Genomic DNA, 67,624 nt, shown 5'->3' with positions numbered 1-67,624 from the left:
TAGAGATACAGGAGTGGTCCCATGACACTAGTCTGGGGAACTCCGGCGGAAATAGGTTTAAGTGTTGAGAATGCTCCTTCATGCGAGACTAGGTTCTCTTTTGAAGATATCATTGCAGCAGTTGACAGATTTTCCAGGGTAGCAATTTGATCATTTTGTAGATTAATCCTAAACTCCATATCCGGTCAAAAGCTTGTGAGACGTCCAGGAATATTGTAGGGAAATATTTCTTTTTTGTCATGCTTTTCCAACAACCGCTGTTATTCCGCGTACTTGTTCGATTATCGAATAATGATTTCAAAATCCAAACTGGAAATCTGATATTTCTATAAATTATTTAATACGTTTCAGCAGCAGTCTCTCAAATAATTTTGGTAGCGCAGGTAGTAGCAAAATAGGTCTATAAGATCCGCTTGTTCTGCCGATTTATCAGGTTTTTTAAACATAATTATTCGAGCAAACTTAAAACAGTCCACGACATACTTCACTCTCGAACAAGCATTGAATATACGTGTGAACATGATGATTGTTTTTGATGGTAGCTCTTTCAATAACACAGGTAAAATATCATCAATTCCAAGAGTTCTGACAACTTCCATTGGAGAAATCAGATTTACAGCTACATCGGGCTGATAAACAGGATTTGTATCCATTGTAGATTCTATATCACTTAGTTGAAATGCGTTAGCTAAATGTTTTGCGAATAATCCAGCTTTTTCGTCGTTTTGTTGAACTCATTCGTTTGGAACATTTTTAATCGACAGCACTCTTATAATTGGTCTTTTAAATCTCCAAATTGCTTTCCATAATGAGTAGTATAGTGATATGAAGAACCTTTTACCTTTAAACTGTATAAAAAACCTTTTACTGAAGGCGTTATTCGATCATCTTCCACCATTCTTCTTCCATCGCATTACCCAACAAACAAAATTTAATTTAATAACTGATAAAATTCCTTTCCTTTTATCCGTATAAATCTAATCTTTCAAATTGCCGATGCGTAAATGATCTCTCATTTGATGTATTATATAGCATCTATTGATATTTTATCTGCTAGTGCGACTGCAATGAAATATCTATCTGATTTTACGAGGGTGGTTCAAATATGATTGAGACAAATACTCTGACACGTTTGTTTACTATTGAAAACATTAGAAAAATGTACAATTTTTCTAGGTGGTTCAGTACCTCCCTACCCTAATTCCGATATTGCATCAAGCGTGAGACGCGCGGCATGAGGGCACTTGGTGCTGGAATGCTCCTACGTTTCGAGCGATAAGCGGGTTTCACGTGTGTTTTCAGAAAGTTAGAGTAGTATGCAGTATTAATGGTACGTTGGGTGCGCAGGAAATCGACGTAAAGCATGCCTCGCCGGCCCCAGAACACCGTACACAGAACCCTAACCGTGAACTTAGTTGTCTTCGCTTTGACTGGCGCCCTTTCCTCCTACTTCCTCCACTCTATAGACGACATCTTGCTTTCTGGGGTGTAATAGTGTACCCATGTCTTGTCATCAACAAGAGGCGACAAACTTTTAACCGCGTAAATTTTTGCTCGAAGTTCAAAAGTTTAGGAACCCATCGCGCCATTATTTTGCGATATAGAAGGTGTTCGTGGATGATAGACTCTACACTACCAACACTAATGCCGAGTTCGGCCGAAATGTCTGGAACATTCATCCTACGGTCCTCCAAAATGAGTTGTTCTACGCGGCGAATGTCGTTTGGTGTGATGCTGGTTCGCGGTCGACAATCATCTTTTTCTTTTTAACGCCTTCCCATACTAAAAAAAGAATGACAATACGTTGCGCTAGGGCGGTTGGCGCTTGACGTTCACTCATGGTCGTAACACATGAAACATGCTATTCCGACGAAAAGTATGCCGCACTGTAAGGAACCCAACTATCACATACTCAAGCCACGACCTTCAAAACATACATGCGCGCCATCTACAGCGTTTGTCTCTATCATATTTGAACTACCCTCGTAATAGAGTCATTTTCATGCCCTAAATTTGAATTAATGTGTTATATTTAATATTTACTTATCTTTTATGCTAGTTTTACACCTGGACAATGAGAATTTCTTCTAATACTTTCCTGGTATTTTGAGTTTTAAAAATGTATGCTTTTAAAAATTCCTAATTTAGACGCGAATTTAGAATTGGTGATATTTTTACTAAAATAGGTAACAATTGGAATGACTCTATATGATCAACCAGCTATGATTTTTTATGAGCTTTGCCAGAGTATATATCAAGAATATTGAGTCATATTTATCTGAACTTTTACTTCTCATGGCCAATAATGCCTAAAATATAATGAATTTTGTCTAAAATTGAATCCAATTTGCAAAATAATCACCTAATGAAAAGCTTTTTTGGCGATATTCACAACGATACAATAGGAAATAAACAATAAACAAATAGAAACAGCGAAGAGCTAAACAATCTTTCTTGCTCCCATGTCGACTAAGGTGTCAGTAATGGGAATCATGTTAGAAGTTATCGCCTCATACAGCAATGAAAACTTTTCAGTATATAAATTAAAACAAAAATGACAGCTATAAAACATCCTTTTTACTCAGCATTAATATTGATTATAATTGATAATTGGTGACTTAAATAAAAATGAAAAATGTGAACTATATTCTCATCTAAAAAAAAACATTTGTAAAGGAGAGAGGTTTGGTCTAAACTACTCAAGGAGAGAATATTTAAATGTATTATTATCATCGACAATTCTATGAACACATTTGAAACTAAAAATGACTGAAAGCTCGTAGCAATCTTTCTATTCTCACCAATAATACCTTGACCCAGGTATAAGACAATTTAAACTAGTTATTATGACTCAGCATTTGACTAAAGAAATATAAAATGTTTTATTATCCGAGATACTAACCTACAGTAGACCAGTTTACAAGTCCGTTTGGAAATTGTAATATCAATTTGTTTCAAGTATGCCAAGAATTAAATTATTCCTGATAATAATTGTTTAAATATTCCAAAGAAAACAATTATAAAATATGAATTAATATATTCGCAGAAAGTACTTTCTTAAAAACCAAATATTTTCGAAAAAAATAAATTAAAGATAACCTATATATTTTCACCTCATTATATTTTACAACAATGTTTGTATACATCAAATATATATATAGAACTACAATTTTTAAAAATTTGAAATTTTTTGTTTTGTTTTTTGGTGCGTAAATAACCAGAGATGACGGTTTTCCGACGCGCGAACACGCGACGTATAATTGTCCATGCGCGAAATAGGGGAACTCCAAGTTGATTCCGCAAACTTCCAACGACTGGCCTTGAGATTTATTTATGGTCATCGCAAAGGCCAGACGTACTGAAAATCGTAAACGTTTAAAATCGAATGGTAAATTCGTTGGAATTATCGGTATATGCGGGATCAAGACGTCCTCTCCTTTGTATTTTCCCTTTATGATTGTTGCCTCAATGACGTTATTCATCATCTTTTTCAAATTGTCACTCTCTAAAGCAACACTACTATTTTCTTGATCTGCCTCTCTCTGGTCATCAGTGCGGTTAGCACGTGAGGTGGCCTACGCACATTTGATTGACTGCGACGACCTAAGTCAGGTCGTCTTCTCCTCGGCATCGTAAATTGTAATTAATAAAAGTGAGAAAAGTTCTCGCGCACTTAGCAGTAAAGTGTCACTATCACAAAAAATCAGCAGCAAAAAAGAGCACATAATTTGAAATGTCACTATCACAAAGGATCACCGAAGTTAAGAAAGTTCTCGCGCACGTAGATTGTCGGATTCGATCCTCGACATCAAAGAAAAAGCAAAATTGTTATTTTTATTTAATTTCGAGCATTTTCATATTTATTCACCCTTTAAACCATCCCTGGACATCCACAAATAATTCAAGACCCAAAATTATCCTAATCGGTCCAGCGGATGGTTTCAATTTATTCTAACTATACTAAGAGAATGATGATTTTATGTTAATTTACACCGGTTTCTAATAATTAATGAATCTATTGGCAAAAAAAGCACTTTCTTTAAAAGAACATATTTTGTTAAATTTTGAAAACTGTTTATATCAGAGATAGTCAGTAAATTAGCTCAATTATTTTGAATAATATAAGTAAATTTTCTTTCTACTTAATATACTTTTATACATATATTGTTAAAGTCAATATTTCTTCTTTAGTTAAAAAAAGGAATATATATATATATATATATATATATATATATGTCTGTCAAGAGAGAAACCACGTTGTTGTAGTTATTATTGCATATAGATTAATTCATCAGTTCGTTGATGTAGACTCTTCAACTGTTTAGATAGGTGTATTAAATAAAGCTATTTGTTAAAAGTAATCTCAGAATATCAGTTAATAACAGTAAAATATCAACATATATATCGCGGATATAGCACTATAATAAACTAGTTACAAGTGTAATTAGAAATAATAGTTTCAATTTGTTTCAAGTATGCAAAGAATAAAAATGACGATTTTATGGTAATTTCCGCTCGTTTCTAATAATTAATGCTTAAATATTCCAAATAAGACAATTATAAAATATAAATACATCGTATATACTCCTACTTTCTTTAAAATCGTTTATTATCAAGCTTGTTTGTATTCGATGTAATATTAAATTATAAATGATTTTATTATGACATTTTATTAATAGATGGCGATGCTAGCGCTGTCACGTTAAGCACGTATTGTAACAAAAAAGGAATTTTGACATCTATCATCTAACTGATTGCTTGTTTACGCATCAAACATAGATTAATAAAATATATTTGTTATACATTTAAAATTACCACTACGGACACTTTCGAAATAACTAGATTTCCGAAACTTTTTACTACTGCAGCAGCAACTACAGGATAATGGGGGCATATTTTACTCACTTTTACCATTCCGATTCTTGTCTGTTTTGAATAAAAATATTTCGTATATACGACTTGCTTTTATAGTTCCAGAAAGCAAAGAAGCAAATTCTCATAAAAATGTGATTTACTCGGTACAAATCCAGACATTTTCAACGCACTAAAGAAAAAATTGATTTATTGGTATTACGATGGCATTCGGCAAAACTTAATTAATTATTTAATTAAATCTGAATAAGCAAATTGCACACCATACCAAATGATTTAAGTTTTAGTCATAGCTGACCCTGTGAAAGTAAGTATAGATAAAATTTACTCGATGTTCTTTATGCGAAGTATATCTTATCAAAACAACGAGCTTTGTGAGGTGAAAAAAAGAGCATTATCAGGGCCTTAAAACCACTAATATCAGCAGGCGCAACTTAAACTTATTCTCGCGTCTCAGAATTGGTCACTGCAAACTGACCCATGAGTTTCTCATTAAAAGAAGAAGTCCACCACTGTGCGTCGAATGCGGTTGGTCACTGTCAACCAAACACATACTAATCGAATGCCGAAGATACAACTCGCAAAGACGGTTGGTCAACCTGGGAGAGACGATGGATCAGTGCCTTAGGCTGAAGAATCTGGACAAGCTGATTAATTTTCTAACCGTAACAGGACTATTACTAGAAATATAAGTGTACATCTGTGTAATATCATGCATGTTCGTTTGAGTTTTTATTAATTATTTTTATCCTTATCACTGTCATGGGTTATGCGACCATTATACTGTAGCATTCACATATTCATGTAACATATCTACTTGTAATAACATTATGTACTTAGAGTGATACAGAAAATGTGTTGTATATTGTATATCTGTAAACAGATCCTAAATAGTCACGGAGGATGATGGGTCAATAATATACAAATAAATAAATAAATAAACATATCTTATCAAAACCACAGCTCGTTGTCCATATCCACATCACTAAAATTGAACAAAAAGCATTGAAGTTTGGATTGCTTGAAGATTTTTAAGGTTGATGGTTTCTATTTTGATAAAAATATTACTATTTCTAAATTTGAGCATAATCAATCAAGAATTCATAAAAGCGTATTAAAATGTGAGATGTGAGAGAGAAAAATACGATTGCGGTTAAAATAGCTGCTAAAATATCAATGGATGCTATATTAAGATGAAACACGAGATAATTTAAGGAATGAAAATTTGAAAAGACTAGATATATTGACTCAAAAAGATTTATATAATATTCACGAAGCAAATCAATTGAATTCCAAAGGTACAAAACATAAAAGTGACGCTACAAGTATTGAAGCATGAGTAAATGAGGTCAAAAAAAGATTTTATATTAAATATAATAAATGAAGGACAATACGAAATATTAAAACAACATAACCATGAATGTATAGATGTATATACTACACACAGGCTTAATGCATATAGATTTTAATTGCATTCCTTGTTTTTTTTTAAGCAATGAAGGTATCGTATCTTATATGGCACTAAAAACCATATAAGATATATTATTGAGTTTTTTTAAAAACAAATGGATGCTTGTGTTTTATATCATGATAAATAAATTATATTTATCTAATATTTTGTTTTGTTTTCTCTTTTTACTTTTAAAATTAAATATATTTATAAAAGTTTAAATAATTTAGACATAATAATATAAACTTAAAATAATAAAATTCCAGAATATAGATGATACTCAAGTATACGAATAATTTACAAGAACTGTAACCTTGGTTTGTTATTGTAGTATTTATATATTAACAAATAATTGCATATTGTTTTATTTTCTCATTATTCTCTCAAAATTATTTTAAAATGATAGATTTTTATGAAAGTTTCTTCGTATTTTTTATATTATAGGGGACCAAAAATTAAGGAAAACATTTAACTTGGGTTTCAATAGACGTATTAGGATAACTTGTGAATTCAAGATAATGTATTCTATTTATATTATAATCTTCAAATATACTATAATTTTCAATAACTGGCAAAGTTGCAAATTAAAATCCATGTGCGCATGCCAGAATTCTCCAGAACTAGACTCTACCTCGAGTTGAATACCTTGGCTAGGCTCAAAATTAAAAAACAAAAACCAGTTGCTGCCTTTCCAGGTACACAATTTGTAATAAATATAGTACAATTCCGTCTTGCAGAAGCTTAATTGATTTTAAGACTAGATTGTTATGATTCAGTTACCTGAAAATGTTTTTCCATTTATTAATTTTTAAGTTCGAGGTCAAAAGGACCTAAATTTACACCTAAAAAGCATTTTTTTTCAATTGTAAACTAAATTTATTCTTACTAATTTTTATACCCAATTGGTTCATAAGATTATAGATAAAATTATTTGAATTTTATAGTTTTACCAATACCTTACAACAGAGGCTTTACTAAAACCAATTAAAATTAGTTGTCTGAAAATGTGACCGATATTATAAGGTTCCAATATAAAACATCAGGTGTTTCCCAAAATAACTTTTCTCCAATACAGTAATAACATTAAAAAAAATAATGTTCGAAAATGTATTACTGATTTATTTTTCAGAACAGAACCCCTTAATCTTAAAAAAGATTATAGATAAAATTATTTGAATTTTATAGTTTTACCAATACCTTACAACAGAAGCTTTACTAAAACTAATTAAAATTAGTTGTCTGAAAATGTGACCGATATTATAAGGTTCCAATATAAAACATCAGGTGTTTCCCAAAATAACTTTTCTCCAATACAGTAATAACATTAAAAAAAATAATGTTCGAAAATGTATTATTGATCTATTTTTCAGAACAGAACCCCTTAATCTTAAAAAAGATTATAGATAAAATTATTTGAATTTTATAGTTTTACCAATACCTTACAACAGAGGCTTTACTAAAACCAATTAAAATTAGTTGTCTGAAAATGTGACCGATATTATAAGGTTCCAATATAAAACATCAGGTGTTTCCCAAAATAACTTTTCTCCAATACAGTAATAACATTAAAAAAAATAATGTTCGAAAATGTATTATTGATCTATTTTTCAGAACAGAACCCCTTAATCTTAAAAAACAATAAACAAATCCGGACTATATGGTGGATGCGCTAAAATCTCCCATCCAACGCTTAACAATAACATATTTCAACAATTTTGTCTCCGTGTAAACTTCAACAATAACACTGAATAATGTTTAAGTTAAATAAATAATAATGGATGAGCTATATTCGTATAGGATCAAGAAACTCATCTAACGCTGCCTGAAATAAAAGGACATCAAGATCCCAAACAGAGCATAACATTGTATGGCATTTCAACCCCTCGAGGTGAAACACAAATGTAGGTCGACCCATGAGATAAATATGAAGGCGAGGAAGTTACCTCATCTATATGCCAGGCTCAGAACTTGCTGAAATATATTAATATAATATTAGAAAGGTATTTGAAATAATTGAAATAACTAATTTAAGAAAACGCTCTTTATTTAAAAATTAATACAATAACGTCTTTAATCTAACGCTAATAACCTATTCTACATTTTTGGCATGGATTTTTGGTAAAATACTTTTACACCGCCAACTATCTCAATTCCCCTCCGCCGAGAAAAGTATTTGATCAGGCCGTAAAATTTATTTATCAATAGACTACTATCATATACATTAATTTTACACGGTAACACTCAATAAAATATTTCTTACAAAAACATATTAACTATACAATTACACTGCTCCAGTATAAATATATTTTGGCGTAGTTACACGGTCTGTACACCACCATGGTTCATTTTAAAATTAATATCTTTGGTATTTAAACTTTTATCTTACAAAAAATATTACCTTTCGCCTATATATATAGTACAATACCCTCTAAAACTGGATTTCCTTCGATTCCTACTATTGTGTTTTTTTTTAACTTTGGCTATATTTTTTCTTAACAAATCACATACACAATTACACACTATTTTTTTTCAGAGACTTTTCGTTATGTAAAAAAATAATCAACAGAGAAAATAGAATTTTCCCATTTCTTAACTTAGTTATCTTCGAAACAATTCTAACCGTTAACTTAGACAACCACAATCAATGCCCGAAAGCATTTATTCTATACAGTCACTTTTAAAAACACACTCGATTATATATATATTTACGTATCAGAATAGAATAAAATCTCTATCCCATATGAGTAAAGTTCTGCAATTTCTTTGAGCATATATTGTGACATACTTATGAAGCATTCACTGAAAGACAATGCCATCAATATATCTTGCAAAATGATACAAAAATAATATATTGTTTCACCTATTTTTGCGCACATATCTTATTAGGCCTTTCTCAACGTCAAAAAACATTAAAAAAGAAAAACTTCATATAAAAAAGCATGTAAAGTATCCTTATATACACAATAAAGCTTCTTATAGAAAAATTTCAGATTCTTAGGAACAGCATAAACATGTTTTCAATTACAACGAAATGTCTCGTTATGAAATCACTCACAGCAAGGAAATAAATATTGTACACTGTTTTCAGTCAACAAATGAATTAGATCATTCTTTTAGAAAATATTTCTCTTTTCAAAGGGTTACATGAGTTTGAAGGGTTTAAAAAGATCAATTTATTAATCCAATTTTATCTAATTCAAAGTTTCAGGTAAATTTAAATAACAATCTAGTATAAAAGCTTTTTGGAAATGTCGCCCATTGGGAAAGATTACCCAGAAACAGTACATTTTTCTAACAAACATCATTTGGTGAGACAAAAAGGCAGCAGAAAGATATCCGGAAGAACATTTAAACTTAATTTCTGATGGTGGACATAAAACTGAATAAGTGCTTATGGTGCATGTACAAGTTTTATATTTAAATTTTAAGTGAGAAGTGCGTCGCTGGTTTTAAAGCACTTAAACTGCTGTTCTATTTTCACAATACTTGAATATCTGCATCCAAATATAAAGGTGACATTTTTATCACATAACACTACACCACGGCTTTACTCTAATCGATTAAGCAATAAAAAATTTCTGCACGTCTTCATGACCTTCAAAATCATAATGGGTACCATGAGAAGTAGTTCTGTCATAAATGTTATACGACTTTGGAAACAGTGTATAGAAAAAACGGTAGTTTGTTCTAGCTGTCGGAAATGATGAATGATGTTCAAATTCAAACTTTAACCATTTAAGGGTTGTTTGAATCGTAGTCGAATATATGACCAAAAACTTGGACGAAATGTTAAATGCGAATCGTTAAACCTTCAATATTACTGAAAAATGTTAATGAGTATTCAAGAATCATTGAAGTCATCAGATAAATCTGAATCTTATCTTATCTTGAAACTTTTTCATAGGTGTTCAAAAAGGAAAAAGTTTTAAATAAATTTTTTGGCTATTTAATTTTTGAAACCCATATAACCCTTAATAACAATCTGAAAATAGTTATTAACTATTTTTAAACATACAAAATGCTAGTGATGTGTAGAATGTGATAATTAATAAGACCTTGTTAATCTTACCTTACCAAATCAATATCAAGACATTCATCAGATTATTTTATAAGTGTATTAAAAATATATTTGCACTAGTTTTCCAATTCGTTGCTTATTCAAGTAAAATAGTTAGTATCTGTTGTTATTCAAATAGATCTCAAAATACATATATATTTTTTCTTACGACATATTTATTGCTTCATTCTTCTCCTACCTATTATTATCTAATAATGTACACCTTATATTACTTTATAAAAATCGAAATTTAGGTTCAGATAATTAGTAATATCATTAAATAAGCAAGATCGTTAGAATGTTATATAAAATTCAATGGGAATATTACAAAAGGTCATAGTTAAAAATGTTTTGTTAGCATTTTGTATGTTACGTATAATTTAATAAATATATGTGAGTATCGAAAAAACCTAATAGGCTATATTTAAGAGGCCAACTGTTTTATATAATGTAAAACATATATAATTATATTGTCGAGTAACTCTATATTTTTTTGGTAATAAAAGGGATTCAATAAAATCTTTGAAAGATTCTGATAAAATTTTGAACAATATATATCAGAAATAAATAAGGGGTTACATGACTTTTGGAATCTTTTAAAAATCTATTTTTTAATCAAAAAGAGAGTACTTGGAAACTAATCTCAGTAGGTTAGACTAGCCTGGAGCAATATTTGGATCACACTTGTCTAAAAACATCACTTACAACTTATTACAATTAAATAGTATCAACAATTGAACCTTTATGTATATATAACTTCGACAAAAATTGGAATTGCAATTTTTAAAATCCTTCATTCAATCACTAGCGGATTTTTAAAAACATTTCAGAAAGTCCCTTCTGAGCAATTTTCACCAATTAGGTCAGAATTGTACAAATTTTTAATTTAAAATTGTATAAAAAGATAAATGTTAATGTTGGTGTTTTATACCGCACAAAAAATGTATTCACTTTCATTTTCTAATCTTCCAAAAACTCGTATAACCCCTTAAAACATATATTCAACTGTTGCGAACAAATTCATAAAAAAATAATAGAATAACTAATTTATCTAAAAATATACTGTTACAGCATCATATATAATTTGGATAAATGAGAATCCTCATTTCTTTTTAAACCTAGACATCTCAGGCTCAAATTAGTTGACAAAAACCTAATATTAAAAAAGTATTTTCAGATTGATAACGTTATTATAAAACTTGGACGCTACTTTCTCAACTTTTAATGTAATGCTCATTATCACAGAAGCATTATAGTAAAAATAATTGGGAGGAGTTTAAATTCAGATTTATCACATACATCTATCTATCCACTATGAATAGCAGTAATTTATACCGAGAAATTATAACAAAAACACCGAAAATTATTCTATTATTTTGTTATGGAAAAAAACTAATAAAACGTTTTTGGCATACCACATTTTCAATCGCTGGAGGAATTAATCGTCGAGTTGTGTCTCGTCTTACGACTGCCTTCTTCCAGGTCCGCCTTGGGGTTGATGCTCTGACTGAGAGCGATGGTCTTGGGAAAGTCGATCGTGGCGTAGCTTTTCTTCTTGATGCTCGGGCTTTCCTGCAACCCCGCGGTTCTCACTTTCGCTCCTTGTTTAGTGGCTGCGGCTTTTGTCTCGGAACATGCACCGCTACTGGCCTTGTTTGAGTCCAAATCGAGTTCGGCGTAATTCACTTCCCTCACTGTGACGTAATCTGTGTCGTTGTATATTGTAGGCGTACATGGAACACTGTTACTCATGTACATTTGAACTATATCACCGTGGTTGGGGATAGTAACATTACTGACAGTACTGTGTTGCTGCAAACAAAAACATTTTTATTAGGGCTACGATTATTATTATCATCAATTACAGGGAATTATTATCGACAATATATATGCCTTAACTCACAGGTACAGAGATTTCTTGAAATCTAAATATTGATGTCACTGCGCTTTAATTGTGCATCTAACAGATATTAACTATGTTTTTCGCCTTCAACTATACACTTTCTTCTGTAGAGTTCCTTTCTGTAGCTAGCTATATGTAAATGGTTAATTTTCGCGAGAGCCAATTAAGATAGTATTCCGTCGCCATATTTAGCAATAATGCGAAACATAGCACACTTTTTAATTACATTTCTCCATTTTCAATCGCAAACAATATTCCAACCGCCGCACCAAATCTCTCCTTGTATTTTTGGAGTTATGGCTATTGTAATATTTAAATATGTGGCGGCTATAAAAACCCCAGGAATTTTTTCTCACATGTCACATCACAGCTGATATTACAAAGAACATCAAATAAGAGAACTACACACTACTGATAGATACACCAACATTTCTTCAGATTGTCACAGCATGGCTTACTTGATAGACGTTTTTGAAACGGTGAAAATGCAAATAGGTAGCTTTAGAACCGACATCGTTCTATCACGTCAATGGGCGGAAAAGTGTAAAAAAATCAGAAAATTGAAATTAATTTAACTCATAGCAATCTTCCTTAAAGAGGAGCCATTACTTTACGAGGTAAATCATCGATTCATTATGTTAGTTAAGTTACAAGCAAATGTATCAAAAATACAGTCAATAAAATTTAAATCCTTTGAGCTTCACCATTTGAGTGGAAAAGTTAAAAAAAGCAGTTTTATAAAAAAATCCTGCTCGTCGATGTCGTATCAAAAAAATTAGTTTAATAGTGCCGGAAGTGCTTAAAGTGTGTTAAAGTGTTATTAACATCATTCATTAATATGATTATTTCATTTTTGGAATAATTCATGTTTAAGGATGTCAGATTGTAGCAAGTCCCAGAACAACACAGAAAAAATGGTAAGATAAGAATTATATTATAAGATAAGAATTCGGATTACATTATTAAAAATATGTTTGTTTAATTTTTATACATACCTGTCTTAATGGTATATTCTCCACCTCCCTCGTATCAATATTTGCATAACAATGTATCTCTTCACTAACTTCTCTTTGATATTCTCTATTTTCTATAAAATTACTTTGGCTTAAGCTGCTCACAATTTCTTTGGTATCCACATTCATATATACATGACAAGTGGGGTCAGCTAAAACATCAATTAAAATTAAATAATGAATATCAAATGTGCATTATGGGCTAAAATTAAGTATAAAATACAATAAATTCTAAAACAAAATATTATAATTTTCCAGACTTTATAACACAGAGAGTATCTTTTTATATACAATCTACTTATACCCGAATGTTTCGAAATATGAAATAGAAACAATTTCATATTGAACTTAAAAAAAATAATTGCAAAACTCACCTATGTCACACGGATTTAAATTTGCATAGCTGGGAGGCCCCACACCATTTTCAACTACTGTACTATTCCTTTTATTGTTATTGTGTTCCAGTGGTGGTACTTCAGTAATTACCGGAGGTGGAGATATAGTAGTTGGACTCAACTGACCCCCATTGCTAGAAATAAGCCACGTTCAACAAAATTAGTAATAAATATTGAGAATCCGTTATTACCTTGATACTGATCCAGGTCTACTCAATACACCAGTATGGGATCTAAAATAAGAGTTATTTTTCAACCTCTTTATTTTTCATGTAAAATAATCTTGCAAACCTTGAAATCGGATGTATTGGATTTAAATAACCTTGATCAGAATGAGTACTGTTCTGATAACTCTCTGAATGCCTCTGGACTGGTTGTCCTGTTAATATTGGTGGGACGGAAAATTCACCATTGTTTTGGTTCACTGTATTCAATAAATTTGAATTTTCTACAGATTCCTGAATTCCTCCTAAAAAATAAGTTAAATTGTTTTTTTGCTATTAATAATTTTTAAATTAGTACATTACCTAAAATATGTTGTTGCACCATATTAAACAATTGTTCAGCTTTCTTACATTTAAATGCGTAATAACCTGGCCCTGTTGGGCTACGCCTACCACATTCTATACTAAAAACATCAGTATCCACATCCCATCCATACTTTCTTAATGACCTAAGAGGCCATTTAATAGGATTCTTTCCTTTCTGGTGAAAGATTAATTCTGTCTCTGTGACCTAAGAATATATAAATAAATGTATATATACTAAGACAGAAGACAATTATATTAATACCTCCAATTTTCCCCTGCTGACAGGTCTCCCCCGATCATTTACATTAATAACATGAAATATATTTGGATGTGTATCATTGATATCTGTTTTGCTGTTTACACAGCCCATTTCAGAAATTATATCCTTGAGGAATTTTTTAAGTTGCAGCTAAAAATATATATGCTTATTAATATATAATAGGATGCAATTACACATTATGTAGCTAAAAAATATGTATATTGATTACCACTTTCTTGCGCTGTTTAACGCACATGAAAAAATAGACAACACAAAACATAAATATTAATAGAAAATATCTTGTTTGTCCCTATCTTTATATTATGTAAATAAACAAAAGGGCCAAGGTTATTCCCTTATCTCACTCCATACCTTTATATTTTTTGAATAATGATTTGCTTTTGTTAACTTATATTTTTATCGATGTCATCTTGGGGACAAAGACTTTGAACACGTCCTTTAATAAACTGCATTTTCTTTGGCTTAATTTAACTAATAAAATTATTTTTTTCTTTTTAAACTACATAATAGACGCGTATCTCAGACTAGATGTCATCATGACAATTATTACACTGTTGCCGAACTGATCTTTAAATTAAACCAACTTTAAAGATGACCAGAACAACTGCGGTCAAACTATATGGAGTAATTAAAAAATAGAAGATGAGTAATTTTTGGGGTAGATGCTGGATAATTATTTACAATTTCGGATACAAATACGCTTGTTGCGACCCCTAGTTCGGTATAGCTATAATTATGGTTGACATTTATGTAATAAAGATATCTGTATGATACATTTTTTTAAATAAGTAGTTTTCTATATATGATTAATATAATCGAAATACTGAAGCATATAAATTTGTAAAAACCCTTAAAAATAAATTGATAGATGGAGCTGAATTGATAATTATTTTAGAGTGTCGTCTTTTTTTATAAGTTTTTTTCTTGGTTTCTGCAAATATTAATCAATAAAAAATCTATCATTAAGGTATGTTAATATTGTTTTTTTTTCTGTGTAGTTATTTGTATCTGTGTGTTAATAACATTATACTTTCTGTATATTTATATATTTTTAATAGTTAGGGACCAATTTAATCTTGAGTGCTGTGCATTTACTCTGTGTTAGTTCAGATTTTTAGATAAGTGTTTGAATTTTTTTAAGTTAAAGTTTTTGGGCTACTACATTTAACTAATATGATATGAATACAAATAAATAAACCCGGTTATCTGCACTTTAAAATTAACTTTAATATATTTAATGGATACTCTAGTGAAAAACAATATACGTAACGTATCTTCAACTAATTGAAACAATTTATCACCAAAGATTAGGTACATTTAAGACACTTAAGACATTGTTATCTCCGCTGTAATGGGAATCAAATCATCGGTAATAAAAAGTTCATGTTTGAAAAGAAACCAGCTTGGGAATATAAAGGTACTCCATTAAATTAGATTGGTAAAACTCCCTAGACTATTTCCAAACGGCTACCGCTCTGCTTTGAAGATAACAATCGCTAGTCTATAAGTAGCTTCGAGCAATACTATTTCTCGACTACTAGACTAGTTTTTTTTTTGAAACAATAGATCTTTATTGCCTGTATTTTATGTTAAATCGAGATTGGTGCGGCCTTAACATAGGCGTAGGTAAATAAAATTAATTCCGGTGGTTTATTATACATTGAGTTTTGTGCGTGTACTTTATGTTTTGTGAATTTACTTTTGACGTGCCTGGTTATAAATTACAGAATGGGTGGTGGCATAAAGATGACGTATATGTTGGTGAAAAAGTAATTTCGGTTTTCGTAATTGATGCCTTTAAGGTTGACTATCAATATGTCTATCTGTTTTTAGAGCGAGTAGTCGGTGTCCCTGTCATCTGTTAAATGGCGCAGATAGATTTATCTTATTCTTTCTTATGGTTTTCGATATATGGTGTTATTATGATTAAAACATATTATAATATATTAAAATATCTTCCTATTTGTTCTAATCTGTTGTGTCAAAAAATATTTTATGGTGAATGTGATTAAAACTATTTTATAACTGTCGTGTGCCACCCATGTCTTAATCCGAAATCAAACTATTTAGCCGCGGAATAATTAGTCATTCATTCCATTGCGATCTGATTAACATAACAACAAAGAACCCATTTGGTTACGATGGGAACCGTACTGCTTGACGCCGCATCGGTACCACGCCTCAAAGGTACGCGCTTCATCTCTGATTTATGGTGATAACATTTTGTTACTTGATTTTGCTCCTTGGTAGCCGAGACGGGACTTCGCCGTAAGTTAATAACATTTACTATGTGATGGACATTTACAATATGAACTAGATATTAAGCGAAGGTTAATAACACCCGAAATGAATTGCTTTATGGTATACGAAACCGTTATGAGAGAAAAAAAATGCCTGCCACTGTGGCTCTTGACGATCAGACATATTTCATTAGAAATTTATTGTTTCACTTTTAAACCTTATTAAAAATACTTTTTCGTTTTGTTTTTAATTTTTCGTTTATTAATTGTTTTTTTTTATTGAATCGGTACTGAAATCGTGAAAAAATTGATTCAAATCGTACTTACGAATCTTTCTCAATATATAATAACTGATACTACAAGATATTTTAACTGAATGTTGATCATCTTCTAGCCTACCTGCAAATTTTTATAAATAATATATAAAGTTCTCAGTTGTCTTCGAATTTGTTTGAGTTGCTTAAAATTCCACCTAGCTACATTGTTATTGGTGTCAAGTGTTATTATTTTTCATAGAGTATTATATAGAGTGTTAAGTTAAATTCTATAATTACAGAATTGTTTTGCATCTTAGCAGGAAGGAGCTGAGAATGCCATTTCGCTCAATTCATTAGTTTTTTTAAATTACCATCACAAACACCTGTAAAGAAAATATTTTATTAGGAGGACATTTGGAACCCAACAGGTCAATTGAAAAGTCCAAAAGAAAAGTAAAAATTTTTTTAATGAATCGGCACTGAGATCGTGAAAAAATTGATTCAAATCATACTTACGAATCTTTCTCAATATATAATAACTGATACTACAAGATATTTTAACTGAATGTTGATCATCTTCTAGCCTACCTGCAAATTTTTATAAATAATATATACAGTTCTCAGTCGTCTTCGAATTTGTTTCAGTTGCCTAAAATTCGACCTAGCTACATTGTTATTGGTGTCAAGTGTTATTATTTTTCATAGAGTATTATATAGAGTGTTAAGTTAACTTCTATAATTACAGAATTGTTTTGCATCTTAGCAGGAAAGAGAATGCCATTTCGCTACAATTCATTAGTTTTTTTAAATTACCATCACAAACACCTGTAAAGAAAATATTTTATTAGGAGGACATTTGGAACCCAACAGGTCAATTGAAAAGTCCAAAAGAAAAGTAAAAATTTTTTTAATGAATCGGTACTGAGATCGTGAAAAAATTGATTCAAATCGTACTTACGAATCTTTCTCAATATATAATAACTGATACTACAAGATATTTTAACTGAATGTTGATCATCTTCTAGCCTACCTGCAAATTTTTATAAATAATATATAAAGTTCTCAGTTGTCTTCGAATTTGTTTGAGTTGCCTAAAATTCCACCTAGCTACATTGTTATTGGTGTCAAGTGTTATTATTTTTCATAGAGTATTATATAGAGTGTTAACTTAACTTCTATAATTACAGAATTGTTTTGCATCTTAGCAGGAAGGAGCTGAGAATGCCATTTCGCTGCAATTCATTGGTTTTTTTAAATTACCATCACAAACACCTGTAAAGAAAATATTTTATTAGGAGGACATTTGGAACCCAACAGGTCAATTGAAAAGTCCCCGGCCTACCATAGTAAAACAAATTTTTTGGCAAAATTATTTTTTTTATTCATCATAATTCCCTTCAATGATGATACACCGTTATAGTGGCCCTCCAACTTCAAAATAGGCCTCAGTTTCGGCGTCACCTCTTCATTCGACGAAAATTTCTTCCCAGCGAGCATTCTCTAGAGATCTGAGAACAGGAAATAGTTGCTGGGGGCCAGATCTGGAGAATACGGTGGATGAGGAAGCAATAGGAAGCCGAATTCATGGTTTTCGTTTTTTGTTTTCACTGACTTTTTACACGGTGCATTGTCTTGGTGAAGCAGCACTTTCTTTTTCTTGAAATGCGGTCGTATTTCGGCGATTTCGTCCCTTAAGCGGTCCAATAACGCTATGTAATAGTCGCTGTTGATGGTCCTTCCTTTTTCAAGATAGTCAGTGAAAATTATTCCATGCGCATTCCAAAATACAGACGACATAACCTTGCCAGCCGACTGTTGCGTTTTCCCACGCTTAGGAGCGGGTTCATCGTATGCCACTCGGATGTCTGTCGTTTCATCCATTTCCACATATCAACGCAAAAACACGGGTTTGTTACGCTTGATCATCTTCAAACACTGCTCCGAATCATCAACTCGTCGTTGTTTTTGGTCAAAAGTGAGCTCTCGCGACACCCACTTTGCACAGAGCTTTTTCATACCCAAATATTTGTGAATGATATGATGTACACGTTTAGTTGATATCTTTAGAGTTTCTCTTGTGGCAGATCCATTTGAAAGGGAGTGTTAAGAAAGTCAACTATGTCATTTTTTTCTGTTTTAAATTTTATAAATATAATAGACAGTTTTTTCTGTTACCGAAAACATCGATAGTTTTATACATATCGATGTTTTTTAATCGATATTTATTGGTACATCGATGTTGTTGTTATATGGATAATTCCTGTGTGGCGACCGCCACGACCCTTTAGGCCACCACCAACTCACCATCAACAACTACAAAGGTTGGCAACGCCGGTGGATTGGTACCATGCAGTTCCAGGGTATAAAAGACCATCAGGACGACGTCTCGCTCTCTTTTCTTTTCTCCGTCCCCTTGTCACAGTACCACTTCCACAGCGCTACCGTACTTCCTTCACCTTAACCTAATATCCTGTCAATTCTCCCATCGACCACATGTATCAATCGTAAGTTAAAATAAACAACTTTGATTCAACCAGTGTTTTTAGTTCCCGTGCAAATTCCTTCCAAAAATAGTAGTGAGTGTTCTGACAAATAATCGCAGCGGCAGCCACACATTTCGACCGACCGACCGACCCGACGAACATTCCTACAATTGGTGACCCCGACGTGATCAAAGTGCCTAACAGGTAAATCAACTCAACATAAGCCACTCGACAGGTGCTTGATACGTGCATGGAAGGATAGCACGATGAACGGAACTCATCAACATCACGTGGCCGACGACATCCCACGAGACTAGCCTGATGGACGAAAACCACAGAAGCCCATCATGTATACCAGCAACACATGAGCACCCTCGCATCACGAAACCGGACACGTAACACATTTACAGGTACCCTCAAACAAAGCTAAACGCCTCAAGACGAAAGACGTCCTGCTACAGCTCCGATGGCAGCTGATCCCGTAAAACTCCTCGCTCAGGTTGGGATCCCCATCTCATCAGCAGTCCCCGGGCGTTTGTTTGCGTGATTGCGGGTGCATTCCGGAACTTGCACCACATATAGGTACGTTCCACGGCTGTTCCACTAGGAGGGGAGTTATGTGGCGACCGCCACGACCCTTTAGGCCACCACCAATTCACCATCAACAACTACAAAGGTTGGCAACGCCGGTGGATTGGTACCATGCAGTTCCAGGGTATAAAAGACCATCAGGACGACGTCTCGCTCTCTTTTCTTTTCTCCGTCCCCTTGTCACAGTACCACTTCCACAGCGCTACCGTACTTCCTTCACCTTAACCTAATATCCTGTCAATTCTCCCATCGACCACATGTATCAATCGTAAGTTAAAATAAACAACTTTGATTCAACCAGTGTTTTTAGTTCCCGTGCAAATTCCTTCCAAAAATAGTAGTGAGTGTTCTGATAAATAATCGCAGCGGCAGCCACCCATTTCGACCGACCGACCGACCCGACGAACATTCCTACACCTGCAGTTCTAGTGGCGGCCCCTAGTGACATAGTCGCATAGCAAGAACATGTTTATGGGTACGTCCACTTACTTTTGTATGTCTTTATATTATGCGAACGTCATCTTTAATACCGAAATGATGTTTCCGCCGTCTACTCGTTTCCAAGAAAATAATTGCGTCCCTCATTCCGTTTCGATTCCACTCCAGCAATTAATCCGGACCTCTCTAATCGGATAACAAAAAACGAATTTTCTGTTCGACGTCAGTCCGGTAATTCGATCGGGTTCTCGGTGCGATGGCCGTGGCTCGATAACCAAAGTGGACATCGAGAACCATAAAACCACGTCGCCGTGACATATTCCCGGATGACAGGCGCTGATTAGTTTTTCGACGGAATTGATCGATCGGTGCAACGCGAGCCCCAAACGACCTTAATTGGGTTGGAATGTCGTCGGATCCGGTTCGGTCCTGTCCGATCAGGTTCGGGTCGAGCCGAGACATCGCGTACTTTTCGCTTTTTTTTTCAAATACCGTCATTTTGCTCACAAAACCTAGATATAGTCTATCCATAGTAGCAGTAAACTAACGTCATCTCAATTTATGAGACGTCAAAATGAGGCAGTGTTGCCGCATCAACTCTGATTTTTAGTTTATTTTGGCTTTGACATAAATAATATTCTATCTAAATAAAATAATAAAACAAAACGTTATCAAACATCATTTATTTTGACATTATAATACATCTGATGCATATATAATCGAAGAACTTAAAATTACAATTAATTCTACAGCCACAATAATTTATAGGTTAGAGTTATTTTGCTATATTTACATCGAACTCTACTCCACACCATCTATGACCTAGTGTTCTAGGCGCGTTTTTATGTAGTGTTATCCCCTGGAGGCCTAATCCATCTAACAGGTCAATTGAAAAGTCCCCGGCCTACCACAGTAAAACACATTTTTTCGGCAATTTTTTTAAAAGTTTTTTTCAACATAATTCCCTTCAAGGGTGATGATTATAGCGACCCTCCAACTTATCGATACCATTTTTGTAGTATGATTTGTCCAAAATAGGATTTGCTTCAAAATAGGCCTCAGTTTCGGCCATCACCTCTTCATTCGACGAAGTAATAGCTGGAGACTAGATCTAGAGAATACGGTGGATGAGGAAGCAATTCGAAGCCTAATTCATCGATTTATGCCATCGTTTTCACTGACCTGTGACACGGTGCATTCTCTTTTGGGGGTCCACTGCGTTCACCGTCTTCGGTGCTCATTTCACCACGTTTAAACTTAGCATGTCAATCCTTGATGGTTTATTTTTCTGATGGGCAGTGAAATTCCTTTTTATCCATTTTTTTTTCACAATACCAAAAGTTGCTTCACTCAAAATACTGTAATTCACAAACTAATGATCCGACAGCTGTCAAATTTATACACGCATCTTTTGAGGGTTAGGGCTAACTAAAAACATATGGATTTAATTCTAGTAGCGCCTTCTATGTGTTAGGTCGGGGACTTTTCAATTGACCTGTTATATTGTCGTGATAATTTGCGATTTTTTGACATTTTCATATTGTTTGCTGTGATTTTCCATCAAATAATCGCAGGTTAATGAAAACGCTAATATAGAGAATATTACGTTGAATGGGATGGTGAAGTAATAACATTTATGTAATCTGTGATCTTTAAGTGGCAGAATAAAAAGTGTGTTTTCAAAATATGATGGGATTTCTGTTTGTGTTTCATGTTTTAAAAATTATTATTTCTAAAACAATTTAATCTTTATTTCATTTACAATTTATATATTTTGAGATTTTTACTTTTATTTGAGAGTTAAAGAATGCTACTTTTTCTATATATATATATATATATATATATATATATATATATATATATATATATATATATATATATATATACAGTCGTGAAAACTGGTGATTTTCATTCAAATAATCGCAGGTTAATAAAAATTACAACCAATAGAAAGAATTTTACGCAGAATGGGATGGTGAAATAATAACACTTATACAATCACATTTCCATACGAACAGTGTGGTATAGTTTTCGTCAAGAGGGCATGGTTCACGCAAGTGCTACGACCATGAGTGAACGTCAAGTGCCGACCGCCGTAGCACGACATATTATTATTCGTTTTTTAGTGTGGAAAGGCGTTAAAAAGTCGGAATTTTTCTGCGTTTGCGAAATCAATTCTGTAGTGAGTGCCTGAGTAGGGCTGCCATATTCGAATGGGCCAAAGCATTCAAGGATGGCCGCGAAGCCGTCGAGACTGAGCCGCATGATCGTCGACCGCGAACCGGCATTACACCAGACAACATTCGCCACGTTGAACAACTCATTTTGGACGACCGTAGTATGAATGTTCGAGACATTTCGGCTGAACTAGGCATCAGTATTGGTAGTGTAGAGTCTATCATCCACGAACGCCTTCAATATCGCAAAATAACGGCGGGATGTGTTCCTCCTATACTGTTGAACTTCGAGCAAGAATTTACGCGGTTGAAAGTTTGTCGCCGCTTGCTAACGCGATACGAGGAAGAGGGGGGAGGTTTTTTAACGCGAATATTCACTTTAGACGGACGGATTTTAGACTTTTTCAACTCTGCCGATAGCAAGATAAAGTGTGTAGGAAGAAGGAGGAAGGGGCGCCAGTCAAAGCGAAGATAATCAGGTCAGCGAGTAAGGTTGTGTGTACGGTGCTCTCGGACCCGCTGGGCTTGCTGTACGTCTATTTCCTGCGCACCATTAATGCTTCATACTATTCTAATATTCTGAATACATATGGGAAACCCGCTTATCAATATCGGAATTAGTGTGAGGGGTACTAGAACCCCTCCTCCCTTTCAGTCCGGATTTACCACCCTGCGACTACCACATGCTTGGACAACTGAATGCTGCCCTCGGATGTCAAAGAATCAACACCGACGATGAGGTTCGTGCGCACATAGCTGTCCGAGTTGCCCAAGGAATTCTTCGATACCCGTATCAAAAAGCTTCCGGAAACATGGACAAAATGCTTAAATAGTGAGGGGAATACCTAGAAAATCTGTATATATAAAATTTGTTTGTATATTTTCATAAAATTTTTCAATAGTAAATAAACGTTTTTTTTATCACTCTTCGTGAGTCCACAATCTGTCCTATTGGCAATAAGTATTTCTTCTGTCTATATTGTATATACATGGCATGTAGAAAATTACTTCATTAAGCAATCTTCTGTATAAAATATTACCTTAATTAATTAGTCTTATTCTAAAGCTTATTATAAAGTCTACATATGTCCAGTAATCAGATCAGGTGGTGTTAAACCTTTTAGTCTACGCACTTCACTATCACGTCGCATATTTAGCTGATTAGCGAGTACATTGGGATGCACTGACACTCTTTCGAAGTATTTCACACAAACACGTTGGATTACACTCGTTATAGGTTCTAGAGGAATATCGTGTTGTATCACTTTATTTGAAATATAGTACGGAGCATCAACAATGGCACGCAACACCTTATTTTGGAACCGTTGAATGATGGATATATTAGATTTGCTAGCGGTACCCCATAGTTGAATTTCATATGTCCAAATGGGCTTGAGTATAGACTCATACAGCAATACCTTGTTATCTAATGATAACTTGGATTTGCGCCCAGTGAGCCAAACATTTGATATAATTTTAGTCCCAGTTGTTTCCGTTCAGAGAGTATGTTCTTCTTCCAGGTTAGGCGTCGATCTAAATGCGTACCAAGATATTTAACATGCTCTGCTTGGGGGAGTTGACGATGATTGATATTCACTGGTGGACATGTTCTTCTACGCAGGGTAAACGTTATATGCGTGGATTTTGATTCATTGGCTTTAATGCGCCATGTCTTCAACCATAATTGTATTTGCTCCAGGTGGGTTTGTAGGTTTATTGATGCTGTGACTGGATCTTCATGGGATGCTAAGATTGCTGTATCGTCTGCATATGTTGCCACAGTAGTTATTTTTGTGGTGGGCAGATCAGCCGTATACAGAAGATACAGTATTGGACCCAGTACACTACCTTGCGGAACTCCTGAATATATGGGATTTAATTCGGTATGTTCATCGCCTTGATTTACAATAAAATGTCTGTCAGTGAGATACGATTTTAGTAGCTGATAGTCCGGATGAGGGAGAAGTTTCTTTAGTTTAACCTGCAAGCCCGTATGCCATACTTTGTCAAAAGCCTGAGTCGATATGTCTAGGAAAGCAGCCGAACAATATCTTTTGGCATTTAGGTCAGCGTTTATTTTGTTTACAAGTCTATACACTTGTTCTATAGTCCCATGCTTATTGCGAAAGCCAAACTGATGTTCTGGAATAATTTTTCTTTTAGTAAATAAACGTGTCGGAGTATTTTTCTCGATCATATTTGAACCACCCTCGTATATTAATAATCTTAAATTCTAAAACAATTTAACATGTATTCTCACTTCATTAATACCAAAAATACATTTTAATTGAGTAGAATTTTTTTTATTGCTTTCAAATGAGTAGCAAAAATTTACGATTTTTGACAATTTCATATTCTTTGCTGTCATTTCCGTTCAAATAATCGCAGAATAATGAAAATTATATCCATTAAAGAGATTTTCATGCTAAATTAGATGACTGTAAATTAATTTTCATACAATCATTGGTTTTTAAGTTTGACTTAACCGCGCCTTCACCATAACGCCAGAATATCGAACGCTATGCGAAAAACATTAATTATAACGACGTCGTCCTGTTTTATTTGGAATTCTGTCACGCGATTTTTCGTATTGCGCCCTAGCGTCTTTATTCTAGCAGAAAACGTACGCGTAAATTAATTTTTTACGGTCGGGAACCACCTGATCCATCTTTCCCGGTCATTTTATTATTAAAATGAGCTCGACCGGCGTCGGACCGTAATGAGCGATCAATCATAAATAATTAATGGACTCATGCATTATTGATTTAGGTTGCGCGCCACGTACAACCGCGAGGAAGATCAGAAGAAGCAGCAGCGACCAGATTTACCAATTCTTCGCCTTAACAAAGAAACCACTTAGCGCGGAGGACTAGATTGTGGCGTTTCCGAGTAATTTGCACGAAATCTTGAAATGGTTCTCGAACACACAATTAACAAGTATAATTCCCTTTGTTTCCATTGAAAATATAAGCCAAAAATTCGATCCTAATGAATGTCATTCTACTTAGGAACCATTTCTGAATTACAAATTCAATTCTCTAAAATTATTTTCAAGCAGAATCAGTTAAAAACCTCGGCATCCATCCTGACGGTAGATTAAATTGGAAATATCATGTTATACAAAAAGCAAAACACATTAGAACCAAAATAAAACAACTATGATCTGATCTGATCTAAAATAGAAGATATTGATTTATCAGACAATCGTAAAGCCAATTTAAAAATTCTAGCCACTAAAAATTCAAACGAACTATTTATCCAACGGTGTCAAAGACAATTCTTCGATTAATTACCAATGCCTATCGCTACGTAACCAACAAAGAATGGAAATCGAATGGATTTGCGAAGTTATCCAAGATTTCATCTTAAAACACGAAAGAAGATTACACTAACGTGGAAGCAATACAACTACTGGGCAACGCGTAGTATATCAGAAGATTGAAGCGAACCAAGCCATACGTAAACTATAGCTTAAGTTATTATAATTTTATAATTGAGGAATACATATTGATGTATTTATCTCATACTCGTCTTGCTTGTGAATTAATCCAATTACAATTATAATATCCAATTTATAATTAAGATTGTACCAAGCATATCTAAAAGATGTTATCAAAAAAAATCTTTCGGGTAATTTATGGGCGCCATCCCAAGAAACTCTCTTTTGAGCAAAACCATTCATCGAGCCATTTTCTAACGTCTTCGAAATTGGCGAAGTGCTGTTCTGGAAGCGCGTGTCCCATTGATGCGAAAATTTGATAGTCGGACGGGGTAAGGTCTGGAGAGTCTGGCGGGTGCGATAATATGTTTTATCCAAGTGTTTTCAACGCTTCCTTGACCGAAGAAATCACTTTACCGTGTCTTCAGGCCCATTCTTTATTCGATCAATACATAGTTCAAATTGATCATCTGTTTTCAGTAGCTATTACTGTTAACTGTTTCGCCAGACTTTTCGGTATACCTGGGGACACCTGATACACTTGGCTCACAGGGGATGGACAAAATAATATGAATACCTTGATAGTTACACAATATTTATTTATTAATAAGGTCACCATAAGTCACTATTTGGTATTAAAACAGCTAAAATTCTTTCCGGAATAGTGTATGAATAGTTTTCAACGTATAGGCGCATTATCTTCTTGGATTATGGGAATGTTTGGAAGCAATATGCTAGTTGTAATAAGAAATTTATCATTGAAGATGTCGGGATACTCATTTCATGTGAAAGGACCAACCCTCACATTTGGCTACAGCAGGAAGTCCCACAGCTCATCGCAGACTTCTTTTGGGGTTCTCTATACATAATCTTGGCCGTTTGAAGGAATCCATATAAACTAAGGTTCGTTGGACCATTCTTCTAATCATCAAGTGTCCATGTTTTATGATTGTTGCACCACCTACTTTGTAGGTCCCGCATTAATGTTTGTTGATGCAGAATCACTCGAGTTGTCTGGTCACAATCCTTTTTAATATTCGGCCTCTGTCAGTTAACTTTAGGCTTTGCTCACTGTTCTTCTTTGCTTATAATGTTTTACCATACTTTGTGTATGGTGTCATTGTGTTGGATGCTATAGAGCACAGAGTGACAGCAGTTGCTGAAAAGGCATTCGAGAAAAATAATTACTGCCCTGTAATATTCCGGGACGTCTCACTAGCTTTTAACCAGTTATAGCATTTGGTGTTATTCTAAAAAGTGAACAAATTGCTATCGCGGAATTACTGTCAACTGCTGGAATTATATATTTTCAAAAGAAAATTTAGAGTCTCGCGTGAAGAAGCATTCTCAACACTTATACCTATTTCGGCTGGAGTTCCACAGGGTAGTGTCTTGGGACCATGTTACCATCCATTGGACCATCATGTTAGACAAAAAGCAGAGCAGATTAGACTCAAAACCAATCGACTGTACTAGTTAGTCGGAAGATACACACAACTTGACCTAAAATCCAAGAAATTGGTTTATTAGTTGATCATAAATCAAATTTGGACGTATGAGGCATAAATATGGGGTTGCACTAAAAATCAAATAAACTAGTAATCCAATGCAACCAAAACAAAGATCTTCGATTAATTACCAATGCTTATAGCTACGTAAAGAACGAAGAACTGTACGATTACATCGAAATCAAATGGATATACGAAGTTATACAAGATTTCGTCTTAACTTAAAATAAGGTTACTAAATCATAACAACGTGGAAGCAATATAGCTACTGGACAACACGCAGGAAATCAGAAGATTGAAGTGAACCAAACTACACGAATTTGTACTACACAATTTATGCAGTATAAGTGTTCCTCTTAATTTTAGCTTAAGCAGCTTTGTTTTAATTGCATAATACATACTGCTATATTGCTACTTATAGAAAGTTTTTCTATAGCTTTAGATAAAATGGCGATAATAACCCTGTCATCAGGAAATTTTTCAAGTACAGTTTCATTTGTTGTTGGACCTTTTAACCGGAAGAAATAAATCATAGAATTTCTCAGTAATTCACACGAAATCCTATATGTTATTTCGAACCCCAATTACCAAGTATAATTTCTTTTGTTTTGACAGAAAAAATAAACTCAAATTAGATATTAATGAAAGCAGATTTAATTAAGAGCCAAATATAGACGACGCTATGTTGGTTATTCATTAATTAACCTATATATCCTATAAACAAATTAACGAAAATAGTTAGCTAGTCATTGAGCTCTTTAACTATGTACTAATTAATAATCAATTAGCGAAGGACTAATTTTCAATTATTACTGTATTTTGTGAGTGTTATTTATTGTTTTTTATTTCAATGGTAATTTGATTTATCAGCCGTGTTTATGTTAATGATCAGCAATTAATTTTTCAAATATATTTCGGATTTTAAGAAAATTATATAGTAACTAATACTTTTATTACTGGTGATATGTATATGCCATTAAAAAAATATAATCTGGTTATAAATAGTTTCCAAGAAAATATGATATGTTGATTAATGAGGAGTTAACTGCTTTATATATAATTTTAACGGCTTTTTATAATTTAAAAGTTGTTTGTAATATTATTCAAAAAAAGCTGGTATAGTCTAGCAAAAAATTTAGTTTAATATTCTTTGAAATTTTTATTTTAATTCTCTTGATGCCCAAATTAACATATTTATTACTTGCAATATTCGGTAACGCTATAATAAGAAATGCATTGACTAATTAAATCTAAAATGAGGGTTAATACTGTTAAAATTTACAGAAAAACTTTTAGAATTGCCTATACGAGGGTCACAATTTATTTCGGGAATTGGCAACACTGTTAGGTTCTCAGTGAATCCATCTAACGGTTCCATCGTAAAGTTTGACATTTCTGACGCTATACGTACTCAGAACGTTTTTCCGCACGGACGCTATTTGTTAATTTTATATTTAGTTGAAAGTTTCGTCTCGACAAAAAATAGAACTGAATCGTGAATATTTTTGTGCGGTGATTTTTTACGATTTTCTACGTTCGTAAAATATATTTTTTTGGTAAAATTAGTGCAAAATATATCCAACCAACTTTTCGATACCATTTTTGTAGTACGATTTCTCCTTTGCTTCAAAATTCTTCGGCGATCACTTCTTCATTCGACGAAAATTTCTTCCCAGACGTTTTCACTTACTTGAGCACGGTGCATTGTCTTTGTAAAGCAGCACTTTCTATTTCTTCAAATGCGGTTGTTTTTCGGCGATTTCGTTCTTCAAACGCTATGTAACGGTCCTTCCTTTTTCAAGGTAGTTTATGAAAATTATTCTAGGCGCATTCCAAAATACAGATACCATAAACTTGCCAGTCGTCTGTTTTTTCATGTATTGGAGCGGGTTCATTGTGTGTAGTCCACTCGGATGACTGTCGATTGGACTTTGGAGTGAAATGATAGAAGCTTGTTTCATCCATTCTTTATTACGCTTGGTCATTCTTCAAACACTGCTCCGAATCATCAACTCGTCGTTTTGTTTGGTCAAAAGTTAGCTGGCGCGGCATCCACTTTGTACAGAGCTCATACCCAAATATTCGTAAATCATATGATGTATACGTTCAGTTGATATCTTTAGAGTGTCTGCTATTTCATTCAATTTCAATTTACGGTCATTCAAAATCATTTTGTGGATTTTTTAAATGTTTTCGTCGGTAACAACCAATTTTGGACATCCACTGCGTTCACCGTCTTCGGTGATCATTTCACCACGTCTAAACTTAGCATACCAATCCTTGATGGTTGATTTTCGTACAGTGTCCGGAAAGTCGGCATCAAGCCAAGTTCAACTGTATTTCTTCCCTTCAAAAAGAAATATTTTATCAACACACGAAATTCCTTTTTATCCATTTTTTTCACAATAACAAAAGTTGCTTCACTTAAAACGCTATAATTCACAAACTAATGATTCGGCAGCTGTCAAATTTATACACGCATCTTTTTAAAGTTAGGGCTAACTAAAAACATATGGATTTAATTCTAGTAGCGCTATCTATGTATCAGGCCGGAGACTTTTTAATTGATCTGTTAATACGTGTCACAAATGCACGTTACCAGGCACGTTACTTGACATTTTCAAAGAGGTATATATCTATAACGGTGTTGTTTTCGTAAAATATAACAAGTATAGCTTCATGAAGCTTGATGTCAGTAGATTAAAATAATATATGTGTCAAATCATAACATTGCATACTTAAGCCTAGCGATATCTCTTGGAAAACCGGTAATGAATTTTCAGTCCACCTGTTATAAAATTATAGAGCCTAAAGTAAATTGTTTTTATATACAAGGAATGATAACTGTCAGAAATGAATGTTATCACGTAATAATTTTAGAACGCTAAAAATTCTGGGTCCTTATTGCTAGATTAGTATCAAATTCAGATCAATACGAATATCATGTGGTAATGAATATTTATTAAAACTACGACTTTTTAAAATCTAATTAAGAATAATTTCTCGCATTTCATAAATCCAACCTGTTTAAAATTAATAGTGCCCGTCGCGTATCTTATCTAGCACCGAAAATTAGATTTCAATAAAACAAGCTTAACACGGAATAAATTAAAAGTCCACGGTGTAGAACACAGTCATTAGGAGAGTTCGTCCGGATCGACCGAACTAATAACGTTAACAGGTTGCTCGTAGGACGACGAGGAAAAAAATCTCTTATAATTGCCTCGCGAGGCATTATCGACATCCGTTGATTGCTTAGGAGACCATTTTCCATATTCGAGATGATTGCCGGCGTCCTTGTCAGCGGAACTCACAAAAAGTCACTCGCTTCTAGTTTTTGGTCTCTCCCCGGACTTACGCAAATAATGACGACGGTCTCTCTTAATTGGTCTTTTGCGTGTAATGGCGTGGCATAAAGCAAATCACGACTGGCGCATATGGTAACTAGCGTTGGGAACTATCGACTGAAAACAGTTGAAACAGTCGATAGTCAAAAAACTAGCGATTAAAAATAGTAATTACTATTTTCAATCAAATGCACGGTTCGACTGTTTTGTTCAATTTGTGATGTCAGACGAAGATGTACGAACCATTTCTTATATAAATTGTGAGAGAGGAAAGGACGGAGATAATTGCTCGGAGCAGTTAATATTAAATGTGCTTATATTTTGCGATGGTACGACGGAGATGTACATATTCCTTCAATACTAATTTTAAAAAAGAAATGTAAAAAAATAATTGCTGACTACTATTAGCATATAAGTAATAATTTCATATATATTGAGTTATATTTGAATGTTCTGGAGATCTATAAAAAGGACTGGAATTTTTCTATGGAATGGAATAATACCCCACAAATGTTTTATCGTATTTTAATATATTGATTGCTATTTTCAATTAAAATACTATAATAAATATAGACAATACAATAGAACTTAAACAAAATCTAAAAACTAAAGATATACAATTACCATAAATACTAAATAAAAATTAAATATATACCTAATCATAGAGAATAAAAACTAATTCATGACATAATTAAAAATGAACGCACAATGACTACTAGAGCTTTTTAAATAAAATAAATGCTTTATTTGTTATAAAAGGAAATATTTTTCAACAAAAATCGAGGGAGTAATCCAAATATTACCTAATATTGCCATGAAAATAGTCAAAAGTATTTTACTAATTATCATTCACAATTTCATTCTTTTACTAGGGTACTATTATATTAACTATATTGAAATATATCGTTCTGAAATGCTGCTATATAAATATACATTATATTATTATATACAAGGAATCCATCAAAAAATGATAAAAATATATATATTACATACAAATTTATGTAAGAATAAATTGGGTACATTGTTGGCAAGGCTAGGACGACACAGCCGGAGCGCTAAATATCAGTCGAATGAAACTAGTAGAACCAAAAATAGTAACTAAAAGTACACGACTGAAACAGTCACTGATAAAAAGTAGTAAAATCACTTGAACCAAAAATAGCGACTGAAACAGTCGATAGTAAAATCTAATCAATTACCAGTCGATAGTTTCCAACAGTAATGTAACGTATATATTGTTATCGCGACACTTTCTGCTGTTTATTTATTGCGAAATCAGTAGCTATCTCGAAGATGAGAATTAAGATGCTCTTGATGTTGTGTGGTTAAAGATTAATTTCGATAGAGTTTAATTAGGAACAGGATCTTTCTTAATTAAATGAAAGGGTCTTCCATGTTATTTATATTAGGTAAACTTACATCATGTTTGAAGGCAAAATCTAGGATAATTTCGCAAATCCATTTGATTTCAAGATTATGGTGCAGTTCTTCATTGGTTATTTAGCCATAAGCATGAGTTAATTATTGAAGTTGTTAAACGAAGAACTTTATCTTGGTAGCGTTGGATTACTAGTCGGTTTAATGTTTTTTGCAACTCCATATTTGCACCCAAAAAGGCCACATAGGCTTTGTAACTCACTGAAAATACAATCTACTTAATCTTCAAAGTCAAGTTTGTGGTATCTTCAAGTATTTTCAATCTAATTTACTCTGATATTTTTCTCGAGCTAATGTCTGTCTAAAGTAAACCAACTATCGAGAGTGATGTTCTGCTGATTCTTTTTGAGGAATTGGGCATCCTTTAGACGGTGTAATTAGGTTTTTGTCATTTCTATGCAACGCAAAATTCAAGAAAGTTCATCTACTTCAATTACGTCTGAATGTGATTCAAACACTCTAAGATAAAACACAGGCTAAAAAATTTAGGGTTAAATACGATGCGTAAAGACAACGAAAAGACTAATTGGAGTTTGAAAATAAATTTCGCCATTCATTCACAAAAAAATAATAATTTTAGAACATTATACTGTACTGTATAATTTATTGTGTTTCTGGGATAAAAATTGAACCAAGTAATTTTCACATACATCTTTTGAAACCAGTTTTGCATAATTAAGAGAGTTTTGTAAAGACTGGATGATTCGGTTTTCGTAAGGGTTCAGGCCGTGGCTAAACGGTGGATGCGTCAATATTTCCCAACCAATCTCTTTCAATTTTTGTCGAATCATTGAATATATGTGTGGTCTTGTTGAAAATGCTATCGGCTGTTTTCTATTCGAAATGTTGACAGTAGAAAGTCGAATTAATTATTTGACTAGCTTCGAACAGTTGATGAACAATTTCCTTCAAATCTCACCAGATTTAGGACCTTGTTTGCTTGTATAAGGATTTTGCAACCATTCGTGAAGTTATCCGGGCATCGATGATGCTATTTTTCGCACATTATTGTTGATCATGATCATGTCCACTATCCATCACCCATAATTATTGATGCCTCAACGATTCACAAATGGAAATTATGCCTATTTTTAACTGTAACTCATGTAAAATTCAAGTATCGGGCTCCTTTTGGTATTCAATGTTGGATAAATGTATGAAATCTGTATTTTTAAAGATCTTTGGATCTTGAATATCGCAATATCTGTAACGAAATGCATCAAATCCAAAAAATATTTTGTGCTCTCTAGTTTTCTCTAGTGGGGAAATGAAAAAAAGAAAGATTAATAGAACAAATTTATTTAGATTGTAGTTAGTATTTAAACGAAACATTCTCAAAGCACAAAAATATTTATTCGCACAATATTTTATTGTTTTCTTTTATTATTTTATTTTATTGTTAAAGTTATTAAATATAATGTACGTAGATCGTATTCTTTTTATACAATCTCAGTTAAAATATTTCATCCATCAAACAATCCAAAGGAAAATAAATTTCTATGAAGGTAAAAAGGTATGTTCAGCTATATGCATGCATTGCATGGCTGCCTTGTTGATAAGCTCCAGAAAATACAGAAAGTGTTACCGAAATAATAGACACAAATCTTACATTACTGCCAGAATGTTTAGAGCCAAACAAGAGGAAGCCTATTCTACAATAATAGAAGCTACAGCAGGTGTAAGACAAGAAAGTGTATTGGGGTCAATCTTTTACCTATTCTACATATGTGATACGCCACACATGTAAAATATCACATTTGCTGATGAGAGTGCGAGTCTTGCTGTCGAAGATAATAGTGAAGCAGCTACACAAAAATTACAACAGGCAAGGGACAATATAAATAATAGGACCCACACCCGGAAATTAAAAATTATCGAAAGTAAATCTGTGCATTATCAACTTCAGGTATAATCAGAGTGGACCAACACTAATATCACAAAGATAGTTATGCTGAAATTAATCTTGATGCAAAACCTTGCTGGAAGCAACAATAAAAAAGGAAAGAACTGGAGTAAAAATCACAATTATCAATATATAATGATACAAGTAAGCGTTGAAACTTATATGGTCATACGGAATTTATTATGGACGTTGTATAGTAATATAAATGCAATACAAGTATTCCAGAACAAATTACTGAGAATTATTAGAGGTGCACACAGATTCTACAGGAGTGATTACTTACGCCAATAGATTTCGATAAATCAAGAGAATAACAAGGCGACATGAGAACATGCTCCATTCTCATATATCGAAGTAATACAATCCTCGGGTAACACCAGAATAAGACACAGACTCATTCAACTAACTCACTCAAACTATTTCATCTTGGGTAGTGTTACACAAACATAAACATTATTACACTAGAGGCTAAGGTAGGACCGATGAGTCTTCCTACATATATATCTAGATTAAATAATCTATGAGAAGATAAATTAATTAATCCTTATTTCTTGCGTATTTATAACTTCCATACTTTGGTGACTAAAATCCACTGTTTTTATATTGATTACGTCTTACATTAGATATGTTTAATACAATCTTAATTTACAAATTAAATTTTTACTACTGTTCTGTTATACTTACATTAATATACAAGCAAGGCGAGTAGGGGATTAATACATCAGTATGTATTTCCCAAACTAAAACAAAACTAATCTACTTAAGATACAGTTAAAAATACACTAAACAAGTTCATGTGGTTTGGTTCGCTTCAATCCTGTGGTTTCCTGCGGGTTGTCCAGCAGCTGTATTGCTTCCATCTTGGTATTAGCAAACTTATGTCAAGTTTAAGGGCGGTATATTGGATCACTTCGTGTATCCATTTGATTCTAAGATCTTGTGCAGTTCTTCGTAGAACTTTGTTTTGGGTGCGTTGGATTATTAGTTGGTTTGATAGTTTAGTGCAACTCCATATTTGTACCCTATACGACCAAATTGGCTTTACTGTTGACTGATAAAGCAATCTCACGATTTTGAGTCTAATCTGCTGTTTCCAATTTAATCTGCCGTGGAAATATATTCCGAGTTACTTAGCTGATTCTGCTTGAGGAATCGGGCATCCGTCAAGTTTTTTTTTATAACATCTTTATTAGATACGCTTAGTACAATCTTAATTATTATTATTATTACAATTAATTTATTACTACTTTTCCTATGTGCTTGGATTAATTAACAAGCAAGACGAGTGCGAGAAAATACATCAGTATGTATTCCTCAATTATAAAATTACAATTATTTATTAATTATTAACTTATAGCTATAGTTTACACTAATAATACACACTAAATGTTCACACAAGTTCGTATGATTTGTTCGTTTCAATCTCCTGACATTCTGTGCGCTGTCCAGCAGTTGTATTGCTTGAAATCCTGCACAACTTCGCAAATCCATTTGATTTCCAGGTCATCGTGCAGTTCTTCATTGGTTACATAGCGATAGGCATTGGTAATCAATCGAAGAATCTTGTTTTGGCAGCGCTGTATGACTAACTGATTTGAATTTTTAGTGCAACCCCATATTTGCACCCCATAGGTCCAAATTGGCTTTATAATTGTATTATAGATCAACCTCTTTGATTTTAGATCAAGTTGAGAGTATCTTCCGACTAACCAGTATAGTTGTTTTATTTTGGTTCTAATGTGTTTTGCTTTTTGTCTAACGTGATGCTTCCAATTTAATCTACCGTCAAGATGGATTCCAAGGTATTTTGCTGATTCTGCTTGAGGAATCGGGCATCCATTGAGTGATATAATTAAGTTTTTATTATTTCGCCTTAATGCAAAATTAACGTGGACAGATTTGGAGCTATTAAGTTGAATTTTCCAATCTTTTGTCGATTTGTATCCGTCAAGTGATATAATTAAGTTTTTGTCATTTCGCCTCAACGCAAAATAAATATGGATAGATTTGGGGCTATTAAGCTGTATTTTTCAGTCTTTAGTCCATTTGTAGATCTTGTTGACCACTTTTTCACATCTTTTGCCATTATAACTGATTATAACTAATATACGAATTAAAACTAATTCATTAACAAATGTTCCAAATACTTTTACTTCTCTTGTTGTGATATCAGCTGTATACAGAGCAGATATAGGTGTGGTCTCAAGACACTACCCGGTGGAACTTCAGCCAAAATAGGTGTAAGTGTTGAGAATGCCCCTTTATATGGGACAATAAATCTTCTTTCGACAATATATCGATCCCAGCAGTCGATAGTATTTCCACGGTAGTGATTTGTTTATTTTGTGGATTAATCCCAAATGCCATACTCGGTCAAAAGTTTGTGAGACGTCCAGGAATATTGCAGGTCAGTATTTTTTTTTCTTCGAATGCCCTTTCAACAATCGCTGTTACTCTGTGCACTTGGTAAGGTCTGCTGTGAGAACAATGTTACGTTTGATTTTGTGGAGCATGGATTGATACGTTATATTTGTGGCTGTGTAAAAATAGATCATAGTTAATGATTATAGTTACGAAAAAGGATGTAATTTTTTATGGAAAGATAAAATAGTTTGTAAACAATAGGCGTATCTCTTTAATCTTAAGAGGATGTTCATTGACAATATCGTATGATATTCGGATATCGTGTACTTTCCCAGCATATCCGCTTTACGAACGCAAGCCGTCCAACTAAATCGATACCATACAAAACCCCGTCTCGGAATCCCTTCTCGACCGCAACCGAAGCTGTATTGCGCACAAGCACATAGGTCTTATTGTTCAGCATGCAAATAAACTTGATCTTGAAGTAACCTCGTCCGTCCATTCGATGCAGTTGTGGTTTATTATTAATTAGACGCAAGGTAGGTACTGTCACTTCCTGTAATTACGCTCGCCAGTGTCGGCGTTGAGCTGCGCCATCGTCCAGCGAAAATACGTCGATTTTTTGCCCACTCTCTGAAGATAATTACGGTTGAAGGAAAAATATTTCATTGCTACTAGAAATGGGAGTACGAGATCCGTAGTTATATATATATATATATATATATATATATATATATATATATATATATATATATATATATATATATATATATAATGTACCTGGAGTCGGTCTTCGATTATGTTATGTCAGATTGTTTTTCGTTTTCTGTCTGTGTTATTGCATACGCGGAGATTTTTGTTTTAATTAGCCCGAAGCATTAATGAAATCCGTTCAGGAAGATGTTATGACATCAGTTCAGACTATAAGAAAATTTTTTGTGTTTAAAAATGATAAGATTATAAGACACAACACTTATGACGAGGATGACTAATGTGCTATTATTATGAAGTGCGAGGAGTTTCAAACAATAATAATATCTATTTTTCTAAACTATTTTATCCTTGTCCTTTATTGTATCTGCTCCATATAGCTGACGTACCTACTTATTCTTCTTGTTATATTATATTATCATCTCACGAGGATTCAATATCAGCGATAAGGAACCTCCGACTTCATCTCAACAAATTTCATTTGTGGTTGAAAACATGGCGTATCAAGGAAAATTAGAAAAAAATCTACTCACCTAGTGCTTACCCTGCATAGAAGGACTTGTCTTCCGGTAAATATTATTAATCATTAACTCCCGCAAGTAGATCATGGGGCTTATATATCTGGGAATAACTGGATCGATCCTTAACTTGTAAGAAATATATACTAACTAGCGACCCGCCCCGGCTTCGCACGGGTGCAATGCTGATACTAAATTAAATACACTACAGAAAAAATATGAACGTTGTATATAAAAACATAGCGGTCCGCTCCGACTTTGCATGGGCATAAAATATATATGCCTATGTCACTTAATGAAAACATGATTAAAATCGATCCAGTATTTTTGGTTCATTCATTACTGCCCTTGGCCTGCACGCATTAAATTTGGAGTAAAACAATTCCTCTTCCCCTATACTTACTATGAAGATTTCCTGCTATCTTTGGAATATCTAAATTCATACAATTTTTATTACATTACACATTTTTAAACGCAAATTTTAAATTTGAAATATCGCCGAAAATATTTGTTTAATTTACATGCTGTAAGGAACCATATTGATCTATATTAATTGCACACTGTATTTAAGGTACTTAATTCGATAAGGATTAATGCCGTATTGCTTAAAATAGCTTCGTAAATAAGCCATTTTCTCACGTAAAAAGTAAACAATAAAAATGGTTAATGTGGGTTATCCCTAAAAGATAAACATATACCATCTCGGACTTTTTTGTAGACCTTTTTATGGTGTACAATACTGTAGTACATTAATTTGATCTAACTCGTAGGGTTAGGCAGCGTTTTTGCTAATTGCTAAATAAGCCTAAAAAAATAGGTTAATTTACGACATCACGTTAGAAACCTCTAAAATTAGCAATGTTGCCTTAGTATATTATGCATGTATTATACATATAAACCTTCCTCTTGAATCACTCTATCTATTGAAAAAAACCGCATCAAAATCCGTTGCGTAGTTTTAAAGATTTAAGCGCACATAGGGATATAGGGACAGAAAAGGCGACTTTGTTTTATACTATGTAGTGATAAAGCGTAAACAACTTGGGCCTAAACTGAACCATAAGTCACAATGGCCTAAATCCAAATTATCTTTGGATAATAAAATATTGGTGTTGATATTGCAGAGATTGAGTGTGATCCGAAGTGACAGTGTGATGTATTTTGAAAGAGTGTGAGTAAAGTGCATATGTTAAAACGTGTACTACCATCCGATCTGATTAATGGACACATGAAATAGTTTTTAGAATAAGATATGATACCAGTTTATAAGTTTGAGCTTAATCTTTTAAATGTCATTGTATGACGTACATCGCATCAACTACTTATTGCCAATCAGACAGATAGTGGAATGCTAAGGGAATAAGAATAATAAAGCCGGCTTGGTAGTGCAATAGTTAAGGCGACAGGAGGGTCCTCCTACTGTTGCGATAGTCGCGGGTTCGTACCCTGCAGGGACATGGTGGTTTTGTTCGTGATTGTTTAACTGTTGTGATTATCTTTGGATGAGAGTGCAAAATCCGAGAAGGAAAATGATCCCAGTCACCGTCAACCAGGTTGATACGACCAGATGTCTTCCGGGATGATCTCCAAAATTGATCACTCGCCAGTTGGTAGATTTAATGTTCAGGACCATGGTTCGAAGCCTATGTTAAATAGTAGGCCCAGTCCAGATATTCCCTAGTAGGTAAAAAGGAGTCTCTAAAATATATTTAAAAAAAAATATTTTGCAAGACGACGTGACTGTTGAACATCTACAAAGCGATACTGTAGGTTCAAATTTAATTTAACATCTAGTTTAATAAATCAAACTCCTATGTTTAGACATCTCATTCATTTTACCATTTAAATAATGATAATACATTCAAAGTTATTTGTGAGTGTCGCTTGTATTTTGGATCGTCAGTCTGCTTTTGACAATCTTCTGAATAGCACAGTTTCTATCCAAATTTCTATGGTATATACTACTTTATGGAATTATTTCAGTATGGAAGATTTGGTGACTCCAATAGTGTACGGCTGAAAAACTTGGATTCCGGTTAATTAAATGAGTTCGAAAGAGAACAACCTTAAGATCTCGTAGAATTACTAGCTACTGCGTTAGTTATAAAATTGTGAAGGGGTTTAAAATAATACAACTTTTGATTTACCATAAAATGCTATTTTGTTTAACGGAAAGAAGATGTGACTTGTTGAACGGCGATACAAAACGACACTGGTGATTTAAATCATTAGAAACATCTACCTTACAAGGGAATCATAAGTCTTTTCAAAATCTTCAATACCTGGTTTAAGTTTGAACATTTCCCAGGACAATGAAAATTGATTACGTCGAAATGGTGTCCATACCAAGAAAATCACTACAGGAAAGCACTGTGTATATACCTATAAGCCTACCAGTAATTATCTTTCTTCTTCGGGCTTCAAAAATCTGCTTGGCACGGATTTTTTCCCCCATGAGAATATCTTGTAACGAGTATGTTAATATAGTTAAACAAGGGACTTCCGGCCACCCTGTTATATATAATTCATTCTACTACACATCTCTTATTCTCATCATTGAAAAACACTTTCGTCCCTGTTAAACCTCACAAACTCCTTAGGTTAAGCCAGATAGTTAATCGACTCTTGACAACTTTTGACGACTTTTGACAGACTATAGAAACGTTCTTACTGAAGATAATATGGACAAACTCCTGAGTTTTCTTAGAGAAATCAATTAAGCCCATAACATTAAATACTATCAGAGTTTAGTTCTTGTAGGCTTGTAAGTAGGCTATGGGACATGGGATCTGGAAGCGACTATTTAATATATCAGTTAAGTTTATTTTATTACGTTTGTTTATATTATCTATTTGTATAACACAAAAGTATTTATTATTTCATTGTAGTACTTCAAACATATTGTTACAAATCACTAAATAAGATAATAGTCTTTATGTGACTAAAATTATAAATAATAAATAAAGTTTCTTTCTTGGATAATTTCTCTTTGGTAGGAACGTAGATAAGATATTATTTAAATCATATGTTTTTAGCTTATAAAATAATTTCTGTGTTTGCGGCTATATATTATGTTGAAGAATAATTAATTAATTATCATTACCAATTCCTTTTGATTGTCGCTACATACAAGTATTATTTTGTTATTTATATATTGGTAGAGGGATTGGTCTATGGAGACATAGAAATTGGAAGCGACAACCTAGGCAGATACTATAAATAGTACAAGCCTGAAGAAACTGATATATCTAGCATTTCTAATTCCGGAAAAGGTATTTGATTGAAGAAAAATAGAAACGGTATTGTAAATAGGAGGGTTAAGAGATAAAATAATGAGAGCATTCTAAGAAATACTGAAGGGTAAAGTGGTCTTGGCCTATCAAAAAATTTCGAAGACAATTAGTTGCAAGACTTTGGACGAAAACCTTTAGAGAATATATTAAAAGAAATTTGAGACATGGAAAGTCTTTTTATATGGAGTCAGACATAAAATTATTAGCAAAATTGTATTAAGAGCTGCTAAAACTGAATGAAACTGTTGTTATTGAACTACTTCTATAACAAATAGAACGACAGAATATACTGTTGTAGTTCGAATGGAATCTTCTAGAAATATAGATATGTAGATAAAATTTTGTTGTATCGAATATATATATATATATATATATATATATATATATATATATATGTATTCAGTAGATAGAAATATCCAAATTATTCTAACTTCTGCCTTCGACTTTACAGTTTATTGTATATAAAGTAACATCGAAAGAATGTATTCAAGTTGCAAGGGATAATTTAAATCTTGTAGCCATATATAGAAAAATTATAAAGTGAGTTAGAGGATGATTTAGTTTGATTTAATCTTCACTATTATATATGTAGAAACGGTCCTACAGCTTGATCGGTTTCTTTCTATTAGTACTCATAATGAAGCCATTGATTAATAACTTTATTGTTTGAATGTTGTTTATACTTAAAAAACCATAACCAAAAGACAACATACATATTTTATTTTGAAAATTTTCTAAATTACATGTTTATTTAATATGAGCGTTTTTTAGTGTATTATTAATCAGGATTAATTATATACTAGCTAAGAACGCCACTGCCATATATACATGACGAATACTGATGTTGCGCAACAATCATTCGACCGGTAGAAAATAAGATGAATCAGATAAATGCAAAATTAAAATAACTCGAGCAACCTAATTACTTTTTTATAGTCGTCACTTAGCATAAAACATATTAGAACTCGGTACAGAACAACATTGTCATCTTCCGACAATGTTAATATCCTCAATAAGTAAAAGTAAAAAGACATAAATCTTGCTAAAAAACTTATGCTGTGGTTTGGTAGCTATTGTTGTCTGTTTGTCGATCTTTTGGTTCTAATCTGAGTACTTATGACATTAGTATTTTATATTTCACAGTCTGATCCAAAAAGAAATTTTTTATTAATTTTAATATTTTATTTTTCCTTATTTGACATCTTGTATATTTTGCGTTGTAATATTTTAATACTAAACTACTTAAGCTAAATTTAAAATATTATACGTCATAAACTATACAAATTGTGCTAATTGGTTCGCTTCAATCTTCTGATTTTCTGCGTGTTGCACAGTAGCTGTATTGCTTCCACATTTCTGTGATCGAATAAACATATTTCATGTTTACAGGTAAAGTAAGCATTGGTAATTAATCGTAGAGCTTTGGTTTGGCTTACTAGTTGGTTTGATAGTTCAGTGCAACCCCACATTAGCACCGGATAAAGTAATATCTTTGATTTTAGGTCAAGTTGAGAGTATCTTCCAACTAACCAGTACAGTTGGTGATTTTGAGTCTGATCTATCCCGATTTTTGGCTAATATTATGTTTCCAATTTAATCTACAATCAACCTGGATGCTGAATCAAGAACGCATTTTTTTATCAAGAACAGATTTGGAATTATTAAAGTGAATTTTCCAATCTTTAGTTTGTAGATATTGTTTACTGCCACTTTAATTATGTAATAATATATAATTATTTTTATAATATTCAAGTTGGTCTGTGTAGTGAAAAGATGTTTGCTATACTAGTAGAAATACTGTTATTATATCCTCAGTACTCATTAAATATGACTATTACTACTTATATTTTTGCAGAACATATGATTGGACATAAAAATCTTGGAAATATTGACCAATTTTAATTGTTTCTAAATATTTGTTTTAGTTGCTGATAGTCGAAGTAACGGTTTGGTTAGGTTGGTGCAACTTCAAAATGTAGTAGTGTTTAATTGGATTATAATTTGGTTTATAGGATTTATATGCAGGATACGGTAACTGTCAAATGTCAAAGGCCCTGGTAATTCAATGGTGGGAACACGAGTTTCCCCACATATTGGGGAATTCGCCATAAACTGGCAACGCTGGTAAAAACCTGATAATGTGGCTCTTGTCGGTTAGGAATCCATGAAAAAAACACAAATATATTTTTTGCAAGTATGTTTATTCATATTTATATTACATATTCAACAATGAGAATAATAAAAACTAGTACAATTTTTGTTAATTACAGTTAAAAATTTATTCAATTTTGAGGTATAAGTTATATATATTTTACCCCTTTAATTTAATACGTACTTGCATGGCTAAAAGCCACTTAAAAGTAAGACTTAATTAACATGGAACACGTTTATTAAGTTGTAATTTAATAATAGTTATAAAATGTGCATGCGATACTAGTTAAAAACATCTAATAGTTATAATTATCAAATCTGTTAGAATTAAATCATACGTAACGAAATATAGTAAAAATTATAATATATACAATGTTTAACGTTTATATGTATTTACATACGCCTTATGTATTTAAATATATATATATATATATTTCTATACTTTATATACATCTAATTGCGAAATCATTACAAAAATCTAAAAGAAAATTTCAAGCACAATATAGCACTATCATGATTCGGCCAAAGTATGTACATTTTTATTCTTAAATCTTATAGAAGTCAAATAATTACTAAGTTTAAATGTATTTTTTCAATAATGATATGTTCAAATAACGGTTATAATTAAAAGTAAATTTGTATGTACAATTTTGTACCCCGAGCGCAATTATGATTAAAATTAGCGATAAAATAATGTGATAAACATCAAACAATAACTTTGATTTAAACTAAAATTAACCTATTTTAAGTTTAATTAGTTAGATAAGTCTACAGCACCATAATGATTCAGACAATTATACATAATTTATATATTAAAATAAGTAATTATAGAGTTTTTAAAAGTTTTAAGTTAATTAAATCTAAGGTTTATTTTATGTACAATATAGCACCATGTCTTATGTAGTCCTTTTATATACATATATACATGAATTAATTGAAACGAGCTATGAAAATATTAACATAGAAGTGTCGGTCGGATAGAGATTAAATCAATCAAATCTAATAATATTGATGAAAAGAATTACGTTTAATTAACATTGTGGTAAAAGAATGTGAGTCAGTTTATAATATATAATTATATCAAAAATTAGCAATAATTAAGGAGTTTGTGAAGATTTAGTATAACTGAAATTAAAATAATTAAGTTTGAATGTATGTAACCAATTATTGAATGCTCATATAATAGGTACAACTGCGATATAATTAGAATTTAATTATAAAAAACTATGAAGAATTTATACTATATGTATCAGTTCTGAGTATGTGCATTTTTAATCTCAAACCTTATATAAGTAAAATAATTCAAAGTTTAAATGTAATTCTTCAATAACGAAATGTTGAAATAACGGTTATAATTAAAAGTAAATTTGTAAGTACAATTTTGTACCCCAAGCGCAATTATGATTAAAATTAGCGATAAAATAATGTGATAAACATCAAACAATAACTTTGATTTAAACTAAAATTAACCTATTTTAAGTTAAATTAGTTAGATAAGTCTACAGCACCATAATGATTCAGACAATTATACATAATTTATATATTAAAATATGTAATCATAGAGATTTTAAAAGTTTTAAGTTAATTAAATCTAAGGTTTATTTTATGTACAATATAGCACCATGTCTTATGTAGTCCTTTTATATACATATATACATGAATTAATTGAAACGAGCTATGAAAATATTAACATAGAAGTGTCGGTCGGATAGAGATTAAATCAATCAAATCTAATAATATTGATGAAAAGAATTACGTTTAATTAACATTGTGGTAAAAGAATGTGAGTCAGTTTATAATATAAAATTATATCAAAAATTAGCAATAATTAAGGAGTTTGTGAAGATTTAGTATAACTGAAATTAAAATAATTAAGTTTGAATGTATGTAACCAATTATTGAATGCTCATATAATAGGTACAACTGCGATATAATTAGAATTTAATTATAAAAAACTATGAAGAATTTATACTATATGTATCAGTTCTGAGTATGTGCATTTTTAATCTCAAACCTTATATAAGTAAAATAATTCAAAGTTTAAATGTAATTCTTCAATAACGAAATGTTGAAATAACGGTTATAATTAAAAGTAAATTTGTAAGTACAATTTTGTACCCCAAGCGCAATTATGATTAAAATTAGCGATAAAATAATGTGATAAACATCAAACAATAACCTTGATTTAAACTAAAATTAACCTATTTTAAGTTAAATTAGTTAGATAAGTCTACAGCACCATAATGATTCAGACAATTATACATAATTTATATATTAAAATAAGTAATCGTATAGTTTTTAAAAGTTTTAAGTTAATTAAATCTAAGGTTTATTTTATGTACAATATAGCACCATGTCTTATGTAGTCCTTTTATATACATATATACATGAATTAATTGAAACGAGCTATGAATATATTAACATAGTAGTGTCGGTCGGATAGAGATTAAATCAATCAAATCCAATAATATTGATGAAAAGAATTACATTTAAGTAACATTGTGATAAAATAATGTAAGTCAGTTTATAATATATAATTATATCAAGAATTAGCAATAATTAAGGAGTTTGTGAAGATTTAGTATAACTGAAATTAAAATAATTAAGTTTGAATGTATGTAACCAATTATTGAATGCTCATATAATAGGTATAACTGCAATATAATTAGAATTTAATTATAGAAAACTATGAAGATTTTATAGTATATGTTCCGAGTATGTGCATTTTTAATCTCAAACCTTATGTAAGTAAAATAACTCTAAGTTTAAATGTAATTCTTCAATAACGAAATGTTGAAATAACGGTTATAATTAAAAGTAAATTTGTAAGTATAATTTTGTACCCCAAGCGCAATTATGATTGAAATTAGCGATAAAATAATGTGATAAACATCAAACAATAACTTTGATTTAAACTAAAATTAACCTATTTTAAGTTTAATTAGTTAGATAAGTCTACAGCACCATAATGATTCAGACAATTATACATAATTTATATATTAAAATAAGTAATCGTAGAGTTTTTAAAAGTTTTAAGTTAATTAAATCTAAGGTTTATTTTATGTACAATATAGCACCATGTCTTAAGCAATCCTTTTATATACATATGTACATGAATTAATTGAAACGAGCTATGAAAATATTAATAGAAGTGTCGGTCGGATAGAGATTAAATCAATCAAATCCAATAATATTGATGAAAAGAATTACATTTAATTAACATTGTGGTAAAAGAATGTGAGTCAGTTTATAATATATAATTATATCAAAAATTAGCAATAAGTAAGGAGTTTGTGAAGATTTAGTATAACTGAAATTAAAATAATTAAGTTTGAATATATGTAACCAATTATTGAATGCTCATTTAATAGGTAAAACTGCGATATAATTAGAATTTAATTATAAAAAACTATGAAGAATTTGTAGTATATGTATCAGTTCTGAGTATGTGCATTTTTAATCTTAAACCTTATATAAGTAAAATAATTCTAAGTTTAAATGTAATTCTTCAATAACGAAATGTTGAAATAACGGTTATAATTAAAATAAATTTGTAAGTACAATTTTGTACCCCAAGCGCAATTATGATTAAAATTAGCGATAAAATAATGTGATAAACATCAAAGAATAACTTTGATTTAAACTAAAATTAACCTATTTTAAGTTTAATTAGTTAGATAAGTCTACAGCACCATAATGATTCAGACAATTATACATAATTTATATATTAAAATAAGTAATCATAGAGTTTTTAAAAGTTTTAAGTTAATTAAATCTAAGGTTTATTTAATGTACAATATAGCACCATGTCTTAAGCAATCCTTTTATATACATATGTACATGAATTAATTGAAACGAGCTATGAAAATATTAATAGAAGTGTCGGTCGGATAGAGATTAAATCAATCAAATCCAATAATATTGATGAAAAGAATTACATTTAATTAACATTGTGGTAAAAGAATGTGAGTCAGTTTATAATATATAATTATATCAAAAATTAGCAATAAGTAAGGAGTTTGTGAAGATTTAGTATAACTGAAATTAAAATAATTAAGTTTGAATATATGTAACCAATTATTGAATGCTCATTTAATAGGTAAAACTGCGATATAATTAGAATTTAATTATAAAAAACTATGAAGAATTTGTAGTATATGTATCAGTTCTGAGTATGTGCATTTTTAATCTTAAACCTTATATAAGTAAAATAATTCTAAGTTTAAATGTAATTCTTCAATAACGAAATGTTGAAATAACGGTTATAATTAAAATAAATTTGTAAGTACAATTTTGTACCCCAAGCGCAATTATGATTAAAATTAGCGATAAAATAATGTGATAAACATCAAACAATAACTTTGATTTAAACTAAAATTAACCTATTTTAAGTTAAATTAGTTAGATAAGTCTACAGCACCATAATGATTCAGACAATTATACATAATTTATATATTAAAATAAGTAATCGTAGAGTTTTTAAAAGTTTTAAGTTAATTAAATCTAAGGTTTATTTTATGTACAATATAGCACCATGTCTTAAGCAGTCCTTTGAAGCTATGAAAATATTAATAGAAGTGTCGGTCGGATAGAGATTAAATCAATCAAATCCAATAATATTGATGAAAAGAATTACATTTAATTAACATTGTGGTAAAAGAATGTGAGTCAGTTTATAATATATAATTATATCAAAAACTAGCGGAAAGTAAGGAGTTTGTGAAGATTTAGTATAACTGAAATTAAAATAATTAAATTTGAATGTATGTAACCAATTATTGAATGCTCATATAATAGGTATAACTGCAATATAATTAGAATTTAATTATAAAAAACTATGAAGGATTTATAATATATATATGAGCTCTGAGTATGTGCATTTTTAATCATAAACCTTATAGTAGTAAAATAACTTTAATGCTCGAATAATGGTTATAATAAAAAATGTTGTAAACATCAAACATTAACTTTGATTTCAATTAAAATCACTAATAAGGTCGAATATACTTATTCAATTATTGATTTATAGTTATTATAATTACAAAGCAATTAAATAAACAAACAAACTAAAGGAGTTCTTAAAATAATTATACTACATAATTAATTAATACTGAAATTTATTTAGTAATGAGTAATGATAAAATTTGAATACTTTCGAAATCTTAATTATCTTAATTAACGTAATGCATTATTAGTAATCATAGAAATTAAATTTTTTATATGTCTATTACTAATAATAGTAATATTATAAAAAGAAAAATATTAATTAAAAAGACTCTTTAAGGGTAAAATATGATTTAAACTAAAATTATTAAGAGTGATGTTTGTCTGTCCAATTTTTGAATGTTTAAATAACGGTTAAAATAGCAAAATAATTATTAAAATAAAATCAAATAGTTTTAATTATCTTAACTAGCTCAGTGCTCCGAAATTAATTAAATGAAAATCAATGAAAGTTTGTCCACCAAGATTTAAAAATTAACAGGATTTTGTTGAAAATAACGAGGTAGATTGTATAGTCTGTTATTTAGTTTGTATAGTTTTAAACTTGAAATTGTAATAGGATACTTTTGTGTGAATACTTTGTAAATAACAAATATTTACATAATCCATAACTAAATATACATTCTAAAATACATATTATTTACACTTAAATTATTAATTATTTTTAACTTAATTTAAGCTTAATTAGTTAGATAAGTCTATAGCACTATAATGATTCCGACAGTTATACATTATATATTAAATTATATATTAAAATAACTAATAAAGGAGATGAAATTAACATAAATTATAAGAAAAGTAAAATTGACGAAATGGATTTAATCTAAGGTATAATTTATGTACAAAAAGCACCAGTTTCCTATCAGTTGTTTTATATAAACATTTTATTTATTAGTGGTAAAATCGCTACAAAATATATTAATAAGATACCTATATTAAAAATAATGAAATAGAATATTTTTCCTTATATATAAATTTTATGTGTTACTCTTAAGCAAAAATTAGAGAAATTTGGAAAAATAAGAATTATATTGGGTATACATTATGGTAGAATAGTATGAGTCAGTTAATTATATATTGAAATTCATTTTATTATATGTATAACTACAGAAAAAATTAATAAAGATACGGAGTTTATGAAGATTAAGTATAACTGAAAGTAAAATAATTAAGGTGCAATGTATTTATTCAATTATTGAATGCTCATATAATAGTAATGATCCCAAGTAATTAGCATTTAAACACAAAATAATTATGAATTTATTGTATATGTATGAGCTGTGAGTATATAATATACTATACTAGTATTTAGTATTTAATTTTAAACATTTTTAGCAAAAACATTCTTAGTTATCTTAATTAACTGATTCTAAATTTCAAGTTTACATCACCACCACTGAATGAGACAAATATACATAATTTATATATAAAAATGAGCAATAATATCGATGAAATTGATACTAATTATATGTAAAGTAATATTAACGATGTATTAAAAAAGTAGTAAGGCATATTTTATGTACAATATAGCACCAGTTTCTTATCAGTTGTTTTATATATACAATTTATTTAATTTTATTAAAAATAATGAAATAATATACATTTTATATGTTAATCTTAAGCAAAAATTAAATATTAGAATTAAATTGAATAAACATTATGGTATAATAGTGTGTGTCAGTTAATTATATTTTCAAATTTAATTTATTATATGTATAATGACAGAAAAAATCAATAAAAATACGGAGTTTATGAAGATTAAGTATAACTGAAAATAAAATAATTAAGGTGCAATGTATTTATTCAATTATTGAATGCTCATATAATAGCAATAATTCCAAATAATTGGCATTGAAACCTAAAATAATTATGAATTTATTGTATATGTATGAGCTGTGAGTATATAATATACTACAGTAGTATTTAGTATTTAATTTTAAACATTATTTTACCAAAATGTATTTTAAAATGGTTAATTATTATTTTAGATTTTTTAATAATTGATTATACTTAACAATAATTTAATATTCCTTTAATTATACTAAAATCTTAATTAAAAATCTAAATCTAAAATCTTAATCTTAAAATCATTCTTAGTTATCTTTATTAACTGATTTTATATTTAGAATTTACATCACCACCATTGGTTGAGACAAATACACATAATTTATATATTAAAGTAACTATTAATATCGATGAAATTGATACTAATTATATGTAAAGTAATATTAACGAAATGTATTAAAAAAGTAGTAAGGCATATTTTATGTACAATATAGCACCAGTTTCCTATCAGTTGTTTTATATATACAATTTAAAATCATTTTAAAATATGTTAGTTAATAAGGGACGTACATTAAAAATAATAAAATAAAATATTTTTTGCAATATATACATGCTATATGTTACTCTTGAGCAAAATTAATATAAATCGTAAAATACTGATTGAATTAAATAATAGTAGTAGTAAGAAAATTAAAAGAATACGGGCCTAAGGCAAAGAATGAACTGAAATGAACTACAAATATAACGAAATAAAAAGAGAAGAAGAAAATTGGTGGGATAAAGAAAAGAAGTCGACACCGGAATATTACAGATAGGTCAAAAATTAAAAAGTTGATAAAATGCTGAGTTGATAAAAGAGCCTAATATTCAAAGTATAGTTCAGTACAAAATATTCTTAGAAATAAATTTAACGTTATTTGGAAAGCAGTTATAATTTTATTACGTCCAGAAAAAGCATTAATATAATAATTAAGAGTTATAGCTGCAAAAAATAATAGGAATACTAAAACAGTCTCTCACTTAATGTCTCTCCTAAATATATTATAACCGTTATTATAAACATAATTTATATTAAACAAACAATATAAAATAATAAAAATCTTGTATTGATAAATTATTCATTAGATATTTTTTAACTAGTACCCAATACCATAAATAAAAACTATTTACTAAATCAAACTAAATAAACTACAGGAAAAGTAACAAAAGAAAACGTTATGAAAGTTTGGTTATGGTGGTTATTGGCTTATTACATAAGTACGCTTCGAGCTAACAAAATGATAATTTAAATATATTATTTGTCTAAGAAATGTTTATGAAAGAAATTAATGGGAGCAATTCCTCTTGCAATTTGTGGGGAGAAAGTTATAACAGAATATTTGAATCTGAAATATATTATATCTGAAATCGATTTTGGTTTATTTATTTTATATACCTTCATATTTAGGCTGTATCAATTTGAAATGTATTAATCATATTGTTATTAACATATTAATATTTCAAATTAAATTAATTTAGTGAGTCTGTTGCTATCTTGATATAAGTTGGTATGTAAGAGAAGATATGACATTTTAAATCAATTTTGTTTAGGTTCATTTATTTACTTTTATAGTTAAGCTATCTTACTTAATGAGTCTATTGCTACCTTGATATGAGTTTGTATGTTGGAGATGATATGATTTCAAATCAATTTTGTTTAGTGTCATTTGTTTACCTTCGTAGTTAAGCTATCTCTAATTTAAATATATTAACTATGATATTATTTACATATTAATATATCAAATTATTTTAATTTACTTAGTGAGTCTATTGCTACCTTGATATAAGTTTGTATGTTAGAGAAGATATGATTGTTCAAATACATTATATTTGAAATCAATTTTGTTTAGTGTCATTTGTTTGCTTTTGTAGTTAAGCTATCTCTAATTTAAATATATTAACTATGATATTATTTACATATTAATATTTTAAATTATTTCAATTTAGTTAGTGAGTCTATTGCTACCTTGATATAAGTTTGTATGTTAGAGAAGATATGATTGCTCAAATACATTATATTTGAAATCAGTTTTGTTTAGTGTAATTTGTTTACCTTTGTGGTTAAGTTATCTCTAATTTAAATATATTAACTATGATTTTATTTACATATTAATATATTAAATTATTTTAATTTACTTAGTGAGTCTATTACTACCTTGATATAAGTTTGTATGTTAGAGAAGATATGATTGTTCAAATACATTATACTTGAAATCAATTTTGTTTAGTGTCATTTGTTTACCTTTGTAGTTAACCTATCTCTAATCTAAATATATTAACTATGATTTTATTTACATATTAATATATTAAATTATTTTAATTTACTTAGTCAGTCTATTGCTACCTTGATATAAGTTTGTATATTAGAGAGTATATGATTGTTCAAATACATTATATTTGAAATCAGTTTTGTTTAGTGTAATTTGTTTACCTTTGTAGTTAAGATATCTCTAATTTAAATATATTAACTATGATTTTATTTACATATTAATATATTAAATTATTTTAATTTACTTAGTGAGTCTATTACTACCTTGATATAAGTTTGTATGTTAGAGAAGATATGATTGTTCAAATACATTATATTTGAAATCAATTTTGTTTAGTGTCATTTGTTTACCTTTATAGTTAAGCTATCTCTAATTTAAATATATTAACTATGATATTATTTGCATATTAATAATTTAAATTATTTTAATCTATTTAGTGAGTCTATTGTTACCTTGATATAAGTTTGTATGTTAGAGAAGATATGATTGCTCAAATACATTATATTTGAAATCAGTTTTGTTTAGTGTAATTTGTTTACTTTTGTAGTTAAGATATCTCTAATTTAAATATATTAACTATGATTTTATTTACATATTAATATATTAAATTATTTTAATTTACTTAGTGAGTCTATTACTACCTTGATATAAGTTTTTATGTTGGAGAAGATATGATTGTTCAAATACATTATATTTGAAATCAATTTTGTTTAGTGTCATTTGTTTACCTTTGTAGTTAAGCTATCTCTAATTTAAATATATTAACTATGATATTATTTGCATATTAATAATTTAAATTATTTTAATCTATTTAGTGAGTCTATTGTTACCTTGATATAGGTTGGTATATAACAGAAAATATGAATATCCAAATATAATATATTTTGATTCAAATTTGTTTAGCTTCTTTTATTTACTCTCATATTTCTGCTGTTTCAATTTCAAATGTTTTAACTATGATGTTATTTACATGTTAATATTTTTAATTATTTCAATTTATTTGGTGAGTGAATTGGTACATTGATATAAGTTAGTAAATAACAGAAGAATGGAATATTCAAGGATAGAGAACTGAAATAATTCTGAAAATGATAATGTTTACTAAATTTATTGCTGTCTTCTGGTAGTTATCTTAATTTATATAAAACAAAGTAAAATAATTTGGATCAGTGCAGTTTATATTTAAATATTATTTATTATAGGTATTGTAAAAATTGGCAATAAAAATAACATTTGACAAGGATGGATGTATTTTTCCAGTTGTATATGAAATATAATAAATAATATAAAATACTAATGCATCTTTAATGTCTTTGAAATTAACTAAATTTCAGAGGAAGACAGCTGAAATACTTGTGTAAATAATATGAAAATGGCCGGTTTTCTTATTTTTGTTTCTTTTCCTTTTTGCCTAAACTATATCTACGTTTAATTAATTCTAGTTATATGACGGTTCTATGACTCTACATTTTTAATGTAGAGTATGTCTTTATATGTAAAATGTGTACCTTTTTCTTGTAGCTAAACGTTGGTGCTGCTGCTTTGGTACTGGACGTATTCATCTTTAAAGACGAGCTTCTTGAAATCGTTTAGCGAGTTGAGAATCTTCTCCAATTCCTCCGTCCACCTGACGTAGTCCACCATCGAAGGGGCAGCAAAATAATACCTTTCGATGAAGAAGTTCGGTTTGGTTCGCATGGCGTTTATTTGTTCCCAACTGTTACAATTAATCCCGGTCGGTCTGCCTGTTTTCAACTGGAAAGAGCGTTTCTTCGGACAATGCGACAGATTCGTCACTACGGATCCGAAACAGAACTCCAGATTGAGTTGGTCGAAGGGGTTGCCTAAGTATTCGTCCTGGGGGTAGCTGTAGATGTATAGGTTGGTGGTTCGCAGCACGCACCACTTCCTCTCCCACAGGAGGACGTCGCCGCGCTGTATCCCGAAGTCCAGGAAGCCGCTCAGGTTGGCGTTGATGTGGGTTTGTTCGCATTTCAAGTTGAAGCGAACCAGGTGGTCGAGCTTACCGAAAACCTCGGGATGTAGATCGATTTTGGTGGTGTTCTCGTCGATGTTGGATCTGGTTAGGGTGACCTCGGCGCATAATTTAAATGACGTCTTGTACACCCGCTTTTCTTCGTATTGTCTGGTTAACAGGTCTTCGTAAATGATGCGGGATGTGGGGCATAATGTGCACCAGGCCATTTTATCCTACAATTTGAAGATACTTTTTATTAAATAATTTATTAATAATTATTTTGTTCGACTTCAATCGACTAGAACAAATTTTAGTTTGTTTAGACTAGTTTTCAACGTTCTGGTTTCGTCGTCCTAGCTTCAACTTTGAAAATAATGCACATAATATATGCTTATATGTAAATATATGGTTTTATGTACTGTTTATAAAATAATTGCAAACACATTATATATTTATCTATCAGCCTTTGGCAGTTTTCAATATTGTTTATTAATGTAATAGGGTTTAGAAATAATGAAGTTTTAATGATAAATGGCAACTTTGCTATTTTTAAACATATATCTTTGCTACTTAAATCTTTTTTTGTTGATGTTTCGAAGAATAATAATATTGATATATTCCTGAGTAACAATAAATAAAATTATTAATTTAAAAAGGGTGCGACGGCGAAATGGTCAATAAATATTAAAGAAATGGTCATTATTCCATTCTTCTCTACATTCAAATCAAATCTATAAAGTATAAATATAATTTTTATAACTTAAAATTAAAGTTACACGTACATTTTCGTTACACTTTTAGCACGGTTATAGCACAAAAAAGAAAAAAACATTTGAAAGCACACAATGGAATGAAATAGAACTAAAATTATATTATGTCATTGTTATTTTATCCACAGTCAGTTAAGAAATAAAGAGAATTACAAGGGGGCACGAGAAAAGACTCCATTCTCATGAGAATATTGAACAGGACACAGGTAGTGAGGTTCATATAATAAAAAATACAGCAGTGTCACGTATAAACATTATTTCACCAGACTGAGATAGGGTCGATGGGTCCTGCTAGTTATATACTTGAATTTAAGTTATCATAAAGACAAATTGTAGTTTAAACGGGACCGACAAATAACAATGTAATAATTAAATAACAAAAAAATTGTTATTTTACGAATATCAAAACACGCTGAAACATATAGGAGATAATTTAAAATTATTTAAAATAAACTGAATGAATTCTGATAAGAAAACAGTAAAATCTCTAACGCAATTTATAGATGGTATTACAAAATAACAGTTTCTGAATCGATCTAAACCATTCATCGAACCATTTTTTTACTTCTTAGAAATTAACAAAGTGCTGCTTGGCAAGTGCGTATCCCATCGATACCAAAAGGTAATAATCGGATGAAGTGAGGTCAGCGCTTATTTGACTGATTTTAGTTTACGAGATGGCTTATTGACATGCTATAAAATCACATATATTTGAGCGTATTATGGAGGTTTTAAGATCAATGCGTAGTTGATCATTTGTTATTGGTAGCGATCAGTATAAATTGGCCAGACATAGATACCTTGCAGTTGATAACCATGACATTTTTACTTGTTCAATCAATATTTCATCACCAGTTACTATTCGAGGCGAAAATGACTTCCTTTCCTACTTTTGAAACAACATTTCACTGATGACTTTTAGATTTTCTCATATCCTCTTATTAAATTCATCTCTTCCCATCTTTTGACTCTTTCCTGTTGCAAATCGTTCAATCGTTCGCAAATTCATCCAATAAATCTTGTATTTTTACATATTCAAAGCTTTACGTTCTATGAGGACATTCTTTAAATCTCCAATTGTCGAAAACACGTTTTAGTTGTTCTTATGGTTGGGGCATGCTGACAGTGAGCCTTTAACAGTAAACGATTATTATAGCGGTTTATTCTTTTGTCTAAACAAGAAAAGTAATGCATGTTTTCAGGTAAAATTCGACATTTTAAAAAATATATAAATCTACGCTGTTATATCGGTGACACTTGTGTAGGTTTGAGGTTAAAAGCACTAGAATACAATGACATATGTATCAAATTATAACATTGCTATTACGACTACTGAAATCTACCACAAAAAAAGTCTCAAAAGAAAGTAAAATGATGAAAATATCTTATATATGCGCATGTGTACGAAAGTGAAAGACAATTTCATTAAAAAATAACATAAATTCTATATAAAATATTATTTTTGCCTTTCATTATGAAAATCTTATATACGAAGGAAACTTGCTTATTGAAATCGCTAATTTTTTTAATGAAAATTGAATTATTGAATTACTCTTTTCCGCCAAAAGGAGCGTTTTCATTTACTCAAAATAATCTGCTAATTGAATACATTGAGGCCGCTATTTTTTCAATGTATTGTAATATTTTTACTTCAAATAATAGTTTCTCTCAAGGCCCTTAAAATACGATTTTTGTTTCAGTGTTGACCTCTTCATTACATCCAAATATTTTACCACTAAGCCATTTCTTTAGGCTTGGAAAGTGGAAATAGTTGCACGGCGCTAAATCTGGCGAGTATGGTGATATTAATTGGGATATGAGTTTTCCGTTGTGTACGGCACACAGTGTTGAAACACATTACATATGTGTGTATTATATTGATGGAATAATACTGTATTATTCGCCAAATACGACAGTTATTTCTTCAAATTAATATCGATCAGTACAAAGGCCCTGAATAATATGTTATGCACCGATAATAATTCTAATCTTTTCAAAAAGAATAAATACAAACATATATCTAAATTCTGATAAATTCATTCAGATTAAGATGCCTGCAGTTTCAAATACCTAAAGCATTTTCATTCTTCGATCGTCCAATATCATTCCATGGATTGTATTGACGATTTTTGGCGTGACGACCTCTTTTAGACGACCTGAATATTCGAGAACCTGAATTGCACAGGGTACTCAGTAAAGTCATTTACTTTTGAATCATTAAAATTGATCACTTTTTTTCATTTTTGTTCGAGAGCTTTTCTGCTTTTGATGACCATCGAATAATAGGTCAATTGAAAAGTCCCCGTCCTGACACAATGATGGAGCTACTAGAATTAAATTCATACGTTTTTCAGTTAGCCCTAACCCTCAAAAGATGCGTGTATAAATTTTACAGCTGTCGGATCATTAGTTTGTGAATTATAGCATCTTAAATGAAGCAACTTTTGTTGTTGTGAAAAAAATGTATAAAAATGAATTTCGCGTGTTGATAAAATTTTGATTAAAAAAAAACAGTCGAAGCAAAAACTCGGCTTGATGCCGAGTTTCCGGATACTGCTCCAGGAAAATCAACCATCAAGAAGTGGTATGCTAGGTTTAGATGCGGTGAAATGACCACCGAAGACGTTGAATGCAGTGGACGCCTAAAAGAGGTTGTTACCGACGAAAGCATTTAAAAACTCCACAAAATGATTTCGAATGACTGTAAATTGAATGAAATAGCAGAAACTCTAAAGATAGCAACTGAACGTGCACATCATATCATTCACTAATATTTGGGTATGAGAAAGCTATGTGCAAAGTGGGTGCCGCGCGAGCTCACTTTTGACCAAAAACAAGAACGAGTTGACGATTCGGAGCAGTATTTGAAGATAATCAAGCGTAATAAACCCGAGTTTTTGAATTGATATGTGACAATGGATGATACATGGCTCCATCATTTCGCTCCGAAGTCCAATCGACAGTCATCCGAGTGGACTGCACACGATGAATCCGCTCCAAAGCGTGGGAAAACGCAACAGTCGGCTGGTACGGTTATAGCGTCTGTATTTTGGGATGCGCATGGAATAATTTTTATTGACTACCTTGAAAAAGGTAGGACCATCAACAGCGACTATTATATAGCATTATTGAACCGTTTGAAGGAGGGCCGCATTTGAAGGAAAAGAAAGTGCTGTTTCACCAAGACAATGAACAGTGTCACAAGTCAGTGAAGACGATGCCAAAAGTCCATTCATCCACCGTATTGTCTAGATCTGGCCTCCAGCGAATTTTCTGTGCTCAGATCTCAAAATAATGCTCGCTGGGAAGAAATTTTCGTCGAATGAAGAGGTGGTCGGCGAAACTGAGGCCCATTTTGAAGCTAAGGACAAATCGTACTACAAAAATGGTATCGAAAAGTTGAAGGGTCGCTATAATCAGTGTATCACCCTTGAAGGGAATTATGTTGAATAGAAAAACTAATTTTACCAAATAAATATGTTTTACTATGGTAGGCCGGGGACTTTTCAATTGACCAGTTACAAACTAAGTGATATAGCTTGCTCAAAGTCTGATAGTAAATAGTGGTGAATTTAAAGTTATTGCGGGGGAAATTCAAAAAGTCACTAACTTATCAGACTGCTCTCGTAGCATTCATCAAAACTGTTGCAGCTAAAATAACATAACCGGATACATAATAATTCTTAAAATACACAGCGATCTTGTCCAACCACTAGCTGCCAGAGCGGCACAATACTATAATAGAAAACTAAAAGGAAGTTGGTTAACTGATTCTCCGAGATATACGAGATTTCTTCACAGGAAGAATTCTAATCATGTTGCTAATGAATGAAGGCCCGTGACATCGTATCAGCCTGTATAATTTATTACAGATCTCGTTATTTTAATTAACAAACATATTGTATTAAGGCATATTTTCATTGAAATGTTTGCTGAATATAAAATATGAATAAAATATTGCGGTTTTATGTCCATAGTAATATTAATTACTTGTTCGACTTTGAGATGTTATTTTATTGAATCAACTAACAATTATATACCTCACTTAATTTAGCGATATTTTAGTAAACATATGAATAATATTCTGCATAAGTTATGATATGCTGGTTTTACTAGGATCAAAAAGAATGATGATTGGATCGCTGTCCAATGTACAACAGGAGTAGTTTTAATACAATTCCTTTTGGCACACCTGCTTGTATTTTCTTTACACTTTATCTGTTTTCTATACACTTGATGTGGAGATTTTCTGAATCTAACCAATCAAATTAAACCAGTTTCTAGTGATTTCGTCAACAATAAAATCAAGCGGAAATCAGTGGAATCAGTAAGTAGACTCCGTGGAAACACAGCCAATTATCTGGGCATTGATATTAAACTCATATTGGAAGCCATACCTTAAGAGAAAATCTAAAGAATTCAGGCTGAAGTAAAAAAAACTGTAGTGTATATACTGTTTGTTGGGTAGATTTTCAACCCTGTCAGTATATAATAAGCTTTTGCTTTAACACCCTTGTAGCCAGTGTAGATTTATGTTGTTTAATGTTAGGGTATAACTAGTAAAAGTAATAGAAATATCATACAAAAATTCCCAAAGCAATGTACTGCGAGGTTGGTGGTCCATGGTACATTCGTAACGTTAGTCTTAATAAGGAGCTGAAGATAGAAACTGTTCCTAACGTTACCAATGCTATGTCTAAGGACATGAACAGGGTATCCTTCGACATACCAATGTTGAGGTTCTCTAGCTCCTAGATAATAATGGCTTAGTCAGAAGATCAAAGAGAGTTTATCTAATTCACTGGACTTAGTAAAACTCATTAAAAAGTAACATAGGTGTAAAGTTCAAAGTAGAATAAGTACATCCGCGTAACATTGCAAGGAACTGACATTGTTGTTAACCTGCAGCTTTAACAATTACGGCACCCGCATTTTTAAAACAGGATTAGTTGGAATGGCGTCACTTAATAGTGCAACTAGAAGTGTTTGGTTTGGAAAGTACAAATCAGTGCTTTTGTACATAATTTCTTAAGTATCTCCTTCATCATACACATATTACTTACCCATACATACTCATCCATAGTACGCAGTCTCAAACAGAACAGTTTCACTTTGATTTCGAAATCGGGACTGACATTATCGAACATCCAGGTTTTCGAGAAACTCAGCGGTTCTTCTTCTCCGGTCATATACTCGGAGATTTCCATTTGTGTGCCGTGTGATATAGTCACGACGAAAAAATCGGTAAAGTAGCGATCCGCCTTGCTTTTGGAGCTGAATTGTTCGTGGAATGGAAACGATATGTCAGATAGTCTTAATCGGGCTTTATGGGGGATTGGTTCTTGGATGCTGGAGTACATGGTTTCTCGAATCTCGTTGGTGTAAAGTTTAACTCTTTCGCCTAGTAAAGATAGAAAGTACCTACATTAGAAAGTGTTAAAACAATAACTAAGAAGGGCGAGAACAACAAAGATAATAGTTAGAATTGCTTGGCTCGTACAAACTTGTGGTTTTCTCTACAAGTATGTGTATATTATTTCCCAGATTACCCCCTTTGTATATTTGAAAGGTTGACCATGTAAGTATTTTGTAAATTACTGGCCTATATATTAATTTTAAAGGATTTATAATAGATGGTGTATTGTGTAATAAATGGCATCTGGTACGTTTGTAACTAGCTTCATATTGACAGGCTTCCCTTTTAATATGTGTTATTTTGTCGATGCGTGAGCAGAATTTTTGTTGAGTACGTTGAAAATGTTTGAATAAAGCTACTTCCTTCTAAAATTATTTTGGTGTAAGGTGCAGGGCCCCAAAATTTGCGATATTTGCACGATTATTATACTTTTTGAAAGGTAAATATAAATATTATTTTCATATTAAATTTTATTTTCTTTTTATGATATTTTTTCATCTAAATGGTAAACCTGAGTTTTATTTTGAAGCAAAGGACAAATTGTACTACAAAAATGGTATCGAAAAGTTGGGTGATCGCTATAATCACTGTATCACCCTTGAAGGGAATTATGTTGAATAAAAAAAATTTATTAGAAATTTAAACTGAGGCTGGCCAAATTTTATTAAACTGGATATATTTTAGAAGAGTTGGATGTAAAATTCCAACTTAGTGAGCAACCTCAGCATGCAAGACAAGCTAGCCTATAAAATGTGATTTTTGAGCATTACTTTTTGGAGAAAAGTATCTCCAAAACTATATGAATTGTTGTAACTTCTTTGATAATGTCTTGTTTCTCTTAATGAATATTTCAGTACATGGCTTTTATATCTACTTAAGAATAAACTACTATTTTGTAACAGGTTAATTGAAAAGTTTCTGGCCTGACACATAGATGGCGCTATTAGAATTATATTCATATGTTTTTTAGTTAGCCCTAACCTTCGCGTGTTGATAACATATTGCTTTTTGACGAAAAAAAGTACATTTGAAGTAAAACCTTGGGTTGATGCCGAGTTTCCGGACACTGCCCCAGGAAATTCAACCATCAAAGATTGTTGTGCTAAGTTCAGAAGTATTGAAATGAGCACCGAAGACGGCAAACGCAGTGGACACCCAAAGAGGTTGCTACCGACCGTAAATTGAAGTTGAATGAAATAGCAGATACTCTAAAGATATTAAATGAACGTGTACATCATATAATTCACGAATATTTGGGTATGAGAATGCTCTGTTAAAAGTGGGTGCCGCGCGACTTCACTTATGATCTAAAACAGCGACGAGTTGATGATTTGGAGCATTGAGTTTTTGCGTAGATATGTGACAATCAATGAAAAAAACATGAATAAAAGCTGAGGCTGGATAAACTTTGTTCATGGATATATTTTAGAAGAGTTGGATATAAATTTCCAAGCCAGCCAGCAAGTTCAGCGAGCAATAAAAAACAAATAGAAGAAAAGTATCTCCAATACCATACGAATTGTTGTAACTTCTTTGATATTTGGTTTATCTTAATGAATATTTCAGTATATGGTTTTTATATCTACTTAAGAGTAAACTACCTTTTTGTATACTTACTTGTTTCCAATAAGAGTCTTTCTGCTATCAGAACATCCAACCAATCCCTCTCCCTAGTTCGGCTTTTGATATTCACCAAAGCATTGGATGCTTGCGACATCCGGACACATTCAATATCTCGTGCTTTCTTCAGTATAAGATAGCGCTTATATTCAGCCGTTGTTTGATGCTTAATTAGTTCCAACTCTTCTGTTAAGCGACGCGACTCATTAAGAAGTGCGACATATTCGCTGCTGCTTTTTTCGTCATCGCTCATCCCGTTTATTTTGCTGTCAATCTTCTTCTTTTCGTCGTCCAATATGTTGTAATGTCGTTCTAGTTCTTCGTGTTGGAACCGCGCCAGCTCACGCTGAATTTTCTGCAAAAACATGAGAGGAATGTTTATTAATTATAAATGTGTTTTTACCGACTTGTTTAAAATGTATTCGTTGCATAGCTGTATTTGATTCATTTCTTATATTATCAGCACTACTATTAAATATTGCACTAGTGATTTAATAAATATCATAACGATTTGGTTGCGTTATTAATTATTTATAATTTATTTTAATAGGTGTGTTTTTGTCAATTATTTTCAATAAGATCAGAGAAAATAGTCTTCTGACTTTCGCTTAATATTGAAAAAAGTGGTCGTTAGTCAATCGAATACTCTTCATTGCCACAGCTGGCGATCGGTAGCAATTGTACTGTTTTCAATGATCGCCACTTTGATCCATATTTTTTTGCTTAGATATTCACTGCGCTTTTCACCCAAAGGTCGATTCCTCGAATCTCATGTTTAAACTACTTTAATTCGTTCCTCAGCTGCGAAAGAAGTGGATTTTTGTCTTTATTGTCATTTTTTCCCATCTTCTACATACTATCTTAAAGAAACAGAAACTCCTGTAGCTTTGCCGATTTGGTTTGTTACTTATGTTAAGCAACAGATAACACTTTCTTCTCCTTTTTATCCTTGTGTGAACTCACGTACTTGAACTCCGGCACTTGATTCATAATAGCAGATAGATCAGTTGTCAATACGTTGTTCTTTCTTTCATTAATTGTCAAGCTATAGACTTTGTTATATTGATAATTACGTCATGAAAAATGCTAGAGGTCCAAACATTTGCATCAGTGATCTTTAGCTAAAATCAGGTCGATTTGGTGTTTTTTAGCATGTACTGAACATCATGTCTGTTTTTGTTTTTAATTTTTTACATAATTGCTATGTTGCCACTGCTACGTTAAAAACTAGCGGGGTAGCGGGGAAACGAGTTGAGAGTTTAGATGTTACAATATGTATGCAACTACTCCCATGTTATGAAATCAGATGATTACATCAAATCCAATCTATTTGATCGGTTTGAGCTTCCAATCTACATCATCATAAACTTTTACTCTTCTGTTGCGATATTTCTCTTTCGCGTAAATATCGACATTGTTCAAAGTTAAAAATTTCAAGCCTCATATTACATGCGCTTGGGAGAAAAATTCTTGTCAGCTATGTTCTTGATAGTAAAGTTTAAAGAGATTTTTCATGATAGTTTCATCCACACGATTGAAATAGTATTACTGAGGTAATACACTGATTGTTAAAATTCTTATGGCGCCATAAAGCTACTCTACATATGCACTGTAAATATCGACATTGTTCAAAGTTGAAAATTGCAAGCCCCATATTACATCCGCTTGGGAGAAAAATTCTTGTCAGCTATGTTCTTGATAGTAACGTTTAAATATTTTTTTATGATAAGTTTCATCCACAGGGTAGAAATTGTATTATTGAGGCAATACACTGATTGTTAAAATTCTTATGGCGCCATAAAGCTACTCTGTCTATGCACTGTACCATAAATGCAATAATATGGTTCTATATCTACAATTGCTGAGGTCATTGCAATACGTGCTAATTCATGTGGATAATAAAATTAAATGGGTCAATGTAGTCTATGTTGAATGCACTTAGCTCCATATTAACAATGAAAAATATATGTAACAATAAATAATATACATAAGAGATAACAATAAGTATCGGATCAATCTTGGGATGTAAAACTATGTTGGATATAACTATAAAAATGAAGAAAAAGGAACTCGGACTGTAACAGATGTCTTGACATGTCCATTTACAACAAATTACTTTTTCCCAATACACTATTAATATAGATGAGTTATCTTTTTTAATTAACTAATTAATTAAAGCATTACGAGAATGATTCAATAAATCCTGTAATAAAAAATCACAATTTTTTTTTGTTCTTGTAATAAATATGATACATTGGGCTTGATATAGTATGCAATGTTGGATGTAAAATTACTTTTGAATAACTTTTAGACAAGAAGGATATTTGCTCTTAAAAAAAATTGTCGTGTCACTGATTTTAATGACTTTATTCATGTTCTATATGTTTTTCGTAATTCTGATATAAAACGAAATTAGTGTTTTTAAGGTTAAAAAAGTAGTCTTCAAAAAATGGAAGAACGGTAAAATTGCCAGGTAAGGTAACGGTCATTTACATATATTACATGAGTGCTTTAGCTGAATAAAATAAAAATAAAAGAAAATTCGATAAAAAATCCCTTTTGTCAAGATCAGTCACAGGTATTTAGATTTTTGTATCAAGTCCAGAAATATAACATTATTGAAATGTTCATTGGATTCGGGCACATCGACATTATTTATTATAAAACTTACAAAGAAGCGTTTTAACGATCAGATGTTCAAACTTACTGTTCACTTTCATTGAGAATTTGAGAAATTAAAAAAAATGTATATTAAAAACTGGTTATAGAAAAAAAGATGTCCCGTTGAAAAATAAGAATCATCGAACTTAGTAGATTGTCAGTGAATCAAACCTACTCGCGTGAGTATTCGTTGAACTGTAGACCCTATGCGTTCGGGTAAAATCGGATTTTGCAATCTGAAATAATTGCCGGACGACCGCCATTTTTGAGGCTGCCTGCGAGTGGGTTAGATCGCTGAGCACATTTTTAATAAAAGCCAAACAATTGGTTTTAAAAATGGAGGAACAAAAGTAAATATCCTTTGATTTTTTGATTGATTTTATTTGAATTATTTTGAATAAATTTATTAAAATAAACATTACATTTATAGAGAAAATTTAGTGTGTCAATTCTGCAAGAAAACATTCCTGGGTATAATCCATTATTTCAACTAACATTGTGAAAAAATATCTACGGTACGTTAGCCACCAGTTAGAGGATTAATATTTTTCATTAATGGAGTTTGTCCGTCAAGAATAATGACAAAAATTGCATTGACTGGTAACAATTAGAAGTATATTTTGGTCGTTATATGTTTTAGTAATAACATCTATTTTAGGTAAAGTATTCCTTGAATATACTGAGACACATGTGGGGCATAAATATGAGATTGGTTACAAAAACGAACAAAACCTGAAAAGAATAAACACAAAGATCAATTGACTGCAGGTCTAACTATTGATAGGATTTTGCAGAATGCTAGAGTGGTCAAGAATAATACTCTAAGGATAAATGTACTGACATGAGTTGACAAATCGTTTCATAAAAACACGTAATATTAATTGTTAACGACACCATAATGATCTAACAGCTACTACTCTAAAGGTAGACAAGTGGAACAAAAAGCCTTTCTATTTAAAATAAAATAGGTAATGAGTTCATGTTTTGTACAGTGATGTCTTGACTAATAACTTAATTACTTTTATAGAGTAGATACAACTAAAAGGATTCGTAGAGTCATTCTAACAAGCAAATTGAAAATAACTTTTCCATTTTCATAATTTTTGCAAATTACTATTAAACTTTCCATGAATATTTGTTTAATCCCAATAAAATTTTACAATTCATTATGTGTTTTTATCCATGTTATACATTTATTTTTGTAATTCTGTCCGTGTGAACTATAAAAAATGATATATCATTCTTTAGTTAAAATAAAAATCAAGTCAACATACATATTACTTTAATAGACTTCCATTCATGTTTAGAATTTGACAAATTTATTGGTTGTCATGTCAATGTCTAAATCAAAAACATGTTTAAATAAAATCAGATTAAGATGTTACTTTTATTTACTTATATTTAGTTCTACCAATTTAGTCAGTATTAATAAGTTATTTTTACAACTAAATTAGTTCATAACTCATATAAACACAAGGTTATCCTCAAATTATCTAACAAAATTGTTCAACAACAACTTCTTTAAAGATGATTAATATCAAACAACTAATCTAATATCTACTAGTAAACGCGCAATATCCAATAATGAACAGAGAAAAAAATTATGAAACAACAACTTTTATTACCAGAAGTCTAACCTCAACGATCTACTTCCCTGGAACTATATGGCAAAAAAAATTGATCGGCTATGAGTACACAATTATACCCGAATGCACAGGTTGAGGAGGCTAACGATTGCTACTCGCGTGCTCAATCGTTCTGATAATATGATGGAAGTTTTGAAATGACAAACAAGAAGTATTTGTAGCTCATGGATAATAATTCACTTTTCATTCTTGGGATGTGAGCACGAATCTATATCAGTTTTCGAATTCGAGTTACCCAAAAAGTAAATTCCTAAGAATTGATGATCTGCAACTGGCAGTGGTAAGAGCTCTCCAGGTATGTGATAAGTTTGTATTTGTATGCGTAGTTGTTTAAGATATTGTACTGATTTCTGATAAACATTTAAATTTTACTAAAAATTCTTGAAATATTTTTGAATGTTGACCACTTCTTATTAAAATTATCCAAATTGGTCTAGTACTTGGAGTTCGAACAAGATAAAACTATTATCAAGTTATTACGATTAAGTCAATAAGTCAAATCTAGTTAAAGATATTTATTTGGAGTTGTTAAATGACCCACGTATTAATATTAATAGTAGTAGCCTCTTATATATTTTAACTGTAAATATTTATGTTTACTTACCATTGATTCTTCTTTTAGGTCTCGAGATTCTTGTTCCAATTTGGTGATAGTGTCATCAACATCATCGTAATCCAAGCTGAAAATGCTGGTAAAATCCGGAGAGGAATGACCACGGGACGTATTGTTATTAGTATTTTCGCGTTTAAGATCTTTCTCGGTATCTATTTTAGTAATTTTTGGTCGAGCATGATTATTCCATCTTTTCGACGGTCTACTTTCAAATGTGTTTACGATAAAACGTTGTTCTTCGGTAGTTTCTTTCTCTTTGGTAGGTACGGTCGAACATTTTGTTAAGGACCAATCAGTTTTATGTATCAGATTTAGTTTTTCTCTCGTTTCTTTGCACAACAAATCGACAGGATCAGGAGTATCCGACAGGGTGGATGGAATGGAGCTATTTACCGAATCCCGTACGCTTTTTGGTGCGACTTGAGCATAAATCGGTTCAGAAATGTTCAAATTTTTCTCGCTGGA

The 67,624-nt window shown here is 31.3% G+C and overlaps 2 protein-coding genes across 2 annotated transcripts; both read right to left on the bottom strand.

Moving 5' to 3' along the window:
- Positions 1-8,348: 8,348 nt before the first annotated feature.
- Positions 8,349-15,131, bottom strand: LOC143191337 (uncharacterized). Its single transcript, XM_076396272.1, has 8 exons — positions 14,852-15,131; positions 14,483-14,629; positions 14,218-14,425; positions 13,982-14,159; positions 13,882-13,923; positions 13,670-13,824; positions 13,278-13,447; positions 8,349-12,191 (listed from the first exon to the last, which is right to left on the bottom strand). Exons 2-8 carry the CDS (start codon positions 14,588-14,590, stop codon positions 11,802-11,804), a joined length of 1,251 nt encoding a protein of 416 aa, XP_076252387.1. The 5' UTR covers positions 14,591-14,629; positions 14,852-15,131; the 3' UTR covers positions 8,349-11,801.
- A 38,845-nt stretch (positions 15,132-53,976) lies between these two features.
- Positions 53,977-54,660, bottom strand: LOC143189954 (anillin). The gene has a single exon (XM_076393968.1). It carries the CDS (start codon positions 54,658-54,660, stop codon positions 53,977-53,979), a length of 684 nt encoding a protein of 227 aa, XP_076250083.1.
- Between the last annotated feature and the right edge of the window lie 12,964 nt (positions 54,661-67,624).

The sequence above is a fragment of the Rhynchophorus ferrugineus genome, unplaced genomic scaffold (genome assembly GCF_030347505.1).
Source record: "Rhynchophorus ferrugineus isolate W39M unplaced genomic scaffold, kcgeb_rfMv2 rfM2, whole genome shotgun sequence".
NCBI classification, from domain to species: domain Eukaryota; kingdom Metazoa; phylum Arthropoda; class Insecta; order Coleoptera; family Curculionidae; genus Rhynchophorus; species Rhynchophorus ferrugineus.
This window is presented reverse-complemented; position numbering and strand designations above follow the sequence as displayed.

Excerpts from the sequence above, each read along its gene's own strand:
- LOC143191337 (XM_076396272.1), bottom strand. The coding sequence starts at position 14,590 with ATGGGCTGTGTAAACAGCAAAACAGATATCAATGATACACATCCAAAT. Across the intron at positions 14,426-14,482 it reads TCAGCAGGGGAAAATTGGAG|GTCACAGAGACAGAATTAAT; the intron begins GTATTAATATAA and ends ATATATTCTTAG. Across the intron at positions 13,825-13,881 it reads AGACCTGGATCAGTATCAAG|CAATGGGGGTCAGTTGAGTC; the intron begins GTAATAACGGAT and ends GCTTATTTCTAG.
- LOC143189954 (XM_076393968.1), bottom strand. The coding sequence starts at position 54,660 with ATGGCCTGGTGCACATTATGCCCCACATCCCGCATCATTTACGAAGAC.